The sequence below is a fragment of the Astyanax mexicanus genome, chromosome 11 (genome assembly GCF_023375975.1).
Source record: "Astyanax mexicanus isolate ESR-SI-001 chromosome 11, AstMex3_surface, whole genome shotgun sequence".
Lineage (NCBI taxonomy): Eukaryota > Metazoa > Chordata > Actinopteri > Characiformes > Acestrorhamphidae > Astyanax > Astyanax mexicanus.
This window is the reverse complement of record NC_064418.1, coordinates 38,325,302-38,397,390: the sequence shown is the minus strand read 5'-3', so window position 1 is coordinate 38,397,390 and position 72,089 is coordinate 38,325,302. Positions and strand designations below refer to the sequence as shown.

At 38.7% G+C, this 72,089-nt stretch overlaps 1 protein-coding gene and 1 long non-coding RNA gene across 3 annotated transcripts in view; one reads left to right on the top strand and one right to left on the bottom strand.

Moving 5' to 3' along the window:
* Positions 1-13,176, bottom strand: part of adarb1b (adenosine deaminase RNA specific B1b) — a 208,794-nt gene extending 195,618 nt beyond the window's left edge. Inside the window, exon 1 of one of the 2 annotated variants that reach the window (XM_022680190.2) lies at positions 13,035-13,176. The gene's annotated coding sequence lies outside the window, so the exon portion shown is untranslated. The remainder of the gene's footprint in view (positions 1-13,034) is intronic. The other variant, XM_049485296.1, reaches the window with a different exon arrangement.
* A 9,144-nt stretch (positions 13,177-22,320) lies between these two features.
* On the top strand, positions 22,321-36,251 carry LOC125805061 (uncharacterized). The gene is made up of 2 exons (XR_007441342.1): positions 22,321-22,935; positions 35,226-36,251. It is a non-coding gene; the product is annotated as an uncharacterized LOC125805061 (long non-coding RNA).
* The last annotated feature ends 35,838 nt before the right edge of the window (positions 36,252-72,089 follow it).

Genomic DNA, 72,089 nt, shown 5'->3' with positions numbered 1-72,089 from the left:
GCTGCAAATGAGGGCAACCTACACGCCATGTGATTGCGTTTGATTGTCCAGGACAGGCAAATAACTCAAACAAGCAGAAACAATGTCCACAACCACACAAAACTGCTCAAACAAGCGCGGCCCATCTCTGCTGGCAGCAACACACAGTCAACAAGCACTTTCTGGCTGAGAGACACACTGCATATCATCCATTCTGGTAAACTGTGATACTGAAATACCCTGATAAGCTTTTCAGCATTAGAACTCTTTTTATTGATACATTATGTTGGTTTTAAGCAACTTTTTTATGATGTAATCATGCAACCATGGTGTTACATAGCCTGTTTATGTTTTTTTTTTATTTCTTCTAGATTGTATATGACGTTCAGTCAAATATCTGCATAATTTACCACTCACAGATGATTCAAACACACGTTTATTTGATTTTCTCAACAGTTCCAACAGTTCTAGCTCAGTTGTGTACTGTAGTTTTTGTTAACAAAAGATCGCTTTTGGCAAAGTTTGCAGATCCAGGGGTTCATGGACTTTTTATTTAGATTCTAGGGCTGTTGTTTCACCACTTGCATGCCATCACTCGACAGGTTTGTAGATGGTGGAGAGGATGGATGCCAGGGTTTCAGGGTGCCCTCATGTCCATGTTACCTTCTGGGTCTCTTTTCCTTTCCTTAGGCCTGTTATAGTCTGATCTGCCGGAGTCACTAGTCAAACTCTGATCTTCTCGTGTTCTGTACCCCATAATTCCAAAGACAACTAATGATAAGTTAACAAATGCATTCCTGACCCGACACTGATGGAAGTTTGTCTGTCTGGATTTTCTGCTTCCCGATGAAAGTTAGATTGTTCACAACCATCTTGGCTTGGGTTGGTCATGCTGCTAAATAAGCAAATCCATAACATTTAAAGGAAAACATATATCAAGTTCTTTGAGAGCAAAAGCTTAACACAAGTTGCTTACAAGCACAGTGAAATATATCTACATGATGACCAATTTTTCAACCTCTCAGACCATCAATGACCAGCCTAGACCATCTGAAACCAGCTACCAGCAAAAGCCGGTCCTAAGCAGGGCAGGCTGAGCACCAAATAAAAGAAATGAGTGTGAGTGTGATTTTACTAGGACAGGTTAGCAATGTACTGACCAAAAAAAAAAAAATCTGTTTTGGAAAATAAAGTGTAATGGGATGGAGTGCTACAGACTAGTAGCTCTCCAGCCCAGAGGGTGTTGAACCCAATTGCAGAACAGTGGATCTCAAAGCAGGATCAGGATCAGGCAGAAAAACGGGAACGGGCAGAAACTGAAGTCACGCCGAGCGCGACAGAGAGACTATAAACAAGGAATATAATGGGAGGAATATAAACAAAAGCTCGCCAGAGAAGCATTATCGTTCATTATAGTTCAAACAACCTCACAGGCCAGATGTTTCATGCCTGCGGGACTATTGCTGACTCCTGTTCTAAGCTAAGACGTAAAATGCAGCCAAAATAACAGGTCTGTAATGTCATAATTTTGCCTTTTAAGGTTAATCTAATTTGCACAGTTTATTATTACCCACAGTCATTTATTAAATACCTGCAGGGTGATCAAGGTTTGCTTCTTTGATTTTCCAGACAATGCAAAACTGCACGTGTAGAAAATGGCCCGAGTCACCGTGACCCTTTGACCTTGCTGAGGGAAAGCCATGTAGGCCAGACCAGGCTGAGGCAGGCAGTATCGACGCACAGGCAGAAAGGAAGGGCAGGCTGGAAAACTGATGAACGAGGAAAGAGCAGATGGCTGCACTGACTCCAGCAGAACAATGGCTCCCAGGGAATCCACCATTGGCCAATGGCTGAGCGGGAGAGAAGGAAAAAAAAAAGTCCAGATGCTCTTTTCGGCCTCCAGTGCCTCTGCGATATAAAGCTGGATAGAGCGAGGTGGGTAACATGGCAGTACTCATGAATGTGTAGGAGTGTGTGCTGTAATCAGAATGTGCACGTGTCTACAGATTTAGTTTTAATCAGCATCAAACCGCACAGAGTAAACAAACACGGGGGTCAAAGTCTATCATTTTAGAAGCCAATCAGGCTTCATCACTGCAAATTCAGCCGGACAGAGAGACAAAGTGGCTGCTCGTGAATACCATTTGGGATCTGGGCTTGTTATGAAACCAAACAACAGAGTGGAACTTCTTTATCCTACTTTCACTTACAATCTGCTTCACTTCTGCTCGGGTGAAAAATGAAGCAGAAATTTGGATTATATAATTCACTCATCTCCATCTTAAGCGTTCTGCAATGCAAGCCATTCAGCAATTTAACCACAAAGTCTTTTTTTACTGTCCTCAAGAATTCAACACAAAACAGCATCAGACATTTATACATTACTTCAAAAGACCCACATCATTCACAATGCATATTATCTTATTTTTTTAATAGTATAAATTGATGTAGCATGCCTTTTCTGTGTCAGTGCTAATCTCCTAAATGGAGGTATTTTATTTTAACTTTTTGTTTTAGTTTTTCTAAATTTTTATTTAAAATATTCTCCCCTTTTTCTCCCTAATATATGTGGCCAATTGTCTCAACCATTCACTAATGATGCCTCAAAACGAGAAGGGCAAAGACTAGCACATGCCTCATCTCTTTTCTCTGATGGCAAGCTGCATGACCAGGATTCGAACAAGTGACCTCCCGATCATAGTGGCAGCACTTTAGACCGCTGGACCACTCAGTGCTGCTTTATTTCATCATTTTATTCCAATTATTTTTATTTGCCCGTTAGTCATGAGATATTTTAACAACTGCCAGATTCAATTTATTTCAAAGGCTGAAGTTTGTGTGACAGCAAGCATTTAGTTATTAGTAAAGTTTACTCTTCACTGCCCAGTTTATACAAGGAAAGCATGGTTGCATTTGTAAACTCATTTTTGAAGTAACTAAGTTTAGTATGGACACACGAAGATGTCAGAATAATGTGTGTATCGACCAATAATTGCTCCCCCCGCACTTTTGGCTTTAGGCCATCACTGGGTGCACTACTTTAAAAATTATTTATTTAAATAGATTTATTAATTTAATTTTTTACCTTATTAAAAAAATAGATTTAAAACAAATTTCTCAGAAGAAAGTTGATTTTATTGTTTGCAAACTGTAAATAACCGTAAATAAATATGTATACCGGGATCGGAATATGAATACATTAATAATAGTAATATTGTGCATCAGCCCAGTTTTTAGGGAATACTTTTTCTTACAGGACAAATCAGTGTACAGGACAATATGTTGAAAGTCCATTTATGGTACACAATCACTACAGCGGCTCTACAATATCCTACAAAGTTTTCACGTGGCATGCTGAGTTAAGTTCATTTTAAACCAGGGGTGCCTATAATATTCTAATATACAATGATTTGCTCCTGTGGTTTAAGAGACACATAAACAAACAGCCTGTTAAATTCAAAACAATAAAAAAAGAGATTGGAAAATCGTCTCATACAAACTTCTTCTCACTCTTTTTGGTATATAATCCAAACCAACTTTATAGTTGGACCTCAGGGGAAAAAGTGAAATAAGCTAATAAGAAAGTGTAAGATGTGGGCTCAAGATCTGAAGCAGCCTGAACTTTCCAGCTGGAATGTTATTGAGCTTGTGTACCATTTACACAAACACAGAGACAGACACAGAGACAGAGAGAGAGACAGAGAGAGTGACGCTGCTGAAATATTGTATTATTCACTGGTCTTTCCTATCTATATTCTCCCAGAACGTCTCAATTCAAGCGCCGGCTTTGATGCGTTCTCTCGCGCGCGCACACGACATGGAGCCGGGTGCTTGTCCCATTATGTTATCTCAGACCTATATGCAAGCGCCGGAGTGCTGCATGCACAGGGCCGGGCGAAAAGCGCGGAGCTGACGCTGAGCAAAAGCTTTTTTCCCCTGTGGTGCTCAGATTCAGACGACATGCTCGCTGAGTCTCTGTGAGTGTGGCTGGACCTGTGACAGGTACATTACCCTGGGTGAAATAACTGTAGAGCTCTGTGAGGAAAAAGTGCATTTCATGGGTGCTCAGAAAAGTCCAACCTGTGGTTTCTTACGTACGAGGCTGTGTGAGGAGCAGCCAGGCTGCTGAGAGGCTGCTGGTGACAGCTGGATTCTAGCTTTGCGCAGTGCCTCATCACTGGGGAGTGAGAAACACAGAGCAAAGAGAAAGAGTGCGAGGAAAGAAAAAAGACACGGCCTGCCTGCCTGCAGAACAGTAAATCAAGCTGTACATTACAGGGGAACAGTGGGCTGCTCTTACGACTTTGAGATGGTCCCATCTGCCGCTTTATCGGCGCCCTACCCACGGACCATAAAATCCCTCTCAGGACCAGAAGTCATTTCGTATTTGTAGTCATCAGCACTTGCCGCTGCTAACCTGCGTCACTTTAAAGGCCGAGACGTCACCCTCTTGGGTCCTAAAGGCATGTGCAAGTGGCCTAGACCATTCTGAGCATTTATACTTGAGATTATAATTGAGATTATTTAAGTCAAGTTTACATATACAGATCTGGAAAAAAGTTGAAATACTCTGGAATATAATCAAGAGGAAGATGGATGATCACAAGCCATCAAACCAAGCTGAACTGCTTGAATCTTTGCACCAGGAGTGGCATAAAGTTATCCAAAAGCAGTGGAGGAGAACATGCCAAGACACATGAAAACTGTGATTAAAAAACAGGGGTATTCCACTAAATATTGATTTCTGAACTCGTAAAACTTTTTGAATATGAACTTGTTTTCTGTGAATTATTTGAGGTCTCTCTTTGGGTGGCCAGGACACCGAGCGTGATGTTGGTCAGCACAGGCTTCTGTTAGCTGGTGTATCACAGCTGGGTCGCTGCGCTTTCCTCCGAGTGCACTGGCTACCTAGTGATGAAAAGTTTACAAAAAGAGATGGTGGCTGACTTGACATGTATCAGAGGAGACATGCGCTAGTGCTAGTGTTAGGAGAGTACTACTGAGTTGGCTAATAAAATAGTCTAATCAAGCCTATTTCAAACATACATACATGCATGCTTTCCATCTCATTATTCCACAAACCCACAAAAGCAATCATTATGTCAGTAATTAAATTAAGATGCAATTCATATTATGTAAATATATGCCACGTCTCTTTTTTCATCTTTAAATGTTCACAAATATGTTGAAAAATGTAAAAATACAGGGAAATAAAATGCTGACTTTTTTAATCAGGTGGAAATCAGCACTGGAACTCAAGCATAGTGATTTTCTGATGGTAGATAATTATATAATAATCATACTGAACAGTCAAGTCTGATTCAAGCCCTAGTAATTATTACACAATGTATACCAGTCCACTCTGGACGCAGTAATACAGACCAACAGACACAAAGATCACAAGCACAGCGCGTACACTCTTTAAAACATCATTTGGCAGCGAACCACTCGTCCGCACGTGAGCCCATTACAGAATGATGAAGAGCGAATCGTGCGCTGGCATCGGGACTGTGTCGAAACACTGCTGCAAACAGGACACGACCCCTGAGCGTAAACAATGACAAGAGAAATGAGCATAAACGACAAGAGAAATGAGCGTAACCAGCGACAAGAGGAACAGCCGTTCCAGTGCCGTCTGCAGCTTCAAAGTAGTTTTTAAAAAAGCAAGAGTTTTAATAAAGCATCCTGCAAGGTGCGAGACAAGATACGCGCCTGGATTTACCCCAGCAGGGACCTTCCAACAATGACTTCACTCCTGAAACTCAAACTCTGAGCAAAAGCGTCGTCGGTTCACGGATCTCCAGAGATCAAAGCCCAAGGCGACACACTATGAAGAAGAAGAAGAACATGGCGCTGGTCGCTCCTGTCCCAAAACTCTTGTTGCTTTGTTTGAAAAGCATCTCTTAATGGAGTACAGCTCAGCAGAGTGAGCGAATTCCCCAACCTCATTAGTTGTAATAAACATGATTTGTACATCATCCAATAAAAAAGCGAATGTGGGCGATGATGGGGGTGTTATGGCGGATATTTTGCAGGGAACAGAAAACAAAAAGGATGGAACGAAGAGGGACACTGAGGAATGTACTTGAGAAATGAAAAAAATTAACAAATAGGAAAATAGTGATGACTTTACTGCTTTTTTTGTTTGTTGTTTATTTCCCAGAAGTCTTCAGTTGTTGATTTCCCACTTTAACTTTCAACACGACATGTGAAAGAACATTTAAGAAGAAGGGAAGAGGACTGACTGACTTTGCCGGAAGGATTAACCTGCATCAAGATGGGATGGTGCCCATATTGTGACCCTCCAATCGGTGCAAATCAGCTGTGATGCTATCACCAGCGCTTGACGAATACAGCCCCTGTCATCTGCGTTAGCCCATTTTTTTCTATTTGACTGAGGGTCCGTCCCGCTTGTGGTGGAGGTTACGAAACAGGTTACAAAACGCAAAGTCCACAGCGCTGCATTCTCTGCACCACAGGCACCCTGCTGAGTCTGTCCACTGCAAACTCTTTAAAGCCTTTAGCCAGCTCCAAAAGGAATTATGCAACGGAAATCAACATTAGAGAGAGAAGAAAAAAAAAAAAAAAAAAAAAAAAAAGTCTGGGTATGAATAATGGCCCGCTGAAGGCGACGTGCATGAATTTTGTGAGAAGATGATTGGGCAGCGAGGATGGGACAAGGCCTCTGGGAGGCTTGCAGTCATTTCATCACCAAACGGACAGTGAATCCTCCCCCAAAATCCCTGCCCTGTCCCACTGTCTCCCATCCCACTGTCTCCCTGGGCAACACTGCTGTCCAATTAGTCAGCTCCAGCAAATGCCTGCTCTCCAGTCTCCACCAGAAGCCCACCGAAAGAACAATACTTCCAGTCTAAAAAATCCACTCCCAAAACTTATTCACGCTTAATTCAAGTTTGAGTCACTCTTTCCAAACAAAAAAAAGGAGAGATCACTCCAGGGAGAGACAGAGGGGGTCTAAACACCACATGATCTGTAGAGCATACCAATACACTACTGATGCTGCTGCTGCTGCACAGGCTTGCCTCCACTTTCACTAATTAAATAGCAATTCATTTAGTGCCAGTTAGCAAACAACGTATTCATTACAAAAGGCCTGGTCAGCAGAAAAGGTCAGACCTATACGGCTGCTTTATTTGCAAACCATTAAACAATAGAAGCATCAGCTTTTGCTATTTTCTCTCATATTTTAATTAACTAGGTGAAGACGAGCAGAATCATAGATTTGAGTCTGTCTCTCCAAAAGTGCTTAAACACAACAGATTACATATTTACTCACTAAATATCAGAACTTTCCATGTTTAAATAACCTCCAAAAATGTAAATTCCTCTTTAAATCTCATGTTCAGTTGTTTTTATAGTGTTTAGTGATGGAGGACATGGCAGAAATAATTGTTGACTAATCGACTAATCGAAAAAATAATCAACAGATTAGTCGACTACAAAATTAATCATCAGTTGCAGCTCTAGTCGTGATAGCATATTTCTTTCTTCTAATTTCACCAACATACTACTACTACTACTAGACAAGATGGAAAAAAGACACATTTAAAAATATATATTTTGTGGCTGACTGATTTATAACAGGTGTATTACACTGGTTTTCAAATGGTGCGCACCAAACTACAAGCACCACATCTGCTTTCCTGTGAAGAACCTCCTAAATTAAACAACATTAATAAATAAATGATATTTTAGTAATCAATTCAATTTCAATCCGTTTCAATAAGTGCAGTGCAAGTTCGTACCATTTCTATAATTGTAGTTGACAGAAAAAACGACCTAAACCAACCTACAAGCTTTTCAGGGCCTTATATTACACAATACTATCTCAGACCCAACTGTAGAACTTATTGACTTATAGTCAAGCTGCAACTTGCTTTCAGAGACTATAATCGTGCACTACAAAGCTTTTCCAATCCAATAGAAGCACAGAAATCAAAGAAGAAAAAAAAAAGTGGATGTCTGAGCAACACATAACCACAGCCTCAAATCCTACAGTCTTATTCCTCGCCCTTCAGCCATACCTCTGCCAAACTTTCTGTTTTTCCTCCCACCCTCCACTTACTTCAATCTGCCAAATATCACACAGGATAATATTTGAATAGAAAAATAATAGGTAGGTTATAAAAAAAAACTAAAGCCTGAGGGGAGGAAACACTGCCTGTAACACAGCTTAAATAGTGCATCAAAGCTTCAGCGGCATTCATTATTTCTGTGCACCACACCATATATTAAGTTACAGTATTTACTGCCGCTAGCCCCCTGGGATCTTAACATAATGATATTAGTGCTGGTAGCCTTCACTGCAGTAATTGTCATATATTCTGTACTAAGTTGAAAGGTTCATGTTAACCCTTGAGAATTGCAACTCAAAATAAGACAAACACATCCCAAAGCACAATAACTATGTGAATAATGAGATAATAATTCTGTATATATTTCCTGAGCATATATTAAGTGTGTTAAAACAAAAGCCCTATCCAGACGGGATTCGTTTCTCAGGGGAATGTCTAGTAAAAAATATTTCACACTTCTACTCAATGGTAAAACTCTTGCATCCGGACTGCAATTGAAAAAAAAAAACAGGATCATCAGTGAGTTTTTTGGCTTTTTTTGGCTTTCTCAATCACACGACATCATGTTCAGTAGCTCCTCCATTTCCACTCGCTGTTGTGTTTTTATGGATCTCCATGGAAACACACACCCAAAGTTTAATTACATTGTGTAGGAGTGGAAAAATAGCTATTTTATTAAATGTGAGGTGACTAAACTCAGAGATGTGAGTCCGGACGGGACTAAAATTACCGGAGGACGACAGAGTTCAGTAGGTAAAACAGTAGGTAATTCAGCCTGTAATTTTCTTAGAGGACATCTGAGAAAAACACATACATAGTCGTTCCGGATAGGAATAAAATCACAGAGGACCCCCCCATAAAAGAAAAAATTACCCCAGGACCCCCTGAGAAAATAATCCCATCCGGATATGGAAATAATCTATCATACATGATTTATTAGTTTCGGTTAAGTACACATGAGTTTTGACAGTAGATTCAACAAACTGGAGCAAATTAAGTACCTAATTAAAGCAACATTAAGTAAATTATTTTACCTTAAATGTTTGATGGTACGATGTAATGATTGTAATCATGTAATAACAACAATGGAATGGCACCTTAGTCTTTGCCACTCTGAACCTGGAGCATTAATGAAGTTAACAAAAAAAACTACACAAATCTGCATTACCCAAGTAAAATGTTTGTAAAATAATGTAAAAAAAAAACGGTTCTTTCAATTTAGATGCTGTTCTTTATCACTCAGCTTTTTAACAAATGCATGTTTAGAGTTGTCGATAAGGTGGAGCTTAAAGTGCTATTTGTATTCAAGCCACTGTGGTCATTTAAAATATTTAAACAAATTACACTCTGCAACTGTAAGCAAATAATACTTTCACATAGTGCTGCTTGCTAAAAAAAATGCTTAGCCCAACACTTATCCCGAGTCCTTGGTAGAATGGTCCTACCAGCTGTATGGTCACCAGAAAGGTTCCTGCTCTTAAACAATCAACTCTTTAACACAGTGCTCACTAAAGGGATCAAAACAAGCAAGAGCCTGGAAGGATACATCAGTTGTGTCCTTGAAAATGATTCCTTTTCTTTACTAAAAATAGTCTTCTATGACCTATAGCAACCAATAAAGGCAGGCCACCTAAGCTGCAGCCTAAGCTTTGGAATGCAGTTAAAGTATGTTATTGGACAGCTCCTTTTTAAACCAATCACTGAAGCTCCTCCACATACTGTAGGTCAATACAGGTGCCCTTAAAAACACAACAGCTCTGCAACTCAATTCAGCATCTCTTCTGCCGCGCATCAGCACAAACAAGCAACAGAGATAAATGGAAACTGCACCATTAAAGATCAAATGTAATTTGACGTGTTTGGTGCAACACTCCCGGCGAGGATAAAAACCGCACTCAGCTAGTTCCAACCTTCAACTCTGAACTGCACCTTTAATGATGCTGAAGCTGAAAGTGGCTTTTGTGCGCCCTTGGGTTCAATTTCTCATCCGTTACCCGACGCTGACCGAGCGGCACTACACCCCCACGTTGGCCGGTCATAACTGATTAACTGATGTGTGGTACATATTCGCGGGGCTGCGGCCCAAACAAGCTGTTAACGAGCTCGCTGTGATACTGTTTGACAGACCCAAGGCTACGAGGCCAAGCCAGGCTCTTTAGAACAGCCAGGATTTAGAGATGAGCCATAACCGCAAACGCAGGCTGCTCCGGCACAACATCGCAGCGTTTAGAGCTGGCGCTCGTGCATGTACTGCGTTCCTCTGTGGGATATCAACAAACAGCACAACAGATGTAACGGCGTAATGTGAATCGAGCCATAAACGAACATTGTCCATCCAGACCAGCCCCTCCGGCGGCGCATAGTAGCAGCCTTTGTCTCAGGAGTGAATTGAGCAGATCGTGTGCAGGCTGTCTGCTGAAACCGAGGCGGCAGAGTGTAATAACAAGAGCAGAGTGACAACATAAGGGCCTCGGTGGTCAAACACACAAAACCACAAGTGAAAACGCTTGGCCAGCGAGAACTGCAACATATTAAGTCCAAACTCTGACAGGACTGGAAGCCGAGGATTTTACTGGGCAGAGAAACACTCCGGAAAAGTCCAGACAGTAAATGGACTGTGCGTCATCATTTGGTTGACTCTGCTACTACCAAATCTAGTTATTGGTAATGACAGTTCTGTAATGATGTGCACAGCGGTGTCTTTATTAGGGCCTAATATAAAATTGTGATGCTAGGGGCACGTGTGACTAAGTCTGCATAGACAGCGTGAGGTCGTGCCACGGCGTCTGAGCTGAGTGGCATGTGCGGTAACGTAGCGCAGCAGTCTGCCAGCCGTCTGCCACTGGGAGCTCAACACGAGGTCTGTGCGGGCTCTCGGGTCGTTATCAAAAACTGGTCTTTCACCTGCTCTCAGTATCCGCAGGTTTAATACGCAGTGGCTTCAGGATTTAGCTCCAGTGTTCAGCAGTGAGGCTCCAGAAGGAAGAAAGGCATGGTTAAAAAAATAAGGGATACAAGGGAGTGGGGTTCAAACCTGTCTGTAGCTGTCAAAGCTGTAGGACAACAATTACAAAAACAGAGCTAATAAAAAATTTACAAAAAAATTCTCACTATACATCTGGTACACCAGACAATGTCAACAGGTGCACCTTCAGGACAGCTGCTTCTAGCAAACAAACATGCGTTTACACACTGCCCTTAATGCACATGTGAAAAAAAAAAGAGTGCACGCTGCCTAACATGCAATTAATTCATATACCAGTAAGTACAAACTGCCTTGGGAGTGCATGTGAACACTGCATTTAAAGTGCATATAAATATTGCAGCTGCTCCTAAAGTGCATGTAAACACTGCTTTTAACTTGTGCATGTAAAGTGTGCTTAAAATGTGACAATCAATATGAATAGTTCATTTAAATTTACATGTAAATACTGCACTTTCAGTGCACATGAACACTACATTTAAAGCGCATGTAATTGCAGCGATTTAAGTGCATCTGAACACTGGTTTTAAACATTGAATGCAAAGTGCAATTACAGTGCTTTCAATACTGCATTTACAAGAGCATGTAACTACCACATCTAAAGTGCATGCAAAAAAAAACACTGCACTGTACTTACCCAGCACCAAGTCACTAAATCACTTGGGCTAAATTACATTCCCAAAAAAACTACAGCGTGTTTTAAAAGTGCGTGCCAAAACCGTATTTAAAATGCACATATATATATATATATATATATATATATGCATATATATATATATATATATATATGCATATATATATATATATATATATGCATATATATATATATATATATATATATATATGCATATATATATATATATATATATATATATATATATATATGCATATATATATATATATATATATGCATATATATATATATATATATATATATATATATGCATATATATATATGCATATATATATATATATATATATATATATATATATATATATATATATATGCATATATATATATATATATATATATATATATATAAACACTTACATGTACTTAAAGCTCGCGAGAACACTGTATACAAAGTGCATTATAATAATACTAGGTATTTACTTAGCACTAACCCACGCACCCAGGCTTTATTACACTTAAACACTGCAATTACAGCGTGCTGTGTTTCGATACTGCATTTAGCTCACGCGCACGTGAACACCGCATCGTTCAGCGTGCGTTTCAACACACATTTAAAACAGATTTATTCCAGCACATTCCAGCACTGCATCTGAAGTGCGTCCAGTGCTGCATGGCTGTGATTCGTGAGCGCGGGACCGTGTGTGAGCCTCACGCCACACACACTCCCACGGCGACGTTTCTGCACTCACACACACACATACACATACACAGATAGACATACATAAACACACTGATAGATATATATATACACACACAGACATAGATATATACACACATGTATATGTATACACACACACACACGCGGGGCCTCGCAGGAAGAGCTGCATTATGACAGCGTGCCGTGCGAGCGGCCACAACACGCACTAGCACGCGCACGCACGCGCGCGCACACACACACACACACAACACACAAGCAGCGGGTCGGTTCTCCGTCATTATGAACGGACGGGGAAACCCATCCAAACACACCGGGATCGGCGGCGGAGGCAGCAGCAGCGGACAGGCGCGCTCACGGTGAAACGCGCTGCTCTGACCGTGAACGCGCAGACTGGCACTGCTCTGGTCGTGAACGCGCAAACAGACAGGCAGGCAAGCAGTGCGCGCGGAGGCTGCGGTGCGGATCTCTCTGTATCGGTACTGGGAGTCAGAGAGGCAGCGCTTACATAAACGCAGGCTCACCACCCGGAAAACACGAGCCAGAATAATCCCTGCGCGTGAGTCCGCGCGTGTATGCATGAAAACAGCGCGCGAGGAAACGCCGTAGAAACGCGGCGGTACTCACCGCGGAGAGAGGCGCTCGAGCTCAGGGCTGAGGAGGAAACCCGCAGACCTCCATCAGGACCAACTTCAGCACAGCACTGCCGAGAGGAACCGCGCGGCCCACACACAAACACACATATGCGAACATACACACACACACACACACACACACACACACACACCGGGGTCGCTCCACAGCACGCAGACACGTGGTTGGACAAACACACTGTCATTGGTTCGCGCCAGACTCGGGCACGCCCACGAGCACTGCGACCGGATTGGAGGCCTGAGAAGCAGTAGCGATTCTGATTGGTCAGAAATGAAGAGACGAGAAGGATTGGACACACATTCATTATTATTTTTTTATTATTATTTTGGGAAAATAAAAAAATAATAAAATTAACCCTTCCACATCCTGCGCCAATTACAACCGACATCATGCAGTCTCTTTTTCAAATGTTTTGTTGCACAGAACACTAATCCAGACCTTTTGTCCATCAGAATAGATAAATTAATCATAAACCAGCCAATGTAACAGTAGCTAAGCCCCACCCACTGCACTGGACAGAAAAAATCAGCACCTCAGACATGTCAGCAGCACTAGTTACAGAACAAATTAGGAAAATAAGTAAAACAAGCCCATTTTTACTCATTCTTTGTCATTTTTTCTCACACTTCTTAATCATATTTATGAATATAAAGAATGTGTTAATTACATTTATTATCATATAGATTTAATATAAGGATATTAATATCAGGAATGTTGTGTGAATTACAAAACAGCAAACAGACTTTATTAAGCTTTATTTTTCCATTACTGGAACATAATTCAGGTCTGAAAGGATTAAAATAAACCTGGGTTACATTTTACAATAAATATAACAATACCTGCGTCAGAATCCTCAACTAATTATTTTTTCATGCAATGTCTCAGTTCACTATTATTGTCATTATTATACTGCACTGTGGTACAGGGGGTAAACAGAAACCCTCACAAGCACTGCCAAGACTGAAAGCAGGAGAAGGAGAAGTCATTCTGATTGGTCGGAAACGAAGAGACAATCAGGACTGTTATTTATTTATTTTTTCTATTACTTTAGTCAGAATGTCCCAACTAATTATTAATTCACACTAGTTAAGACATTATTAATTATTAAATAATTTTTTAACCAATGTCAATTAATTATTTTTTTTACCACATTTTTGCGCATTAATGTAGTAATTTAGTAATATTTAGTATGCCCATAACTATGTCAATTTATAATTGGTTGAGACATTATTTATATAACCATTTAACAATGTTTATTACTGTTGTATTACTGTTAATTGTGACACTTATTGTAAAGTGCTAAAATGAAACCTTCTTAAAGCTATTTATTTTGCTGATGCTGCCCGCCAGTGGTTTGAAAAGAGGCGGTGGCTCACTTTACATGCATTGGAGGAGGCATATGCTTGTCTTTACCTTCCTGGTATTGGATGAGTGGGTAGTTTGCCTTGTAATTTAGGGACAAAATAGGATGTAAATGAAAAAAAAAAAGAAGGAAAAAAAACTGTACACTTTGGTACCCAACCTGTTTTTATATACTTTTCTTCCCCTATATATTTAATTTCTTATCTCTACATTCTTGTATTTCTTTAACATTTATATTCTTCATCTTGCTCTTATAGCATCTATCTCCCACTTGACACTCCCAATTACTTCATTTCACATTATTTGTACATCATTCATTTAAACTGGGAGACCAATAATACCTTATTTTATTTGATTGTCCTTGGTCTTATTATAAAATGCTATGTCATTCCCCCAGGCACATTCCAATCACCTCACCCTTCCATTATTACTTTGTTAAGCAATATTGTATTAACAAAATAATTGCTTCTTGAGTTTAGCCTAGACCAAGGCCACAGGGCCTAACATTTCGACTAACATACAGATAATAAATATTTATTTACAAAATATTTGAGCTTGGACTTCAGTTATGCTGATTTTATATGTGTAAAGGCAAGCAAACTGTCATTACTGCACCTGGGACCACAAGTGTTTGACAAAGTATAACTTCAAAGCCATAAATCAAGGGTTTATTGTGGTATTATCATCTTTTAAAATGTGAGTTCATGTTTATTTATGTAGCACTTTTCACAGCGGATGTTGTCACAAAGCAGCTTTACAGATCTCTGGGTCTGAGGCCCAAGTGAGCAAGCCAATGGCAAACAGAGGCAAAGAAAAATTCCCTCAGATCTTCTTCAAAGTAAAACATGCACACACATATCAATGAGCTCCTGATCCAACTTACACAGAGACAGAGAGACAAGATCCTGTTTATCTAGGGGCTTTTTGTTTTTTACACAATGCTGCTTTTATTTTACTATGAATGTTCGGTTGTTCCGGTTTCTTTAAAAAAAAAAAAACTCACAAAAACACACAATATGCCAAATTGCTATTTGAGGGTGTGTGAGTTAACAAATACAGCTCTGTAAAAAATTAAGAGACCACTTCAGTTTCTGAATCAGTTTCTCTGATTTTGCTATTTATAGGTATATGTTTGAGTAAAATGAACATTGTTGTTTTATTCTATAAACTATAGACATGTCTCCCAAATTCCATATAAAAATATTGTCATTTTTTGCAGAAAATGAGAAATGGCTGAAATAACAAAAAAGATATAGAGCTGTCAGACCTTAAATAATGCAAAGAAAACAAGTTCATAACAAAGAAAGTTTAAGGGTTTCAGGAATCAATATTTGGTGGAATAACTCTGGTTTTAATCACAGTTTCATGCATCTTGGCGTGTTCTCCTCCACCAGTCTTACACACTGCTTTTTGGATAACTTTATGCCACTCCTGGTGCAGAAATTCAAGCAGTTCAGCTCAGTTTGATGACTTGTGATCATTCATCTTCCTCTTGTTTATATTCCAGATGTTTTTAATTAGTTTAAATTAAAGAAACTCGTCATTTTTAAGTGGTCTCTTCTTTTTTCCAGAGCTGTACGTCCTTATGGGCAAATTAGTACACTCAAAGGCCATCTTTGCAATGCCATCTGACAGTTATCTCCAGGGAAATTAAACTAGCCTGTTTTGAGAGAGATCAACATACTGGAAACTGAAGGTTAAATGATCTCAACAATTTATTTTTAATCAGTGATGTTTTGCACAATAATGCACAAAAAACACATGATTTTCTGACTTGTTATGGCTACTGTGCTTGCACTGATCTCCACTTTGGAAGGTGCTTTTCCTTTAGCATCTCACCACAACGAGCAAGCTGATTGGCAAGTTTTTATCTGCACACAGAGGCTATTATGTTAAACATTACAAGAACTCTATCCTATCATAGTTCTACCAGTGACTGGGCTGCTCATTTATCTCAACATCTCTGCTGTTATCCTAAGATGAACTGGTGGCCTGTCCAGACGGTTTTCTTGCTTTGCATAGCAAACACTGCTGGATATATTTTGAGCAAATGGAAGCCGTATAATGCCACCCAGGCACTGCTTAGATGAGGCCATCCTTCAAAACGTGTCAGAGTAATCCCGTTTTAGTGAAGTTGTAATGGAAGCCACAGAAAGGCCAAGAATACCTTTGAAGAAGTTTCAGTTCAGTGAATGAGTCTGGAGGAAAGGTGTAAAGGTGTACTCGTCACTGATATTAAGAGCTCTGCATACATTTCATTTGGCCTGTATGAGAAAGTGGCTCACACACATCCATTACTGTTTAAAAATATAAAAATACTTATATTAGGTTTAAGAAAGTTAGATTCTATTCAGATTCTGACCCAAATTCTAAATGTGACACAACCTTTCATTGACCATACATCAAAACATGTCAGAATCAAATTGTGGGGATATATTCCTCAGTGGGAAGGGTATATCTTGATCAAATTTGATAAAGCTGGAATACATGTAAATAGAGATAATAAAAATACACTACCAGACCTAGTGCATGTATCATAAACTGACTGTCCAATAGGAATGCACCTCAGCTCTTGACTTTGGGCTTAATGGCTAAACCCTCTGGTCTACCTCTACATTATGGTCTACAAGTACTTTACCTGAACTACACCCAGTCGTAATCCCTGGATGTCAGTCCTGACTCTCCTTTTTCACTCTCTATGGCGTTCCCACTCTCAGAGTTACTAATTGGCTCCACCTGTCCTCCCTAGAGTATATACCCCTCTGTTTTCACAGTTCATTGTTGAGTAGTAACGCTAGTTTTCATAGCTCTTCTACAACACATTTCATTGTTTTGCCTATTTGTTTCTGACCCTTTTTTGTATCTCAGTTTGTCGTCTTTTGCCTTGCCCATTCTACTGATTACCTATTGCTCACTGTTTTTGTATTTTTTTACTCTTCTTTTGCTCCCATGTTTTGCTGGATATACAGTGTATGACCCTGCTTTGCCTGACTACTCTTTGATATGTTGTTTACATTTGCTGCCATTTTTTACTTACCCTGCCTGTCCCTCACAACTCTTGTAAGCCTAGTTCCTATTGTTATAAACTCAAAATGTTAGGGCCCATGGCCTTGGTCATTTTTATCTGCAAGTGTCTGTCCTTAGTCTGTTCAGCGTGAGCCTGGACGACACATTCATTATAGTTTTCTTAGTATAGTATCATAATTTGCATTTATAAATCACACCTCTGCCTTCACACACACAAACTTTTTTGGATTGTGTAGTGTGTTGTCTATTGTCTGTGGTACTCATTGTCTATGCAACCTGTCTTGTGCTTTTTCTGTTGTGCTTGCACTACTTTAACACTGCCTTTATTTATTACTGCATGCAAATGTGAGTGAGGAGGCATTTCCTTTTGTTTTGCTCAGCTTGGCATAGATATCTCAGGTCTTTTAATCTGTGGCAAACCTCACGGGTTATATTATGTACAACACTCAAGCCCAAATATCATCACAAAGCAGGAAAGACTATGCAAAGATGAAAGTGTTATCAGGTTGTAGTTTTTACAGTGTGGAGTGTTGTGAAAGTGGCAATTCAGGGGAATTGTGGAGGTCAAAGTGTCTAATAAAAGCTAAATACCAAAAAAACTGCTCTTATGCTGGTAAGACAGGCAAATCAAAACCACCTCCATATGATGTAGAGAATGTTTATGAAAGTAAGACTCCATAAGTAAGATGACCTCAAAAATGTCATTATTAATATAAGTTGCTTATAATATTGGTTATCATCACATGTTTAATCAAGATTTCTTATCCAACGCAAACCTGTTGTGTATTTCATTGTAGTAAAAATACATAACCCCCACTTCCCTATGTAAAACAAATCCCTTTAAAATAGGATTTAATATTAGTACTGGACTTTAATACTAGTACTGGGTGGGCAAACCTCTATTACATACTTATCTATGCAGATTGTTTTAGCTATTAATATTTTAGTTTTAAAAAACTGTTGATATACAATGAAATGTACCACTTAAGTTACACTTTAGTCATTAAGTGTCGTATCTAAAGATGTTTGTCATTTTTATTGAGTTGCATTGTATGTATTGTATGCATTTGTATTGTATATTGACGTGATTCACATACATTTCTCTATTTGACTTATACAAAGATGTCTGCCAGCGCCGCTCACAGCCAGACTACGCTACTGTCTGGGGTTTACATTCATTTAGCTTACAGCGTCTACAAACATCTGTACCAGAGAAAAGCCCTGACTGTCTGGACTGGAGGATCTGTGCACATGCCCAGCAGTAAGCTAGCTATGCTATAGTTTCATTTTTGTGTTTTTCTCCCTTTTAAATCTTTTATACCCGTAATGTGATTTTTCATAGATCTTGCATGAAACTGCCTTAAGGGTGCTATCATTTTTAGGAGCTTTTCATTTCATTCCTTTTTTTAAAAGGCTTTCATAAAGCCTGATGGGTTTAGCAGATGACATATAACAGCACACACAGTGATGTCACCTGCTGACATTTACTGTATGGTGGCATTTTTCATAAGAAGGCATACACTAAATCTCGCTAAACCACATGTAATAATGGCTGGTCTTTTGAGTGTGTAATGAATGGAAGATTTATTTTAATTTAATACCATAAATTTAAATGATCTGAAATGCATGTTTTGTTTTGTTTTTCAGCCACACAGCTCAACAAAAACCTTCTCAGTGACTCAACAGTTGTTACATAATTATTTGCAACATGCATTATTTCCAGACAGAGCCATTTTCATTGCATACGAGAAATATGAAAATAGTCCATCCCCAATAAACACATTATCTGCTGGTGTGATACAGCTTCAAGGCAAATGATTTTCCATCACTCATGCCCATAGAGAGAGAGAGAAAGAGAGAGAACGAGAGAGAAAGAGAGGTCTGAGAGGACTGAGGATGCAGGTTTCCCCATTTTACTTCAGGGTGGCTCTCTCTCTATTTCTTCATTTGTTTTAAACCATGTTAATTAATGAATGCCTCATTGTCCTCGGCTCACATGCCGTGCAGAAAGCATTACGTATGCTGCCTGTAACTAGGCTAGTCCATTGAGCTGTGGGCCCTGACCAAATTAGAAAGGGCGGGTGGAGAAATCAATAGTGCATATGTTTTTTAGGAGAGCACTGTTTATTGAACCGTCCATGCTGATATATCAAGGGCGAGGATTATGGGCTTGTAAGTATGTCAGAGAATGGGTAAAGTTTTAAAAGTAAGCTGTCCCTTATCCCTCCTCCTCAAAAAACACAGAAAATATAATACAGTTATTTTGGCTTGTATGTAACATAAATGTAAAATATCAGTCCTAACCTTTTCTGACTTTTTTAGCATTGCTCAACTTATACTTTATAAAGATGTTAAAATGATTGTAATCAATGCTCACAAAGCAGGAAAGACTACACAAAGATGTAAGTGTTATCACGTTGTAGTTTCAGACATCCCAATTTGCAAAAGTTGATTTCAGGGAGGTTTGCAGAGAAAATGCCAATCAGAACCCTCTCTGTTTTCTCTCTCTCCTTCCCACATGAGATTAGAGAAAAAAAGTCTGTCGCCTGTGAGCGCGTTCACTCTTGGAGCACTCGTTCTGAATTCCGGGAGATTATATGTGACTCGAGGGCATCAGGGAGCCACTACCGAAATGCGGGAGACTCCTGCAGCTTCAGGGAGACTTGGTTTGTCTGTAGTTTCTATAGTGTGAAGTGTTGTGAAACTGGCAGTTCAGGGGAATTGTAGAGGTCATGGTGAAAGCTAAAGACCAATAAAACTTGAAAAGAGCTGCTCTTATTTTGGTCATCAAAACTCCATATGATGTAGAGAATGCCATCAGTTGCTCTGCTGCCAGTAGTATTGGCAATGTTGCAAAGGTAAATTGCAGAATCCATTTCTCAAAATACCAGCAAATCCTGGATGAAAATATATTGGATAAAAAAAAATTAAGAACATCAGAATTTATAGTAGCATATCGTTGCTGTCCAATGCAAAAAAAGTATCTAAATCTTTGTTTACTACATAATTTGAACAGACAAATCATCAATTTCTTAATGATTGGACCAAAAGAAATACCTTAGAATGCCTTGTTTTTTTTTTTACATTGACTTCCATTGAAAGTTTAGTTGTTTTCTCCTGTAAAGTTGCTGTATACTTGTTTTTCATTGGACATTGACAATATGTTTTACGTTAGTTGGATAGGTAGTGACATACATTGTCCTGACCAACATGTTAAATCAGTATTTTTTTATGTAAACTAAAACTATCTGTGGCTAACAACCAAATGTTTCAACTTTTAAGGGATAAATGGATTAACCTGTGAAGGAACTAGTGTTTTTTTTTACTTTATGTTCTGAAAAACATGCAGAAACATAAAAACAACTGCAAATTACACCAGGTTGCGCCACTGTGTTGACAGAGAACATGCTGGGATTGATGTTGTGCTGTAAGTATCACAACTTCTGGCCGCTCAATATTTGTTTCGTTGCCTAGGCTGCGTTTATTGAAAGCCTGGCGGGGTGAGATGAAGAGCATGTCAGTCAAGTGAAGATACCAGCTTCTAATGACAAAGACACTCATTTAATAACCCAGATACAACTGCTCCCCCTGTTCTGAAGGGAATATTGCTTTTGTAGGAATCCATTCCATGGAAATATATTCGGTCTGATGTCAGAGCAATAATAGAGTGGAGATTGATGCTGGTATTGGCAGGACTGGTGAACAATGAAGAATAGTTTATTAGTTAATTGCCAAAACAATTAATGATATTGTGCAAATGCAACAACATGGCAGTAAAATAACCTCTTTTAAAACCTCTGTCTAGTCATTTTCATGATTATCTTTTAACTATTATCTATATTTTCTGTTTCTTGAGTTGTAGTTTTTATATTTTTATGAAGCAATTTTTCAGACTATTTCCTCTGTAGTTCTCTTCTGTTGGATTTAAGTTTGGTGGGACTAAATATGGACTATGGGATGTCAGCTCAGCCATGAAGGCAATAAGATGTCCTATTTACACCCAGCATTAATATATGAGCACATTATTTTTGTATTATTGATGCCAGTGTCCCAATACATGGGAAATATATAATAGTTTTAAAAATACACATTGTGTCAGTCAAATAAAGTGAATAGGTTTTACCACTGTAGCCCTATAGTATATATTATAGTATATGTAGCCCTGGCTAAAAAATGTAAAACTCCCTAGTTCTAAAATAGATACACTAATAACTACAGTAATAAATAAATCAATACAAATCCATAGTGATGGTTCAAAAAAGTACTAACAGGCTCAAAATAGTTATTTTGTTGGTGTAAATCAGAGACTGTAAAAAAGATGGACGCTGTGTCGCCGTTCCCATTCATTCAATGAAAATGAAGCCAAAATCTTCCGCCATGTTGCCGATCCTGAAACCCGAGTCTGCGCAGTAGAGACCAGAGGAGGGAGAAAGACTGTGGAGAGCTCCTACTCATTTAAATAACCCCGCCCCTGAGGGCTGCCTCGAGGTCACAGGCTGCAGAGCGGAGCGGAGCTGACGGTCTGTTATTGGTCCCGCCCATAACCAGCCCTTTCACAATAACCACACCTTTTTTGAATAGAGCTGAATAACGTTTTTAAAAAACGAATTATGTGGGGATATTAAAAATTGACAATATAAGCAGAGGTTACACTAGCTGCTGCATTTAAATAATGGAGGCAGAATTACAGTATATTAGAAAAAAACGTGATTGAAAGTTGTCTGTTTTGCCATTGAAACCTATGGGGATGGGTGGGGTTACACAGCTTTCTGAAACCGAACAGCAGGGGGCGCCCGACCTGTGGTGGCTTCACTTTTGAGAGAGGATGTTCTGTGCAGCTATACACAGTCTATGGTGTAAATAATTTTTAAAAGGATACAAAAGCAGTACAGAGTTCATAATTCATTTATTTTCTGTGTTTCTGCAAGAAGGTCACTTAAAAGTGATTAAGGGAGCTACTCAGGGGGAAGTGTACAGGTGAGAGGTGGAGTACCAGATTGGAAGAGCCCGCCCACGGGACGAGGGAGAGAGAGAACGGCGGAGATGCGGGAGTTGCAGCACGGGAGGGGCGAGGAGGAAAAAGTACCGCACTGGGTGAACTAAATTCACTAATAATCAGTATTATTTGCCCAATCGGTAATTTTAAGGAGACTGACGTCCATACTGACAGTGTGCTGGTGGATAAAGCTGGGAAAATCTCTCTGAGCAAGTTATGTTAGCCCTGTTAGCTTAGCCAGCTCGGCTAGGTATGTTTAGCCTGCTCTGCGCTAGCCGTCAACTCTTCGCTGCAGCGCCGCTCCGGAAGACTGTTCTCCGGACTGACTCGTGCTGTCTCCGCCTTCACTGAACACCAGGGCCGCTAACACTGCTACCCAGATAGCGCTTTGAGTCCCCGCGTGGCTCAAAGTTCCTCTGGCTCCGAGGGAAAACGCTCCGTGCTGCAGGACCACGCGCTCTGCTCCTGCTCATATTCACGGACTCTGAGGTACTCTAAAACTCTTATTTTGGCTCGTTAGAGTGAATTATGTTTTAGGCCACAACGCACGCCAGCTCCGAACCAAGCCTGCACCATTTTGTTTTGTTCATTTCTTTGCAAATTTGAGTGTTTGAGTGTATTATGCCCACATATTTAATTTAAGGTGGTATTTTATATTACAAGCAAACTATAAATTGTTCATTTCTGTTTAAGGGTGTAAATATATAACTCACAGTGTAGTTCTAAAAGAGAGAAAAAGGGGTATGTTAGTCTAAAGCTAATTCTAAACTAAAATCTAAAATCCTGTTCCTAAAATTAATCCTACAGCTAAATTCTAAAATACTAATTCTAAAATAAGATCAAATCCTAAAATAAAATTGAGCTACAATAATCATTAAAATAATTGGTAATATTTGGTTATTTAAATAATTAATAGTAATTTAAATAACTTGGGTACTGTATAAAGTCTGACTTTATAATTGGTGTTTAAAGTTACATTTGGGTATTTACACACTGTGTATTTGTACTATTGTATCTGAAGAAAGGTAGTATTCAGCTCTGTTTTGAAAATATATAACGCTATTGTTATTTAAAGCATGCTATTTATTTATTTTTTGTTTAAAGCACTGAAAAAGACACTCAATTCTAAGCCTTATTTTGCCCTACCGTTAGATATACTCAGTAAACTACTGGCTATTTTTTATATACCTGTGTGACAGTCATCTTATTGTGTTTTATATTTTTATTATTTTACAAATTTTCTACAAAAATAGAGACGGGAAAGAATACATAGAACTCAGGCCCTTATTTCTTCAAATTAACTAGGGATAGGGGTTACATATATATTTGTTTGTTTCCTTTGTTCAATTACTGTTTTTGTAAGCTTGTTTTAACAATAGTGCTAAAAATATTTGTAAGTAAATATATAGTTGCACAGATATGAAAAACTTGTTCTAATGTTCTAATATCTATGTTTATATAAGGGTGAAGGTAAATCCGGCATTTTAAAACGGAGAAAAAAAGGGCTAGAGTTTGGTTGGAGTGAACAGGGTTAAACATTTGCTCAGTACAACCTAGCTTCATTTAAATCTCTCAGGGTTATTTTTAATCTTTCTTCTGATTGGATAATCTAACAGGTGAGTATTTTCTCTTGGTTCCTGTAGTGAGAGGGGCGGGACAAAGAGGTTGAAGCGGGAACGAGCGAGCGAGGGGAGGCTGAACGGCAAAGTATGGCTGAAAAAAGTACGGAGTAAAAAAGCGCTGTTAATATTTGCAGTAAACGTCTGCCAGACCTTTTTAATGCAGAGTAGTAACGTTCTTGATAAGTACTTCTGAGCAACTTTCCTAACTTTCAGTGAGATAAGTTATTGAGCTGAGAGGATTTTAGCTTGTGCCTGAGTTTGGTTGGAGAAGCCAGACGAGCGTGGAGAGCAAGTTCACCATCAGCTACAAGTGAGGGACTATCGCTGTACTTCACGAGAGCTGTTTTGGTCGGAGTTACTGGAACTGAGAGCTTGACTTTGACTTGGTGAGAGTGAGATACACAACCACATAGCCCGGTTAGCTGGAGCTGCTAGCGCCACTCCAGAGCACCGTCAGCGAGAGTTTCAGCCAGAGAGGGTGGGTGAGTGATTGAACGTTTAAAGCTCCACTAGGTAGGTTTGAAATGTTTGTGCTCGTGGTCTCCCCCTACAGTTGTAGAGTGTAATAAATGTTTCAGGCGGATTAGTTTCTCTTTCTCGTTTTCTGGTTTTCACAGACATATTCGGTCTCTTTCCAGCTTCTGCCAGAGTGTCTGTATGTTAGTTTATAAAGAATTAACAAGTGGTCCTTGTAGAACTGTTAGAACTAAAGGTCGGAAAGCAGGTTGCAGTTCTCGCGAGCGTTGGTCGCGGCCGCCTCGGAAAAATTAGAGTCTAGTTTGAGCTCAGAGGAGCTCCGGCACAGACACGAAAGAACCGCTGTTCCTCCTATTACACCTCAATGGAGTGCTGCAGTGAGTTTCAAGATGTAATTTTACTTCTTTAAAATGATCAAAAATCAAGGAAATCCTACCTAGTACTGCTTTAAAAAGAGCCAGAAACGACGCAAACATTGCAGTTATCTGAGATACTGAAGCGCTACTTTTATTTTCTTTTATTTTGCCCTACTGAAGTGAAGCTGCCAGTGTTGTTATTGTTTTACGGCCTAAGCGCTTTCAAGCATCATAACAGGCCTGCACTGAAATTGCTTGATATTCAGTGAACTATTTCTATTTTTGGTATAATTGAGTGTAATAGTAGTAGTGATAATTGTAGAGCTGTGTGTTTATTTCATTGAAAGCTACAAAAGTAAAAACACTAAAGGTTTGAGTAAAGAGTCATTTAACAAACCCAGTGCTCCATCTGTGTTCATTATAAAGGCGTAGGACCGTTACACCACTTTATTTAAAGAAATTGATAAATGATAAAAATACTGCATTTTAAGATATTCTGAAATGAGGAGACTTTTCATGATTGTCGTGAGAAGTATACTGGTCTCATATTTGTCCTGATTTTCTTGTAATGTAAGTCATTAGGCAGACAAGAGCCGGAATTCAAAACTAAAACATGAAAATTAGATATAGTGGTAATGCATCTGTCTATCATTCTGTGATGACATGCCTTCTCAGTTGAGGAACAAGGGAGGAGTACCATGGCAACAATGGTCTCTTGCTTACAGCCAAGCATGGTGATGGTAGCATCAAGATATGGGTCTGTGTGAGTGTGTCCGGCACTGGAGAGAAGCTTTACTCTGTTTTGTTGCCAGTGGTTTAAACTTTAATGGCTGTGTTGAGTTTTTCTGAGGGCACAGCAAATTTACACTGTTATACAAGCTGTACACTGACTATTTAATGTTGTGTTAAAGTGTCATATCTTTAGTGTTGTCCCATAAAAAGTTATATTGAAATATTTACAAAAATGTGAGGGGTTCACTCACATTTGAGAGAGACACTGTAAATGTATTTTATATTTGAATATAACCTTGGTGAATACTTATTCTGATGCATTGCCAGTAGAAAGGAGTTTCAAAACACAAAGTACCTCTGAACAAAGATGAAAATGGGATCAGTTCAAAATATTGATTTGTGTTTGGAAAGTTTGTTGCCTTTTTTTTTCTTAAATATAGATTTTTCCTGTCTGAAGCTTGCAGCACTTACTGTAAGCAGCATGTTTTAAAACACTTTATTAATCATGCATGTGCCTCCCCAGCATTTCTCTATACACAGCAGCTTAAATGGACTTCCTCTAACTATACAGTATAAAGAGAGCTATGTTCGTGCTTTACTCTGCTGCTAAATATAAACATTCCTCTCTCAGGTGGGTTGAAGGTGAACAAGGTGACCGTGTGCATTAAAACATGCAAAGGTTTTTAGAGAGTACCACCCTACTGCATCATTGATGGAGGACAGCGAGAGGGACACAGTCATCCCACAGACCCCGGGGAGCCCGAAATAACAGGACTGTTTAACAGTCTGATCCTGGAAGCTTTCCTCTTCTACACGAATTAAAGGCCAGGGTCGCGCCCTTCACAGAATCTAAAATCATTCTGCATATTCAACAGCACTGCTGGGCTATTTCACTGCCCCTAACTGCTCTTTTACATATTCTTACATAGTCTCTATAGTAAAACAGTGCAGAATCACTCACTGCAGCTTCCCCTGATTTGTCTGCTGTCTGGACTTTTCTATATTTAACAGAAAATTACATGTAAATTCAATTGATGGAGTGTGGACAGAGTGAACTGCTGGAAAACGGATCAGTATGCATAGGATAATATGGTAATCCGCCAGACTTGGAATAGGTGATATAGAATCCTCTAGACCAGACCCTGCTCAGGAAAAGGGCCATACAGGGTTCAAACAGCAACACTGAGCATTATAGTTGAGTTGTGTCTGCTTACATCAGCAAGAGTGGTACTGTGTTACTGCTGCAGTCGGGCACTATTGCTGTCAGTACAACATCATGTATTTCCAAAACAGCAACTTTGCTGGAAAAGGCAAATGTAATTTTTAAATAGGAATTAATTATTGGTCATTTACTTCTTTGCCACAGCATTAATACATTTATAAATATATGACTGAAAAGGATACCTATGTTTCTTTTTATATTTGCACAATGTTTGCAAGGAATCTCTTACATATATTACGATTCACACTACAGCTGCCATCCACACGTAGTTTTGTTGTACCTATAACACACACAGCCTCTCTGCCATGTACTTGAAAAAGAATTAAGAAAACAGAAGCTACAGCTGCCATTTTCGTATAGTTTTGCTGTACCTGTAAGACACACAGCATCTCTAAAATGCACTAGAAAAAGAATGAAGAAAACAGAAGCTACGTTTCAAAGTCTAGGCTTGAGGTCAATGATGAATGGGTCCATGGTCTTATAGAGCAAGGTTTTGAGGTGACATCACTAGAAAGGTCTAGCCAAAAGCATTTTTACATTTATCTTTTTCATTTTTAATTCAATTTAAGTATTGAATTAGAATGGTGCTGTTTTTTCTTCTTCCTGTTAATGTATATACAGGCCGAGAGTCATGGTAGCTTGAGCCAGGAAGGATATATTAATTGTGTACAGAAAATTGCTAACAACATGGCTGCATTTGTTGCCTATATATGAATGGTCCTTCACTTTTGCCTAGTCTTCTATGACACAGCAAATAAGAAATCCAGCCTACCCAAAATCCTTCACAGTTTCTACAGAGACACTGTAGAAAGCATTCTCACCAGCGCCATCATGGTCTGGTGTGGCATCTACAACATATCAGACTGCAAAGCTCACCACACTGTAGTCAAATCTGCCTGGAGCATTATTGAGGATTATCCACTCCCAGTAGTCTTCAACATCTATACATCAGCCCTCCCACTAGACGAGACATTTTCACATTGCTGCCATCTGGCAAATGGTACCAGAACATCTGGCCCAGTACCAGCCACCCAAAAGGACAATTTCTATCCTCCAAGTCACCATACATCTTACCTGTCTTCTTCATAAACTTTCTCTAGAACTCATAATTATCTACTTCATCTCCAAACTAAAGATGTTTTCAACTGTTTGTTTATTTTAGCCTTTAAATTACCATTTTTATTTTACATCAGAAGGTGTATTGTTATTCATTAATAAATAATGCAAACAGACTGACTTATTCTCAGGTGGAATGTAAATCATTAAAATGGTAATAAGACTTTAATTAAATCTATTCTCATTGTTGTTTTTTTATTAAAGGCAACAGTTTTATATAAATCATGACATATTTTAAAAGAGGTTTACTGACTGTACATGCTGTATCTGCAGCTAATAATGAGATTAAACATGATCTGTACCAAAGACTCAAGGCTTTAATTGGTTGTCTGACCCAGACACTCAGAACTTGGATGCCAGACGCTCAAGGCTCAACTTTGATTTGTTTGCCAGGGCCTCAACTCAGCCTCAACTTTTCTTTGTCATGTGCGCACATGGCTCATTCATTAGTATTCCCCAATGTGCTCTTTGTTACTCCGCCCCCTAGTTTCCTTCTTTAGGTGTTTCCGCTTTCCCAGTTTGTATATACAGGGGTTGGACAATAAAACTGAAACACCTGGTTTTAGACCACAATATTTTTTTGTCCTGACGAACAGTTCTGATGGAAACAGTAGAGTTGAGGTGCACATTGAATTCTGCCGTGATTTGGGCAGCCGTGGTTTTATGTTGTTTGGATACAATCCGGGTTAGCATCCGAACATCTCTTTCAGACAGCTTCCTCTTGCGTCCACAGTTAATCCTGTTGGATGTGGTTGGTCCTTCTTGGTGGTATGCTGACATTATCCTGGATACCGTGGCTCTTGATGCATCACAAAGACCAATAATTTGTCCTCTTTTGAACTCTGGTATGTCACCCATAATGTTGTGTGCATTGCAATATTTTGAGCAAAACTGTGCTCATAGCCTGTTAATTGAACCTTCACACTCTGCTCTTACTGGTGCAATGTGCAATTAATGAAGATTGGCCACCAGGCTGCTCCAATTTAGCCATGAATCCTCCTGCACTAAAATGACAGGTGTTTCAGTTTCATTGTCTAACCCATGTGTGTAATATATATATATATATATATATATATATATATATATATATATATATATATATATATATATATATATATATATATATATATATCCCTGTATTTTTTTTAGTCCAAGAGTTTGTTTCTCTGTCTTTTTTTTTGTTCTTTTTGTTGAAATGATGAATGTCTTGCATTGTATTTGCAGCCTGCTTTCAGAAATATTACAACATGTATGAATTGACGCTGGAATATGTTATATACATATAACTGCATTTCATTCAGCTCTTGCAAAAATTCAGTTCACATACTAATAATAATGATATTCAATTTGAAAAATCATTGGAATTCCCTTTATCTTATTCATTAAGTAAAACTGGCAATTTGGTTCAAGCTGACGACTTATATTTCTGATGGAAACTCATTTTTAGTGTTCATGGTATGTTTCTGATGTGCACAAGTGCAGTTGATATAGCAGTGGCGTGGACTTAGACTTTAATTTAGATGAGGTACTGCTAATGTGCTCAAATCAGTGTCAGTGCGTACTGCAGCTCCCCAGTCTGAAGGAAGGTCCTTTTATCAGCTCTTTTCTGAATCCTCACAACCTTTTTTTAGCCAGAAATTGAATATGTTTGACCTCATTTCGAATGCTGAGTCAAAGATGCCTTGGGACGGAGGCGCTGGAAGGATGATACTGCAGCAGAACATCTTAGGAGTGAAGATATTAGCATTGCTAGAGATGATTACGTTCACTGTGGAGTCTCTTTATATGAAGGAGAGCTGGAAGGTGTTTACTGTGGTGTTTCTTAGGGTCCCTGCTTCTGCTGGAGACTGAAGAACAGCGTTTGCTAGAAAAATGCACAAATAAAAGTTGAGCAGACCCTCCTTACTATGCAAGGCTGTCAGGCGGCATAATTGGATGAAAGAGAAAGATTAAAGAACGTTGGGCCCGGCAGCATGAGTAATTGATTCATAATGGATTAGCACCGCAGCGGAGGGGCTCGGGAGGGAAAGTAGGTGAGGGAGAGCAGGAGAAATGGAGAGATGAGTGTGATGTGGCTCGAGGACAGGGATACTTCTTCGTCAGGTAAACAAGCTAAGACCAGTGGGACATTTACTTCAAGAGCCTGGAGTCACACTTTCTTATGCTGAATAGATGTCACCAGAATGCCAAAAAGCCTGTCGCCTCCTGGAAACTTAGCCGAGGTTATGTGAGGTAAAGAGTGATCGGAACTAAACGCCGCTTCTTAATCAGGCCAGAGAGATTAATATGTCCTTAAAAAAAGCCTTTCTTAGAATGTTCCAGTTTAAAAGCTTAAAATCCGGAGATTCACTTCAGAAACTTAAGCAAACACAAGGCCACCTTGCGCCATCTTGTGCAACATATACTTGAATAATTTAAACAGAGAGGTCCTTGAGTGTAACAGTATTTGAGTGGACATTTTCTATATACGTACTGTACATAGTCATGGAGGATAGGGGGAGGGGGGTGGTAGTTCACAGGGGGCTCTGGGGAACATTAAGCAATAGATAGACTTTAAAGCAGCCTTATGGAGAATTGACATTTCTTGCTCCAAGACTCCCCCTACTGAATATCACTGATGTTCAATGAAGTGAAAGAAGCATGTGGACTGAGGCAGTAGAGTATTACAGGATTGAGTCAGGTAACACAGTATTATTACGCAGTTCTCCCAAGAATATTTAAGTTTTCATCAAGACCGGTTTAACCAATCAGGAACGCACATTTGTACTATTTCTGTGTGAATAGTGCAACTTCTAGTGTGCTGAGCCAGAAGCATCAACAGTGCTTTCTCTATGACAGGTCTGTGGAGCATCAACATGATTGTACTTTAAGTTGTTGTGATATTATTGCTCACTTTCAGTTAGGGCTGGACCCGAATATTCGGGTATTCGGATATTCGTTCGTTGAGTAGGTATTCGGTTTTTAATTTTGGTATTCGGATATTCGTTTTTTTTCTCCTTTCCAGAGTTCCACCTCAGTCTAACCACTTCTGTTCTCGCGGGTCCCGTCAGAATATCTTGCGCGCGGGACAGAACTGAACTGTTATTGGCTGGAGCGGGAGTTTAATCCAGACGATGCGGGAGCAAATTAATAAATAGTTAAGAAAACTGTAATAATTGTAAAAAAAAAAAAAACTAAAGAAAACTCTCAACGCGCAGGATGGACCGACACACACACGCACACACCGATGGTGTTTGGACTGGGGTAAGGAACGGGACCGCACTATTCAGCGCTGCTGTTTTAATAAATATATAAGTAAATTTGAAGCATTAAATGTAGTTTATTTAATTTATATTAGGAACGTGGGGCGGGAGCGGCAGAAATGTGTATGTGGCGGGCGGGCGCGGGATTAAAAGAAGCAATTTTTTTGCGGAGCGGTAACGAGACAGAAACGCGGGAGCGTGGAAGAGTGGGTTTAAAAATCAGTCTCGCGCAGACCTCTATTATACATGATAAAAAAAACGAAACTGATTTATATAATAAAACGTAAGGGTGGCAACAGTAGGGGCTAAATCGGTTACAAAAGCCTGGCCTACAAAAATGATGTCTGAACGAATTTCCTCTTATCTAATATAATTTAAAATGGTTTAAAAATATAAAATAATTTCTAAGCAAACGAAATATTTAATATTGAGCTTATAGCCCAAGTGCAAAAATACAAAATCAGTAATATGCCCTGCACAAAACCTTTAACCGAAATAGACCAAGTACAGTTTACAATGACTGTCCTCTAATATAATCAACAATGTTTAAGAATATAAAATACTTCCTGAACAAACGTTTTTTTTGTTTGTTTTTTTAAGCAAATAGCCTAAGTGTGAAAACACAAACAGCAATTTACTGGGCTGGCTTGCGCAGCGGAGAAACCGTGCAGCAGCCTCGTAGCCTGCTTACGCAGCGGATAAGCCGCGGTGTAGGGCAGCAGAAATTCCGGGATGAAAACACAAAGAAATCTGGGCTAAAAACACAGAAAAAATATGGGGTGAAAACACAAAAATCCGGGATTAAAAACACCAAAAATCCGGGGTGAATATGTCTCGTCGGTCAGAGCAAATTGAACATTTTTCAGTGGATTAAAGGGGCCGTGATTTCCTTTTTTTTTTTTTTTTTTTTTTTTTTACCTCTTTTTTTAAAAACGAATATTCGAATATTCGCTTCGAATCAGTGCCGAATATCCGGAGCTCAAAAAACGCTATTCGGGCCAGCCTTACTTTCAGTTAAAAATGCAAAAAAGCAATCCAAAAAATGACTATTCTCAATCATGCAAATATATGGCGAGCAAGCTATCCCCTATATACTGCCTACAACCAGAAGGTAGTTTAGGGTGGGAGATTTGTTTTGCCCTAAAATTGGTTCTAAAAGTGTTCCAAATGGTTATTCATGGGTAAATAATGTAACTCAACTACAGTGATTCATTTTGCGCTGTAATGAGTCATAAAAGGTCATTATAAAATGTCATTATGAATCTGCCATATTAAAACACGTCCCTCAGTTTGTTTAATCATCTTTTATTATCTACCAGCTGTTGCAGTTTTTACCAAGAGATAATTAACCAATAAGGATCATGCTATATTCCCATATCTGTCTAAAAGCTAATATCGAGCTACATTATGATGTATACTGTAGAAGGAGAAAAGATACTGTAGATAATGTAAATTTTTTTTTTTTCGTTTACTAGAATGTCGTGATAATTATTCACAGCAAAACTGACACAATGCAATCTGGAATCCAGGCAAAATGCAGGCGCATGCTGCAGATATCAGTTTAATATTTCAGGTCATGTGGTGATTGTATTAAGCATATTTCCTCATCACCTCACCTTAAATTCATTTCTGGCTATAGCACTGCCCTTGGCAGTCTCCTGCTACCACTATTTAAAGCCCCAATTACATTTATCAAACTCAGCAGTAACGATGCAATGCCACGCAAAATGTGAGTCACTGTAATGAAGTCATATACATAAAGTCACTCTGTCAGCAGTGTGCAGGACTCACAGTACTGCTGCGCTGGTTATATACCTTCTGTAGAAGGAAATCAAATTTCACATGATAATGAGCTCATGCATATTAAGGACCAATGCTCAGTGCCTGCTCTAGTGCCAAAATAAATCTGCTTTTGTCAGAGGAAGCACATATTCAGAGCTACAGATTCAACAGCAATAAGACTGTTAAATACAACATCAAATAAAAAATAGACATATAATAAATAAAAAGAATATATCTAGAAATATTTGCTTAAATAAATACATTGTGTGAGAGTAATTATTGCATTTTGTATTTTTTGGGTTACGATTTAGAAAAAGGTATTTTTTTTCCGAAGGTGTCAGACAAAAGTATAATTTGGGTATTGGTATTGAATTCAAAGTATCGTATCGGTATCAAAAAATGTTAAAAGAGTACCCAGCCATATTTCAGACACAGTACCAGTCAAAAGATTAGACAGCTTATCATTGATTTTTTTTTGTTTTTTTCCCCTACAATTTAAATTAAAACTGAAGTGATCCAGACTATAAAACAACTCATAATTAAACAGTTTAGCACACACTTCAGTAAACTTAAAAGAAAAGTTAAACAAAGCAAAGTATCCTGTGAAGCATTTAAGTGGCTTGTGTCTGGGGTCCTGTTAACTTGTAGTTTTTGAGGCTGGTAACTAATGTAAAGTAATGAACTTATCCTGTGTAGGAGGAAACTCTTGCTCTTCTATTCCTTGGGCGGTCCTGATGAGAGCCAGTTTCATCATACCATTTATGATGGTCTTGACTGACCTTCAAGTTGCTTTAGGGCCAATTTATATTTCTGTGTAAAATCTACGCTGTAGCCGATGGGTACCCTACGCATATCTGCACACCCTACACTGTACAGTAACATTGTGTCTGTAAAAACTCACATTTCAATGCATCATCTACAGTCTTTTCTCAAAAATATCTTTGCTACAGTGCAGATCTAGCACTCCAGCTCACCTTGAAAACAAGAAAACAAGACTAACTGCTGGCAGCTCAGGCAGCACTGTCTTTCTCCTGTTTCTCAGCTGCTCATACTGTCCCAGGTGTCCTCTAAAACAGGATGCCTTTTCAAGGACTCTCCACATAGATGGACTACTTCTGTTTGTGGGGATTGTGTGTGTGTGCTGTGTCAGCTATCATATTGAGGCAAAGATTTGTCTTTGTGAGCCTCAGTGGCAGGTTTTGCAATCGTCTTGCAACTTCCTTCACTAATAGACAATCTGCCACATGGGTGTTTTGGAACATGCCACAGACAAGAATGAATACCATAAACCATTTACTGTTGGTGTACGTCCAAGTGAATGCAGACATCTTACCTCTCCAGTGATCTGCGGGATTTTCATGCATATTGCTCAGTGGACCTATTAGAGTGATCTGTGGGCAGGATTTACAGTAGATCCTGATTGACATGTGGTTGTGGTCAGCAGACCTATCATAGACTTTTGTTGGTGGCACTTACAACCTGATTGTTAAGCTTTAAGTATGAGTGTAGAATTTTTCATTGAGTCATCCAATAGTTGGTTTATTAAATGAATGTTTAAAATGAATGTTTAATGTTAAATCAGGTTAGATGGTGATTGCTTTGAACACATTCTCTACACTACTGGCTGGGGATTCCAACGCTAAAAATATTGGAATAGTGAGGCTGATCCCTTTAGTTCTGCTGTAGTTCCAGCTATTTACATCAGGATCTAATACTCGGTTCCGATACGTTAGCTCACAGATGCAGCCTTGTGCTGAGCAACATCACCCTTTGGAGTAATGTGGGAAGAGAGCGCCATCTACCCACCCAGATAGAGCAAGGCCAGATAGAGCAATTGTGCTTTCTCAGGGCACCAGTAGCCGAAGGCAAGCTACATGAACAGGATCTAGCTGTAAATACCTAAAAATAAAAGCTGAAATGTTGATCTTATTTATCTGAATTTTTAATATTAAATCTAAATGTTTTTAGTCTACATTAGAAGTAAATGGATTGACCTCACTGTTTCAATACTTTTGAAGGGGACTGTCTATGTATATATACTGTATGTATGTATTTTGTGGTGGAGTTTAGGGGTGTGGAGCTGTGTGGCAGCAAGCCTCCCTATAATTATTAATATTTTTTTTTTCGTGTGGGATATCTGGTGAAGGCATGTGCCCATTGTGTGCCGGTTTGTCGGGCTGTATATCTCTGTGTGTGCGTGCATTGGATGACTCATTCTTTCTATCCCTAGGCATGAGGTGATAAAGAAGACCTGGCAGCGAACAGTTCCTCATACTTAGCAACCAGAACCACTAGAGGGGTGGCAGGAGGGGAGAGGATGTGTAAGAAGAACAAAAAAACAGGGCCTGTCTGCCCTTCAATTTCATTTGCCTCCTTAGGTACATGCTGTCACACTGCTGGCAGTGAATGGCACTTCGCAAACAGAGCAAACGAACTGGATGTCTTACATTTAAGTAACAATTCGCATGCATCTTATTTTGGCAAGGGCGTTTACGCTCCATCAGCTGTGATGCCAGTGAACAGCGTGAGCAGAAGGAAGCGGTGGAGGGCTGCTGCGAGAACCACTCAGAGGAGACAGATGGATGATCGGGCGTTTGGAGCTAGGCCCTTTGCAGTCGTGTCCACCATAGCAATAAGTGGAGAGAGCCAGTCTGCTGCAGGAAAAATCTGTTTGACCAGCCTGAACTCGACCTAGTGGTGTTTTTAGACTCCTGGTGACCTACAGCAATGTACATGCAACACATCTGATCCAACTCCTGATAATCACTTGATAAGCAGTGTTCATTTCTAGTATGGACCAGTATGTATTTTCTGTTCTAACTCTAACTAATGAGGATGTGTGATCAGATATTTAGGGAAAATCTAAAAACATGATAAACAGTACTTACTTTTATTGAATAGCTTTCCGAGATCCAGTAATTTTGTGCTTTTTGCCCAGCACTCTTTACAACAGGCACTTCAGGGCATATTTTGCCCTGATATATCGCTTTTTATCAAACCAAACCATGTGAAAATAGGGTAAAAATGATTATTATAGGTGGTTGACTCCTCCAATATAGCGGCCGGCTGCTACGCCAGGAGGCTGGCTTTGTGGCGTCTGTGTATCTTAGACATCCTCTAAGAAAATTACAGGCTGAATTACCTACTGTTTTTTGCTGAACTTCTTGGTCCTCCGGTAATTTTAGACCCGTACGGACGCACATATCTGAGTTTTGTCACCTCACATTTAATAAAATAGCTACTTGTCCAACTGCCACCGCACTGCACCGTAATTACACTTTGAGTGTGCGTTTCCTTAGAGATTCACGTAAACCCAGCTGCGAGTGGAAATGGAGGAGCTACTGAATGTGATTAATTTTTAATTGCAGTCCGGACGCAAGAGTTTTATCACTGAATAGAAGTGTGAAATTTTTTTCACAATCGTCCCCCTGAGAAAATCCTGTCCGGATAGGGCTAAAGGGAAAACAGCTTTCCTCAGTGTTTGGACATTGGACTGCAATTACTAGAGGTGTGCCAAAAAATCGATTCACATAAGAATCTTGATTCTCATTTACTACGATTCAGAATCGATTTAAAATGTCCCAAAATCGATTCTGAGGGGCGGGTTTTGGACTGATTTTGGGCTGGGTATTTTTGTTGGACCTGGCAACCCGCTTGTCCCTTCAAACCGAGGTCTTCCAGACCCACACAGAGCGTAGTAGGTGTTTGAGAATCACCGGTAAGATGGCAGAACAAGCACTATATTACCTTAGATTAACGTGTAGTTTTAATGTTTTATGGCAGAATGCTTCATAACAAGCATAAAAAAGATCGCTAGTAGTTAGTTTCAGTAACTGTTAGCTAGCTAACAAGCTAACTTTCCAGTTCCACCTTAAATAACGCTACAGGTGGCTGCGGGCTGCAGCATTTAAGGCGGAACGGAAAAATAACAATAAGCTAATCAGAGCTCATTTCAGCTCCTCATCACAGAGGAATTAAGGAATGGACAATATGAATTAATTTCTCCACCTCCTGCCCCCTTTCTGAAGAAATACAACGACCTTAAATTAACTAGTTAATCAGCAGCTGCTCCTGAACTTTAGCGCTCCACTGCTATCATCACATCAGCCCAGCAGCGTCACCTACACACCACCGCTAGTAGCCTGGTAATAAAGCAGTGTTATTTATTATTTATTTATTGTTCATTAACGTCATTGTGATATCCCAGTGATTCCTCTGTCACTGAGGACCCACATTCCTGCACATTTTAATGTTTTTGTAACACATTACTTGCTCCAGGACCAGTGTATATTATGGAGGGTTTTTTTTTCAATAAGATTCATAAGCCAGAAGCAGAAATTTTTATAATTCAAATCGTTTTGAATCAAAAATCGATTTTGAATCGAATCGTGGCCCCCAAAATCGGAATCGAATCGAATCGTGAGATAGTAATCGATTCCCACCCCTAGCAATTACCAACTTAAACACTTTGTAATTTAGTACATTTATTACATACTGTTCCGTTAAGAAAATCTCAAAACTGTATTTCATCCAAGTGCAGTTTGCACATTTTGTAACGCAGTCTGTTTACATCAGGCATCACAGTTACGTTTGGTAGGTGTGGAGCACAGATAATTTGTGGTGATCAGATCATGTTTGGGCATGAATATTACCTGTATAAAAAACTAGGTGTGAACACACCCAGGATGCACTCTGACATGATTACAATCCAATCATTCAGACTTTATTCAGAGGCTGTCGGGACAGATCTTTACTGCATTCAACACATTAAAATGAGCTTCCTACAGCATATTCACAAACTGTTTGAGTGCCGACAAACAAGTGAAAAGATATTCATTCTCGGATGACTAATGACTTTTGATGACTGATTTGGAAGGCTTTTTCTGATATTTGACGGTGCGTACAACACTTGCAGTTCTGAGCTTTGTGAAGGCCAAAAAATATATATATATAAACAAACTTTAAACTATTTCTTTACCTGGTTAATTAGACTAATCACAATTCTGACTCAGGTTGTAGGAAAGTCAAAAATAGGATATAGGGCCCTATTTTATCGATCTATAGTGCATGGGTCAATTACACATTGCGCAGCTGCATTTAGGGCGTGTCAGTGTGTCTCTGGTATCATGAGGGCTCAAAAGGTACACCTTGCATGACTCAAAACACGCAAAAGTGTTCTCTTATTCTCTTAATTAATCATATGTGTGTTTTGGGCGTAACATGAAATAAACCAGTGTGCCAGTTGTCATTCCCTTTAAGAGGCAGATGTGCTCTGATTTTGGCACGTTTGTATCTTAACAGCGTGGCCCTTTTGTGCGTCTCAGCAGAGCCAGCAGCTCATTTGAGGGAGCAGCAATGTGATTTTCTTTATTCTGTTTATTGCTTTAGTCACTTTGAGCTAAAAAAATAAAAAGCACAAGCAACATAATTCAGTATAGTTAGGTGGTCGATGTGGTGTTATGTGGTTGCTGTGTTGTTGCTAGGTGGTTGCTGTGGTTTTGCTAGGTGGTTGCTATGGTGTTGGTAGATGGTTTCTGTGGTGTTGCTAGGTGGTTGCTATGGTGTTGGAAGACGGTTGCTGTGGTGTTGCTAGGTAGATGCTGTGGGGACAGGGATTTCTCCCCAAAAAGTGGCCCAAAAAAACTACTAAAAAAGCCTGTTTTGCAAAAAACGTACCACGTATCGCTCCAAAAAGCACAAGCAATGTCATTTATATACAGTTCCAACGACCCTGCAAAATTCTGAATTTGGTGGGAATCCCAAAAGCTGTGGAAGGGGTACCGTTCAAAAAAAAAGGTAAATACTTAAAAAAAAAAAAAAAAGTCAGATTTTTTGTCTTTAATGTGCATTGTCAAATTAGATACATTAAAGTAATTGAATTAATTAATAAGAGTAATGTTAATTTTAATTTTATTAATGGGCAATTTACTTTAATTCCTAAAAAATATTAATGAAATAAATCGGAGTCCACTGACAATGTTGGTCTATGGAGATTACATGTCTACTTTAGCAATAATTGTCGCTGTATAGCTAAACCTAGTAATCAGGAGAGTAGGTGTCCACATACTCTTGCCAGTGTAGCAAGTTGTATACATTAGTTTGTTGTAATGACTGAGTATAAGGTTATTAAGATGACTAACTGAATAATAAGCCATGGGTTCTGGGGGCTAAGTGGGCTAATCAAAAGAAATGAGAGAATGCTCATTTGAATTAGTCAGTCATTAGAAGAATGAGGATGCATGATTGCTCCCAGTCCAAAGCTCCTCAGATGGAGCGCTCATACTAAGTATATGTTGTGATACGTTACACAACATCATTCATTTACACGGCAGGGAACGTGTGAAGTCGCACGGTTTCTTGAGAATCACACTTTATGTGAGAAGAACGTGCATATTCTGAGTCAATGTTCAAAACACCTATAATTTTAAACCAGTTCTGTACATGGTCATTATGAGAATACAGGGCCTGTTGGTGTCTTTTAATGTTTAAAAAATTAATAAGATTTTTTTGACTATTCATCACATTTATATATTTTCAGACCAAACATAAATCATTTACTGTTTATTGGCATGCGTCCACCATGTCATGGCTACCTGCACGAAAGTGTGGATAATGACAGGATGGACAATTTTAGAGAAAATAGGCATAATGGCATAATGAAAACATGGTTGACCTAGAATTGCAGACATGTTGAATGTTTCATGGTGAACTTGTTCTGTTTAACAAATGCATTTTAAGTTTCTAAAATTTTCATTTTTCTGATATTTAACCCTGACAGATTAAACTTTACCTCAATCTGTCATGGCTGGGCAGTTCTCAGACATGCACTTATTCAATAAACAGACTTTATTTTAAAAACAAAAGGCGATACAAAGACTGGTCAGAATGAGCAAGGTAAATACCAGTAAACAGCAGCAGTAAGGGTTAAACATACCAAAGTACAGAGACAGTCCATGGGTCACACATAGCAAGGCGATATCTCAATCGCAGGCAAAAATCAGGGTTGTTGGAGAAGCCAAACAAGGTTGGTACATGAAAGAGAGAGTAAACACAGGAAATGGAAACGCTTTGTAAAGTGATGTAAACCAGAGAACACTTGGTGAGGTGTGTGTGGAGTAAAGAAGGTGTACATATACTAAGGGGAACAGGTGAATTCAATATTCTGGTGAATGTCTTCCTGGTAGTGCTGTGCAGTATCATGTGACTGTATGAGGGAGTGATATCAGTGTGAGGTGCAACTCTTTGGCTCGTTTTGTGCACTATAACTGTACACTCACCGCTTTTAGACTCTTTGGCTCGTTTTCTGTGCTACAACTGCACACTCTCGCTGCTTTTTTTAACTCTTTGGCTTGTTTTCTGAGCTACAACTGTACACTCTCACCGCTAATCAACTCTTTGGCTCGTTTTCATGGCTACAAATGCATAGCAACTGGTAGAGCAATGGAAACTTCAGAAGGGATCATTCACTTATTAATAAAACCACACTGCGTAGTTGAAGTAAAGTTTCTGACTGAGCATAACCTGGAATCAGATTCATCTGCTCTGGAATGAGACCACATCACGCCCGCCAAGTTTAAAATGATTCTTCGGCATGCTTGGTGCAATTAGCCATTCTCACCAGCGAGGGCCCTCAGTCTACCAAATTCCAAAACGGACGGACATCAGCTTTTAAACACAGTTTGATTTGTTATTTTGCTATATTGTGTTCATCAGGAAAGTGGTGGGAAATCTCAGTTCAGGTCGGGCTTTGGGTCGGGTTGGGTTCGGGCGGATAATCTAAACTCTACTGCCTGCTATATTGATATGAACCCCACAACACTGTCCAACGCTTCCGTCAGCCACCACAGCCCTACCATTATCTGCTTTCCATCAAATTCATTTGACCATGATGATGCAGTTGATCTGACTGAAGATGAATTGCAAGTGTGTAATTATTTCCTACAGCTGAAGCCGTCCCCTGGGTGTTCTCTTAATTAGATTCCTAGTGGAGGGTCTCTGAGGGAAGCAGGAATCTACAGGCATGCCCGAGTGAACCTGCTGGAGGCCGAGTGAACACATCCTCGAGTTCACACAATCTCTGACCCCCAGAAACGACAAGGACGATCACTCCACGCAGCCCTGAGATCAATCAACCTATTCCAGCTGCAAACATGTTCCGCTCATATGGTGAGGCTCTGCAGTGCTCAGCGCAGGACCGTAATGAGGACCATACCAACCTAGCAGCAGCAATGAGACATGGCATGAAGAGGATCTGGCTGATTTAATCAAAAGCATTCCACTATAGTCTCCTGGTCTCATCCTCATCATATCACCTTACACATGGTTTACAGTACACCAGCAAGGATGAGTCCGTGTGTGTCTGTGCATGTGTCTCATATAGCTGTGTTTAAAAACAAAACACGATACAATCATTTCCCTCAATGTTAGAGAAATTCTCCAGATGTTCAGCATATATCATGTGCTTTCTTCTTCATATACTTTATAACAGTGCAATTAAATTTGAATTACAATTACACAATACTAGGACTGTAAAACATGTTCTTTAGTAATTACTAACAGATTTCTTTGCAATACCGGTATAATATGTAAAGGAACCTTCTTACCAATCCCAGCATTTCAATCTTCTCCAACTTGTTCCTTATATTCAACAGTAAGTACTGTTCCTTAGTCAAACTGACAGAATCAAACATCAAACTAAAAATAGATATGTTAAAAATAGTGATTTTTGTACACAAACATTATCTAAACTCTAATTAATGTACTGCAAATAGGATCAATATTTAATGTAATCAATGTTCACTGTGTTCAGATCATACTGTCATGCTCCTTGGTCTTATTCCTGACTCCATTAATTATGCGAGATAAAAAAAAAATACATATCCCATGACTCTTAATAAAAAACAATGAAAGCCAACCACAAGCCAATCACAATCAGTTCTCATGCTCATCTTCACCTCAATACTGACATTTGATTTATTTCTCATTTATTTCCCATTTAGCTTTCTCTATTTTAACCTGTCTTTTTCCCAAAATACTTTGCAAAGTATTGCCAACTCTCTGTAGAAGTGTATTGAGCATTCTCCTGCTTCTGTGTTCTTCCACTCTCTTCTTGCTCTGTTTACTTGTGTGAACTTTTATATATTAAATCTATATTTACCTTTTATATCCATGAACATCTGGCATGTACTTATGATCATTTATAATTCACAAAATATATCTATATACAGGTCTGGAAAATAATAAAAGACCACTTCAGTATCTGAATCAGCTTCCCTAATTTTGCTATTCATAGGTATATGTTTGAGGAAAATGAACATTGTTGTTTTATTCTATAAACTACGGACTACATTTCTTCCGAAATCCAAATAAAAATATTGTCCTTCAGAGCATTAATTTGCAGAAAACGAGAAATGCAGAGCTTTTAGATCTCAAATAATGCAAAGAAATGCATGTAATCCAACAAAAGTCCAGTTATTTTAGTATAACCAGTGCAGCTCAGTCTTTAAAGGTGCATTATGTAGGACCTGAGAGCGAGTGTGTGAAATGGCTACAGCAGTCCAATTTCAAAACACCACAGAGAGTAGTCTGCTCCGCCCACCCCTCCCCAGCCACAAAACTTATTTGGGTTGCCAAATTCAGCAGGCTGAATCTACACAACGTCTTCTAAAACCAGTATCTAGAGTTATATTGACTGTATGTTACACGAGGGAGAGCTAAAGCTCTGCGATGTGCCGGACTGCGCGAGCTCTGCGGTGTGCCGGACCTGTCGTTCTGTGAAAGTACCTGACTGGATTAGCTAGCCAGTTAGCTTACCTGTTTTGAGCTCTAAGTCTCCAACTTTTAAACTCACTGCCAATATTCACTCTTGTTATATTCCTGCTTTGGTCACTGAGCTTTTTTGAGACATGCTGAGGCTTTTTAAGTTATGAGGTTTAACTGAACCAGCCCTGCTAGCTCCTTTTGCTGTGCTGCGCTGCTGTAGTACTGGCAACCTCGGGGGGCGGAGTTAGTGTTGGGGAACGAGCAGCAGGAGGAGTCAGAGGACAAAACAAACACAAAACCCGGGACGGACTGCAGATTTAAAATAGGAACTAACTGCTGAATCCGTGCTGACAAGAGCTGCCAGTGCTTTCACTCAACATGTTTCCTTAATATCTGATAATACATCCTGATCATTTTATCCTTTACTACTGAAAATTAGTTACATAGTGGTCCTTTAACTTGATATTAATCATGCCACTATCTGTATTTTGCATCACAATGTGTATTACAATTACAGCAACTATTAACAACTTCTGGATTAACCCTGCATCTACAACTTAGTTGTAGGGGTTGGTCCTCAGCTGAACCCACTCTAGTCATGTTTATGCAGTCATAATGTTGTTTACAGCTCAGCATAGTCGTAAACTCTCGTCTTCACCTCACGCCATAAAAGCATGTTCTTCTTTTATTGTGTAAAGCAGGAACAGAGGGTGTGAGCCAGGCGAAGTGCCAGTCAACCCAGAACACCTTTATTTATTTATTTAACATTTTACAGCAGGAAGTTTTAGTTGTTAAACTGAAGTGACCTGAAGACACCTGGAGTGTAAACAGGGATATACGCTCTCTCGCTTTAATACTTTAAATTTAATCAGAGACACCAAATGGAGGCAATTCTGCTGATTAAGCAAAGTTTCCATTTAGGCCTGTTGAACTTGATTTACCAGTGTTTATTACAGCCCCAATCAGAATTTCAAACTGTCAGTAAAAAAGTAATGTGATGTTTACATCTACTTAGACTATTTAATTAAGAACATATTTCGTCTTTTGTTTTGGTCAACTCAGTTTCTTTTGTTCTATTCCTGCATTTTAGTCCTGCAACATATTCCAAACATGCTGGATGGCCAATTGACTAGTAACAATGCAATTTTATTATTGATGAAAATTTAAGTTGGAAAGAGCAAATAGACCGGGTTAGTAGCAAAATAATTACATCTATTGGTATAATAAGGAGGGTTAGTTATGTTATTAACACAAAATGTCTTCTTACTCTTTATTATACTCTAATTTATCCATAATTTTCATACTGTAACATAGTTTGGGGGAGTACTTTTTCTTATATTCTTAATAAAATTCTGGTTCTTCAGAAATGATTTGTTCATATTGCAACATGGTCAAATTTTCACATGCCATCTGGTCCTCTATTTCAGAAACTTGAGATTCTCTCTACGTCACGCAGGCCAAACGAAGGACAGACACTCACAGATACCAAATACACAATTTATTAACAAGAGAGCTAGGCTTACAGGGGTAGTATGGGACAGGCAGGGTCAGTAACATGAAGGCAGCAAAAATAAGAAAAGAAACCAGAGCACGATAGGCAAAACGGGGTCATACACGGGTAATCTAGCAGGAAAAAGGGCAAAGCAAAAGAGTAGACAAAAAAACGAAAATAGTTCGGCAGCAGTAAACAAACAATAAAAAGGGCAAGGCAAGAGAGAGTAGGCAAAAATACAAAAACAAGTCAGAAAACAAGGCAAAAAACAAAGGAGACGCATTTTAGAAGAGCTAGCTAACAAGATTCAAAACTCAGTGATGAACAAAGAAGACTGAGGGGTATATATACTAAACAGATCAGGTGAGGACAATCAGAAGCTGGGGGAGCAGGAAAACCGCAGCATCACATGATTTATCAGAGTCAGGAACGTCCAGTGTGGATGCATGCTGAGTCTTTGTCTTGAGTGTCATGACGGACACACTATTTATAATATTAATATATTTTTTAAATATGTATTTTAATTTGTAACATTTATTCATATGATGGAAATATCCCAGAGCAATTGATAAATTACTTTATTACAAATGCAGAGATTCATTTATGTTCTACTCATCAGTCTTCAGATCTTCATCTTACTAAATTTTTCTCTAGTAGAGGTCATTTTTTTAGTAAGATTTAGGGGGACAAGACTGTGAAATGATTTTAACTGTTTGGCAAAATAGTTATACAGCTGAAATTTGATGTTCTTTTGTTGAAATTATCTTTTATGATATCTATTTTTTATATTATTATGGTAGAGGCTTTATATAAGCACATATTAGTTTTTTGCTATTGCCGGCACTGTGTTATACTATTTGCATTTCGTGTTTTTGATTGTGCAAAAACAAAATTTAAACTAAATCTTCAAGTAGGTGGTTTAAGCAGTGGATTGTAATCATGATTTGCAAAAGCAGTATCCATGTCTCTGAGGATAAAATATGAGCAAAGGATCTCCAGTTGAATGGATGCATCAGACAATTATTGAAATGATTATTGAAGAGATTTGCAGGATATTTTAGGACCACATTTTTTTAGGAGTGTTCATGCTGTTTTTAACAAGACAAAGATCTGGCCAAAAAAGATGAGGGTACTGGTACTGGACTGACCCGCCTGACCTGTTCCCAATAGAGTATTTGTGGAGAATTTTGAGATGAAATATGAGACTATTACACACTTTAGGTGGAAGAAAAACACACCTGAAATACTAAAAAACTACCTTCCACTACCAGATCAGGAGAATCTCTCACTATCTTTAAGAAACTCCTGAAGACAGAGCTCTTCAAAGAGCACTTACTCTCCTAACACCTCTAACACACTAACTACTTCTAACCTCATTTCCTTCTTCCCCTCCTTTACTCCTCTATCCCATTATTTCCCTTTGACCTCCTTTAGGCCCTATCTAAAGACCATTAACTTCTATTACTTTTGTACTTGACTATTGTAAGTCAAAAATGTAAAAATCACACATTTCTTGCATGTCAAAGTAAGTGTAAGAAACACTGCATTTATTGTTTGCATTTCTATACTATCCCAACTTTTTCTAATTCGGAATTGCAGTTGTTCTTCCTAGATCACCTGCATGACAGGAATTGCTTAGTTTGCGAGAAAAAGGGGAAAAGAACAAACTTATGTTTGCATTTCTCTCTGCCTTTTCTTCCTACTGAATACAATCATTGTTCAGATTTTTCTGCTGTGTTGGAGTTTTTTCTCCTAACTTACTGCCCACGTTCAAAGACACACCTGGTTCTTATAAAAGACCTGAGCTCTGAACAACAGCCTCTTCTCTCTGTAAAGATGGAGGACAAATGAAGATGAAATGTTTCTTAATGAAATCAGTCATGTCACTGTATTGAGGCTTTTTCTAACATCTTGGTGTGTCTTGGCCTAGCAGCACTCTCTTACGCATGGATAATTCACCTTCAGCTACAGGACTTATGAATATCCCGTCTAGAAATGCTAATACGTGCTCCTGTTTCAGCGTGTGCTCAGCCGTGTGTCCTTATAAGGTCTCCGGTGTTTAATAGCTTATGCAACACGTCAGACCAGAAGAAGCCCACCAGCAGAAGAGCAATGAGAAACGCTCCCTGCCCTTCTGAAGGCAATTCCTCAGCTCATGTTCCTCTGTTACTGTTAGGATTTCCTCAACACCAAAGGACCGGGATTCCATCAAATCTTTATTAAGGATCATTTAAACACAGTCACAGAGGCATCTGAGAGAGCTGATGATATCAGTATTCTTTAGGAGAACTCTCCAATTTCATGGTTCATTTAAGGTCTGCTCATACATTCTCCAATTTGTTTGTTCAATCCGGCGCATCTGTCTCGGCTGCGTTTTGGTTGAATCTGAGAAATAAACCTCGTGGGGCAAACAGACACTTCAATGCCGTTCTTTGCTGCAGTCTGACCTCTGCAGTCACTCCGAGTCTTTATCAATGGCTCCCACAGGTTACCCACACTTATACACACAGAGAGAGAGAGAAAGAGAGAGATGTCTCTTTGTATGAATAATAATTATCATATCTGTGCAACTTATTAAATTTTGCATTCTGTAATAATTTCCAACAAGCATCATATTAGTGTTCATTTATATTTTTATAATACTGTTTTAATCAGTATTTACAGTTCTGTTGTTACATCTTAGCCCTTATGTGTAGTGTTCGTTCTTTTCTTGGTCCTTTCTGTTCTTGTTCTTGTTTGTGTTTCTAGCCATGTGCACTTTAAGCACATGGCCCTGTTTTAGGATATAAATGCGCCAAAGTCATATATACTGTGCAAATGTTTTAGGCGCTTGTGGGAATTTCAGTAATGGAAAAGCTTCTTATCTGTGAAGTAAGTGTTTATTAGCTCATTAAAACACTATCATTACAATAAATACAACAAGCAAATTTACAAAAAGTAGTGCTTTTACAGCCCTGTTTTCCTTAAAGAAAATATATTAATCTTTCCTCGTCTGAGTTTAATAGAGTTATTTCTAGTTCTCATCATATCAACACCTGGTTTGGGAAATCAGAGCTTACTGATGTTAAATCAGTTGAGCTGCTGATGAAGCTGAACATATACACAAGCTGGCTGAGGGCATCCAGGAGAAATGTGGAACAAAATTTGTTCTTAAGCTTGGCTCACAGGATATAACATAGTTAACATAGTTAAAAGCTGGACTATGGGTCAATTCCAAAACCTCAAAACAACACGACTTAAACCTAGTCCATTAGAGAAAGCCCTACTCAAAGCTGGTGATGCAGTTCAACGTGAGAACAAAAAATATGCTGTTGTTGATACTGGGGTAATTGGTAAGTATGCAAATATTGGTTTATATATTGCAGAAGCTTATTAAAAGAATTCCACAGCGAATGTGTAGCGAGTTAAAAAAGAATAATATGATTTGTTGTATAGTAGTTTAAAAACAACGTCAAAAATACTTTTCTGTGGTAAAAAAAAAACATTTGGGTTATTTAAAAATTCATGCATTAAAAAAGGGAAAAATTATGGTGAAGTCATGGTGAAGAAAAAAGTATTTACATTAAGGAGAGAATTTATAAACATTAAGTCTAGTTGTTTTCTAAATCAGAAATCAGCTGTTAGTCCTAGCCATAGACTGTGTATAGCTGGACAGAGCATCGTCTCTCAAAAGTGAAGCCTGTTCGGTTTCAGAAAGCTGTGTAACACCTCCCATCCACATAGGTTTCAATGGCAAAACAGACAACTTTAAATCACATTTTTTTCTAATATACTGTAATCTACCTCCTTTATTTAAATGCAGCAGCTAGTGTAACCTCTGCTTATATTATCAAATTTTTATATCCCCACAGAATTTTTTAGCTCTATTCAAAAAAGGTGTGGTTTTTGTGAAAGGGCTGGTTATTGGCGGGACCAATAACAGACCGTCAGCTCCGCTCTGCAGTCTGTGACCGCAAGGCAGCCCTCAGGGGTGGGGTTATTTAAATGAGTAGCTCTCTCTCCACAGTCTTTCTCCCTCCTCTGGACTCGGGTTTCAGGATCGCCAACATGGCGGAAGATTTTGGCTTCATTTTCATTGAATGAATGGAAATGGCGACACGGCGTCCATCTTTTTTTACAGTCTCTGGTCCTAGCTGAGTGATTTGTGATTGTGTGGCTATGCCTTGATTCAGACATTAGGGGCGATCACAGAGTTCCTCATTCTAGATAATGCTATCAGTGAGGAAACAGCAGTGTTTACTGTGCTCTTTTGTACTCCATATATTCAGGTAAGAAACCATCAAAATATGGTTTTATATTGTTAGAAATGCAGTTGAAAAGCCATATAAAGTCAAAAGCAATAACTTAATGTTTGTTAATACGGGTTAGCTCAGTAAATAACTGAAGTGTTTTTGGAAATGCTGCTGAGGCTTGCTGAGTGAAGTAGTGGCTATAGCTAGCAGTGTTTTAGGAACACGTAAGGAAAGATACATGTCAAATGTGGATGAAATTCCTGTAGAACATATATATTTTTGTGGTTTATTATGTGTTTATAGTCTCCCATACATGATGTGTGAGTACATTTAGGAATTTGTTAGTAAAGTAGGTTTTAGAGAGCCATTTTTGTCACAATTTTAGACTGCTTCTGTTCAGATAAAATGTGTGTGATTTGATTAGATAATGGTGGCCACTACCAGTCAAAGCAATAGTTGAAAAAATCTACATGTATTGTTTATATTTGTTAGAAATACTGTAAAAGAGACAATGTGAGTTATGGCTTGGAATATATATATATATTTTTTAAGAAAAGTGTTAGCATAGACAGTAGAAAGAAGGATCAAGTGTTTTATTGAATATATTTTTGTAGTTTCAGAAAGAGAATTGTCTTTCCTTTCTTATAGTGTTCTTAAACTGCAATTAATGCCATGACATTGTAAGCTACAAATTATATGGAACGTGTCTAAAGCCTATTTTTCTGTAAGTTGAAGAGAATGTAAACTGTGTCTTGTTTTATTTTATCTTGTTGATTATTCTAGCAGTGTTTACTGTGGTCTTTTCTCCCTATATCCCTATATTTAGAGGCGCAACAAATGTGTGCCACAGTCAAAGCTGAAGGCGGCCCAACAGAATATTAGTGTGTGACTTTTTTTTTGGCCAGGCAGTGTATATGTGGGTCCTATGGGCTGCAGTGGTTCCATTGTTAAGCCAATAAAATTAGCGCTAATTGTCTTCTACCCACAAGCTAAAATAACTTGTAGCTTGTAAATAGGCTGAATAACGCAGCATGTTTTGCTTGTAAGTCACATATTTTCTATTTATACAATGGCCAATAAATGTATTCTTGGCATCCTTACACCACAATTTCACTCAGACAGCTGCATATTAATCAACGCAAATGTGAGAAATGTGATGCTTTTTCATTTTCTCCACCTAAATGGCTCCCATATGTTAGATAATATTACCTGAACTACTCATTACTCTCCACTCATCATAAGAAGGAGCAAACGTGTGTGAGAGAGTGGAATACACCAACACACAGTAAGAGAGAGAGAGAAAACAAGCACTTCACCTGTCACTCATCTGTCTCTCTCATGTGCACGGGGTGGCTCCTGATCCCTGCAGTGGAACCGAGCGCAGCCCGCATCGTCACGTGGAAACGGCTTCACTGCCAGGACTCATCATCTTCTGTCATTAAAAGATATGGCCCAACATGAACAATCATGCCTGCAAATTTTACAACCCCCTCCACACCTATTCACGCACACACATTCGAACACACACACGTTGGTTTTGCTCTTCTTGTGAGGACTTTCCATTCATAATATAACTGTAGCTAATTTATGCTACATCTATACATAACCCTACATTGACCAAAAGTAAATAATTGCACTCTTTTTACTCTTTTACTTTAGAATTAAAATTAAATTACCAATAAGAGGAGGTCTAGTCCACAAAGGTAGTGAAACACGCAAACACCCATATGTGAATACACACATGTTGGTTTTGCTATTCTTGTGAGGACTTTCCATTCACATAGCACCCTTAGCTAATGTATTCTACACCTATACCATAACCCTACAGTGACCCAAAGTAAATAATTGCGCTCTTTTCACTCTTTTACTTTCTAATTAAAGTTAAATTACCAATTTTTGTAAAAATGCCTTAATAAATTTTGAGGACCACCAAAACGTCCTCACAAACTGATAACTTATAACATACCACTATGCTTGTGGGGACATCTAGTCCTCACAAAGGCAGCTAAACAAGCCAACGCACAAATATTCAAATACACACTTGTTTTTGCTATTCTTGTGAGAACTTTCCCTTGGCATAATAACAGTAGCTAATTTATGCTACATCCTACAGTGACCAAAAGTAAATCAAATTAAAATCTTTTATTTTCTAAATTTATTTTCACAATTGTGAGGACCACACACACACATTCGAGTACACACACATTGGTTTTGCTCTTCTTGTGAGGACTTTCTATTCACATAATAATTTATGCAACATCTAAACATAACCCTACAGTGACCAAAAGTAAATAATTGCACTCCTTTCCCTCTTATATTTTATAATTAACGTTCAATAACAAATTTTTTAATTTTTTTAAAAATGCCTTCAAAATTGGGAGGACCACCAAAATGTCATTATAAACTGATAACTTATGACATACCACAATGTTTAAGAGGATATCTAATCCTCACAAAGTTAGCAAAACATGCACACGCGCGCACACACACACAGAGGCTCACAAAACAGGCTCTCAGGTGCAGAACCCATACGCAGGCTTGGCACGCATCATCCCTAGGCCGGGAAATAAGCCCGCATGAAAGGTTAACCTCAGGAATGAGAAGCATCCCCAAATGAATACATAACGTTCTTTTGTCGAACATCCAGCCCACTCTTATGAGGAGGATAATTACAAAGGAAATTCTCCATTGAAATTGCTTTTGAAAAGTTTCCAGCAGTAAAGCAGCCTAAGCCTCGGCGCTATCAGCGTATAGCTGCTGCAGATTATTATGTCTGAGTGACCCGGCTAATAAACAGTGTGGGAAATTAGAAGCACCTCATGGCCTTACTCTGAAGAAACGCCAACATTTAAAAAAAAAAAAAAACACTGTCCCGACAGCTGCGTACGCAATCCACTGAACGGAACAAAGAATGTGGAGCCTCACTTTTAGCATGAAAAGTAAACATGAAGGAGCTGAACGTCTGCGTCACGATGTTGTTCCGGCGTTCCCAAGGAAACAGACACAAACACACTCAACCAGCGGACTTCTCCTTGCTATATAATCACAGAAAGATGACCACTTCACGGCTCAGCTAGAGATACTCCTGATTTATCTATCTACAGTGTCTTCTTTATACACTGCCTGCCCAAAAACAAAAGGTTTAGGTTCAGGAACAGTATGTGCTGAAAGAATGAGGTCAGCTGACTACCTGAATATACTGAATATATACCAGGCATAAAACACCTGGAGCTTACAGGTGCTGGTCAACGAATTAGAATAATTTGAAATAGTGCAATCATGAAATTCTTTGAATGCATTTTCTGTGCAGAAAGCAAATCAGGTGTTCACCGCACCTGTCCTACTCGTTAGACTAATCACAGAACTCGTTACCTGGAAAAAAATTTGCTCAGCTGAGCTTTCCAAAAGGCCCATTTAGGCCATTTAACTGTGACACTGTTGTTTTATTGAATTAGAATAATGGAGAAACCGTTTCATTGAATTAGAATAATTTTTATTATAATTACAATAATCACTTTCTCAGTATTTTGTGGCTGCCCCCTTGGCTTGTATGACTGCCTGAAGTCTCCGCGGCATCGATTTGACCAGCTTGTCGCAAGTTTCCGCACTCACAGCTTCCCAGGCAGTGGCGATGTTCTGCTTCAGTTGGTCCAGCGTAGTAGGCTTTCTGTCGCAAATTTTCTGCTTGACGATGACCCAAAGGTTTTCAATGACATTGAGGTCAGGCGAGTTGGCCGGCCATGCCAAAACTAATTCGTTGACCAGCACCTGTATATTTACTATATTTCAAATCAGTCTTTCTTCTGATGGAAGCTGATTCTGGATGGTTTAAACTATTATTTTGAGGGTAAAAAATGAGAAAAGTTGAAACACTTGTCATCCCACAAAACATGCCATATACTGGTAGGCTAGCTGATACAAGATATGTTAAATTGTATATTAATCATCTCTTAGTGGTAATGCTGGTCAATGAGCTTGGTCAGGCTGGTTGTTTAGTTTGGTCAGGTGGGTTCTTCTATAGTTGCAACCATAGACCTGTGTATAGCTGGACAGAGCATCGTCTCTCAAAAGTGAAGCCACCACAGGTCGGGCACCCCCTGCTGTTTGGTTGCAGAAAGCTGTGTAACCCCACCCATCCACATAGGTTTCAATGGCAAAACAGACACCTTTCAATCACATTTTTTTTACAATATACTGTAATTCTACCTCCTTTATTTAAATGCAACAGCTAGTGTAACCTCTTCTTATATTGTCAAAATTTTATATTACCACAGAATTCGTTTTTTAAAAGTTATTCAGCTCTATTCAAAAAGGTGGGACCAATGACTGTATGGGTGGGACCCATGCTGTGACCTACTGTGTAAGCTCTGTGGAGGCAGCCCCTTAGGGGCGGGTTTATTTAAATGAGTAGGCTGTCTCTCCACAGTCTTTCTCCCTCCTCTGGTCTCTACTGCGCAGACTCGGGTTTCAGGATCACCAACATGGCGGAACATTTTGGCTTTATTTTCGTTGAATGAATGGGAACAGCGACACGGCGTCCATCTTTTTTACAGTCTCTGGTTGCAACCGATTCTATGTACAGATTATAACAGATTCCTTAAGCCCTGCTTTATTTTCCCACCAGAGATGATTAACCACACCCTAAAATACCTAAACATAAATGATTCACCTCTGTGGAAACAAATGAATCAAATATTCTGAAAGATCAAGAAGCATTCTACCAGTTCTACCTCACTTACAACAGAAATATACAATAGATAAATAGTCTACTACAATATGCGTGAGAATGTGCCTCAGGAGGTCACGAGGAAAGTGAGAATCAATGTGTGTATGAACAAGTCAAAACCTTATCTATTACCCGCTTACAACCCAGACCACACACTTCAGACCAATTAAACACTGGAATTCCAACACATAAGCAACCCGTGACTAAAACATATCACAGGAGCCCAGGGTGTTCAACAGAAACCTACACACTGGTGGCTTTATGGCTTTTTTAGGAAACTGGGAACTGGGAACACTGCGAAGATTTACATTATCGAGGCAGCATTTGTTGTCATGCCATCTGTTTCCCTGGAGTAGAGAGCACTGTCCACTTCATCAGTGTCATCCAGCACTGCTCCAAAGAAGGACCAGAGCAAAATGAAGATCTATAACAGCCATAACAACAGGAACAGCTTCCACAAATCTTACAATGGCGGGTTTTAGCTATAGGCTCAGAAAACACTGCACTAGAATCCAGAACTTCATACTCGGCTGAGAACATCCTATATTAAACTAGGATTCTTCTATTTTGCAATATATAAAAAGTTGTTTTGAGTGTCTGATGTAAAATGGTTAAATGTGTTTTAAATGCGTCTTGTGTGCGTTTACACTTGTGTTTTTATGGGGCTTTGTCTTATCCAGTTGGATCACTTGCTTTTAAAATAACACATTCCACACCAAACTATTGTCTTCTCATGAGCTAAGCATCAGTTGCACCAAACTGTTCATAACGTTGCTTTAAAGCTAATATTTTAAAGTAAAGCCTTCTACATAATGCTGCATAAAAGCTATTATTTTGAAGTAAAAATATTTTACATAATGTATCTTTAAAGCTGATATTCTGTGCTTTAAATTCTACATAATGTTGCTATAAGACTGTTATTTTAAGGTAATAAATTCTATCAATTACTGCTTTAAAGCTGCCATTTTAAGATAAAACATTCAACATAATGTTGCTTTAAAGCTGTTATTTTAAGATAAAACATTCTACATAATGTTGCTTTAAAGGTGTTATTTTAAATTAAAAGTCTACAAACTGCTGCATTAAGCTGCTTTTTTAAGGTAAAACATTCTACATAATGTTGCTTTGAAGCCGTTATATGTTCAGGTAAAAAAAAATTATCTTCTGCATTAAGCTGCGATTTTAAGTTAAAACATTTTACCTAATGTTGCTTTAAAGCTGTTATTTTAAGGAAAAAAAATCCCACCTGTTGAATAAAAAAAACTGTTATTTTAAAGTTAAAAAAAATCCACCTGTTGATTACAAAAACTTTTATTTTAAGGGAATAAATTCTACTAATTGTTGCTTTAATGCTGTTATTTTAAGGTAAAACTTTCTACCTACTGTTACTTTAAAGCTAATATTTTAGGGTAAGAATTCTAGTTCACATAATGTTGCTTTAAACTTATTATTTTAAGGGAATAAAATCTACATAATGCTGCATTAAGCGTCTATTTTAAGGTAAAATATTCTAGCTAATGCTGCTTTAAAGCTACGATTTCAAGGTAAGAATTCTATTCTACATATGGCTACTTTACAGCTAATATTTTAAGGTAAAACATCTACATAATGTTTTTTTTAAAGATCATGAAGTTAAGGTTTTGGTAACTGTAGCCAACAGAAGACTAGATTGTGGGGAGTTAAAATAAAGATGGGTTTAAACTCACATATACAGTAAATGTACTGGTCAGTCAGTAGAACTCATACTGGACCTGAGCTGGTTTAGTTTAAGCAGTTACTGACCAGGGTCTTGGTGTTGGCTGAAGGCCTGGACTCCCTGAGTGAGAAGAGAAGGTTGAAGCCAAGCTGAGAGACACAACTCCACAGGGCTCCTCTCTCACTACTGCTCCACCTCCCTCACTCCATAGCGAGAGCTAGTGTGTGTGTGTGTGTGTGTGTGTGTGTGTGTGTGTGTGTTACTCAAACACCAACAATCACACACTGCGCTCTAACCCGCTGTGTGCATATGCTCTACTTTCACCCGCACACCCTCAGCAGGGCCACCGTCAGACGGGACTGATCTGCAGTCATGCTTGTGTTGTGCATGAGGGCAGATGCAGGCATATTTTATCTTCTAATGTGGTCTAAGCATCTGCACACAATCATTAACCTCTTCCAGCATGCCTTCTCCTAACTCCAAGAGCAACGTAAAACGCAGACCAGTCAATAATTGTAAAAGAGATCATATTTTTTAATGTGTATTTGATGCCACTGACAAAAGAACTATTAATCAGATAACTTTATGCCAGTCCTGGTGCAAAAATTCAAGCAGTTCAAAGAAAAAAGCTCATAAAAAAGATTTTAGATCTTTTATTTTACCAAATTGTAAACCTCTGGAATATAATCAAGAGGAAGGTGGATGCTCTCAAGCCATCAAACCAAGCTGAACTGCATGAATTCTTGCACCAGGAGTGGCACAAAGTTATCCAAAGCAGTGTGCAAGACTGGTGGAGGAGAACATGCCGAAAGGATGAAAACTGTGAGGAAAAAACAGGGTTATTCAACCAAATATTGTTTTCTAGACTCTTTTTCATATTTTATGAATATGACCTTTTCTTTGCATTATTTGAAGTCTGAAAGCTCTGCATCTTTTTTGTTATTTCAGCCATTTCTAATTTTCTGCAAGTAAATCCTCTAAATGACAATATTTTATTTGGAATTTGCGAGAAATGTTGTTTATAGTAGTTTATAAAATAAAACAACAATGCTCATTTTACTCAAACATATACCTATAAATAGCAAAATCAGAGAAACTGATTTAGAAACTGAAGTGGTCTCTTAATTTTTTGCAGAGCTGTATGTAACTAGTACGAAGGTTGTTGGCCATCGCATTCAATGAAATTACACTTGTTCATATTAGTGAATATTCATAATTATTCACAACAAATTGGGATATATGCAGAACTATTAATAATTTTAGGGACCTACACAGTAAAATTCAGAGTGTTAAAATTACAGTGTAAACATTTTTTGACTCCCCAGGAGTTAAGTTAACAAACATCAGTGTTAACATTTCCATAGAGTTGGAATTATTTTTCAGAGTTACCAAATATAGTGTATTTTCAACTCCCTGTAGTGTATTCTGTCTCATAGGCTCCGCCTCCTAATTTTGCCTTCAACAAACTTCTTTTCTCTGGTGCATTCCATCGCAGTCCCTTAACCTGTGGAGTCCTTCAGCGTGTTCCTATTTTCTCCACGGCCCATTTTCTTGTTGTTCACAGTAGAAGGTAAGTAAACTTGGATATCAGGTCTGAAATTAACTGGTATATTGGTGTTTATTAGTTTTAGTGGTCAACAAAAATCCTAGTAATTGTTATCTTTAATATTCCTAAGGGGTAGCAATTCGCTTAGTCAGCCTGCTAAGCAAGTTAATTTCGGCGCCATTTGTTGACTAAAGAGACAAATTTTATTCGGATTTAATTTAGAGAGAGTTCGAATTTTAGTGCTATAGTAAAACTAAAGCTAGTTTCATTCTAGTTTAGTGAATATAAGGCGCATTTTAAGCGAGGGCAGCGGCGCTGAGCGGCGGTGAGTTCGGCCGCCTAGAGTAGGGGGGCTAGGCCACGTACAACAGCGGCGCTGGGTCGCGCTGAGCTCGGCGGCGCTCGTTCGCAGAGAGCAGCAGCAAGTTAGCATTAGCGGTTAGCCAGCTAGCGTTAGCGGTTAGCCAGCTAGCGTTAGCTGGGTAACATACTAACATAACCAGGTATAGAGCTAGCCTTAGCGGGTAGCTAACTTTACAAGTGTGTTTTATTTATTTATGTATTTTAATCAGGCACCACTTTTTAAGATATGGCCGAATCAGATAATAACTCTAATATTTTAAATAAATAAAATCGTGAACAATTACAATAATTTTAATTGTTAATCTGGTGTGTGTGTGTTGACATGAATTTTTCTGTAGGATGTTGGTGAAAGTGAAGTACAAAACAGAGCAGAAGTACATGAAGATCGCTGATTTGACATTAAAACATTTTCTGGAGTTAGGTATGACTTATTTATTTTTTTATATATTTATATTTAACCTCTTAACACGCCCTGGCCCGCCGGCGGGCCAGAAATTTATGAAAAATAATATCTGGCTGTGTTTATGAATAGTTATGAACAATTATAGGCTCAATATAGACACCCAATATACCATTTTAAAGCTTAGAATCTCTGCTTTTCAGGTATCTAGCCTATATAGCAGTATCTCCTTTCAGAAAATAAACATTTATGGCGAAATATGCCTAGTTTCATAAAGATATGATTCATATCTTTCATATTTGCGTTTATCGTACGTTCATATTTGGTCGAATGTGTCAGTCAAATGGATAAAGTACCATGGGGATGAATATCGTCCCGATTTGGTGGTTTGTACGGATGTTGTTCAAGAAATGCCTGTTTTCCAGAAAATAGACTGCATCATAGTCAAAGATCATCAAGTACTTTTAGTTGTTACAGCATTGGAGACCTTGTGTTTTAATGAGCATTTTCATGCATTTCAAGTTGCTTTCCTAAAAAAGCAGTTCGCTGTTATTGATATCAAGGAACTTGTGTATCACCGACCGTTTGATTTGCAAATGACTTACAAAATGGATGATCACAGTTGGTTTGTTGTACCATACTGCTATTTTCAGTAGCTTAATTTTTCAGGCTGGTGGTTGTTCATCAATGACACTTTTTCCTGTGACTTTATTTTAAATTAATGTCACAAATGTTATTGCAGGTGGCAATATGTTTTTTTGGGGATTTCACTTTAAGAATCTTTTTGTTTTTGTTGTTTTTTAATAATGCTGTTTTTGCACGTGTTAAATGTGGCCTTTGGAATAGTGTTCTGCAAAATGTCATTTGAGGAATGAAAGGTGAAATAAAGGTTTTTTACAATGAATTGAAATCAGCGCTGATGTTTCTTTTGTTTTACATAGATAATGTTTTCTTAGTCACAATTGTTAAGTGACTGACAACTCTTCAGTACAGAGTTAATTCATATTAATTCAAATAAGAGTAAACTGAAATGAACACAAATGGAGTGTATATATAAATTAACACTTGTCTAGTGTAGCACAATTAAGTGTTAATTAAAATTAACACTTTGGGAGTTATTTTACCTGCAGAGTAAAAAATTGCTAACACTAAAGAGTGTTAGCTAGAGTTAATATTTGACTCTAATAAGTGTTAAATTTACTCTGAAATGTTAACTCTATTGATAGTTAATTTAACACTGTAGCGAGTGGGACCATATGTTATCCGAGGCAGTGTTAAATTTAACTCTTTCAGAGTTAATTTAACACTTTCAATTTTACTGTGTAATCAGATTGTATAAAACAAACTATCCAAGAAATAGGATTGCTTCTGCTTAAATAAACTCTACATCACATTACAAAAGATACAACTAACCAAACATAAAGCAAGTAATAATAATAATATTAATAATAAATCCCTTCTAAATAAAGAACTAAATAAATTAATTTCTCTGAGAACACAATGTAGAACACCATATTTTCCCAGTAATTTATTGTGTTCTTTTTTTTTTTTTTTTTTTTTTTTGTTATTCGTGTTACCTCAGGGGACATCTTAGGAATAACCACATCTCTTTAAGTTTTAAATTCACATTCACAAATTTATATCCAATGCAGAAGAACCCACAGGAATATCTTGCAGTGTAGTGCAGTGATCTTTAGCTTTTATGGGACATGACAAAAGTCATGGGACAAGATACTACTCCTCCTTCTATAACTTTTGGCATGCGGTACCTTTTCTTTGCAATGGCAGGGCAGAGTCTTTTCTCTCTCTCTTTCTCTCTCTCTCTCTCTTGCTCTCTCACCATGTAATATCTGCATGTCTGCATGACTCTGTGGTAGGTTAAAGCACTCAGCTTTCTAAAAAAAAAAGGGGGACATAAATAAAACATAGTTTTAAAACAGAAAAGACCAAGAATTCCTTCCTGTTCCACAGAGCACAGGGAACAAGTAAAAAGTGGCTGCCAAAAAAAACTAAAACGCTACTTGTTCTTTCCAATCTGAGCTGTGAGCCAAGAGCCAAGTTAACACTGAGCTTTGAATTGTCATTCATTGTAGAGCAAGCTTTGAAATACTTCTTTTCCCAACGCCCCGACTTCAGCCAGAACAGAGAGGTAATGGACACGGTGTAACACACACACAAGTGCAAGCAAAATTGTGTTAATGCAAAGCGATATGAAAGCTCAGAGGGGCTCTCCTGTTTCACGGGAGGACCAGAGGCCGGCCTTGCGAGAGCGGGAGGATTTAGAAACACATAAGACCATTATTGATTAAACTCGCTGCTCAGAAGCCCTGAGGCTGGTGGCTAAATCTCCCTATCAGTGCTGGAGAGTCAGAGGGGCTGTGGCTGCCCGGGGAAGACAGGCCTTTGAAATTGGGGCCAGAGTGAGCAGTACTAATCTCCACCCAGCCAACCAAACCCCTCCAGCACTGGAAGCCCGTCCGGCAAGCACACACTTTCACTCTGTATTTCTATACTCTCTCTCTTTTCTCTCTCTCTCTCTCTTTCTCTCTTTCTCTTTACACAGACCACACACACTTTGGTGAGTGAAAACTTTCAAATGGCTGCGACTGTTACCAAGAAAAATGCTGAAAAACATCCTGAAAAGCCGCCATACAGCAATACAGCAGAACAGAAGTGCATGATGACAGTAATCACGTGCAGCTAAGCAGAAATAAGAGGTAAACATCCCATTTCTAGCCACCACCATTATTCCTGATCTTTTACTTACTGTGTACAATGAAAAGGAACAATGAACCCTCCTGCTCTGCAATTTCCTACTGGCACCGCTAGTACCGCGGCCTACAAATCACCGCGCCGGGCCTCAACTCGTGAGTCTGAACAGGCCGAGTCCTCGCTGTAATTGTACCGGGCTGGAAATGTCACTGATTACAGCTCTCCAGTGGTCCGCCATAAAGCGCACACACATCAAAAGCGCAGCCAATCTCACATCAAAGCACAAAAGGCGATACATATTCAGTCGGTCAAATCAAACGGACCACCAAGACAACCTCTCCGACCTTCAGAAGTCCTGCTCCCGCAGCGAGGTGATCATCAAAGATGAACCCCGAAGCACCAGCTCAACAAAGAAAGTCCCATCGGCCCGCGAGACCAGCAACGACGAGCACTCTGTCCTCTAAATCACCACCCTCTCTCAGCCTGCACCCGCAGCCCAGAACCACTTCCTCCACTCCCACCATTCACTTTTATGCCTTCTATGCACCGTTGTGAGTAACTCATATCTGTCATTAGTCAGAAGAGACCTCTGCCTGAAAAGATCATGTCCATTCCGTTACAACACTCTCCATTTCAATATCGTCAGCCCGGCCTCCTCGACGTGACCTCGCCACTTCCCCTTGAGGGAGTCCTCGATGTCATTCTGAGGGCAGCTTCATTACTGTATTAGTAGTGAAGCTTCTTAGATGACCCATAGATGACTTCTTACATGAGGCAGGAGAGGCATGAGAGTCAACAGAAAGGTAGACTTACCAATTTCTTTTTTGAAGCTGAAAAAAAAAAACAGGACATAAGCCAAAGCTGTGAATAAAAGGTCAAACTCTAATATTTTGTTGGACTGTCTTTAGCTTTGATTGCAGCACATATTCGCTGTGGCATTTTTTCGATACGTTTCTGCAATGTCACCAGATTTATTTCAATCCAGTGTTACATTAATTTTTCACCAAGATCTTGCAGCAGCATTGATGATGGTAGAGTCTTCTCCAGCAAATCCTAAAGATTCTCAATGGAGTTAAGGTCTGGACTCTGTGGTGAACAATCCATTTTTTTGGCCAGGCAATGTACTTTAATAAATAGTTGTGAAATGACTTTAAATGATGCATTCATTTAAAACGTGGTTTCTTCTGTGAGGCAAATAAAAAAGCATTGAGGTGAGATGGAAAATTCAGCCATTATACATAACCTAGTAATTCCACCACATTGGTTTGTTTTTTTTGTAGAATGTGAGTGGCATCACTCACCGTGTTGTGGTTTCGTCAGGAAGAAGACTTCAGATGTATATGAATCTCTTCTGTTTTAAAAAATCTCAGAACAATTAGAATGCTGTTCCACTGTGGAGGGGATTTAGGACAACGTCAACATGACCAGGGCAGTCTATTCAATATAGTTTAAAGAAAAATTACAGCATGACTCAAGATTTAAGATGTAAGACTAACTACATCGTTTCAGAAGTCCTGGTCTGTGTCTAGATGTTCTCTGGCAAACATTAGTCTTGCCTTCCATCTCTCCTCTTGATCTACTCAGACACTGTGTATCTCTAAACAGTCCCAGGTTTACAATGTAATGTCATTGTTGTTGATATAAGCAAAGCTGTTGTTACTATTAAGCTACTAAAACTTTTTATGATCTGATCTGCCCATTAAAATCTCCTTATACCTAACAGGACTGTAAGTGTGCAGCATTAACTTTTTACTACCTACTTTTATTCATATCAAGTTAAGACACAATAAAACTGAAATATGAGTGTCCACCTTGAATTGACGACAGTTTCAAAATCAGTTTAAATTTCAGAAGAAAATCCCTTAAAGGACATATAATTCTGTGAACATTCCTGAAGATGATGTCACACACTTGCATTGTGGCGCATCTAATGAAGGTCTGGATAAAGCAGTTTTTAAATGTGCTGCTGAACGCTGTGCCCTCTGTCTCTGAACTATTAGCACTATAGTCTGTACAGCTGACAGAGGGCACAGCAGGCAGAGGCACGTTTAATGAGGCCTGAAGTTTCTGTACCACTTTGCCATTGCCCACTGAACCCCTAAAAATGCCACCACTCAGGGTTGGCAGGTCTAAATCCAAAAATAGGCTTTCTTTGTTATAAAATCCTCCCCCAAGAAGGTGGATTTATTCCAACAAATATTAGCCAAACAAACATTTTAGAAATTTCACATTATCACAGTTTTGCCACGGTATCCAGGATAATGCATACCACCAAGCAAGACGAACCACATCCAACAGGATTAACTGTGGACGCTGTAAGAGGAAGCTGTCTGAAAGGGATGTTTGGGTGCTAACCGGGATTGTAACCACGGCTGCCCATATCAGCAACTATTCTGTTTCTACCAGAACTGTCCATTGGGACAATAAATTATTGTGGTATAAAACCAGGTGTTTCAGTTTCATTGTCCAAACCTTATATATACTGATCATTTCTGTAAATAATGACAATAAAAGGAGCCTAATCACTTTGTAGCCTTAACCAACACAAACCTAGCAACAATGCAAAGCAAACAGTATGTGGGCTTTTCTCTGTTGCCATAGGTTTTGGGATTGTGGGTTTGGAGCTGTTGGTTTAAGCCTCAATTTGGTCACTTTAGATTGCAAGGTGGCTTGGTAGTTAGCTTGTTCACTTTTTAGTACTGGGGTCTTGGGTTTAACTCCTTATTTGAGTGGAGCTTGTGTGTTGTCTTCCTGTCTTGAGTAGGTTTCTTCCCCAGATAGCATGATGTATGGAGGCACCAGGTGAGAATTGGGCTGATGTTGTTTTATATTTGGCATAAAGCAGAGATTTGGCAAAAGTTTGTGGGCCAATTTCTATATTATACTCTGCAACAGGGTTGTTGCCACATGTGGCACTCGGCCCAGAATATGTGAGCCAGGCATTTGGACCAGAATTGGATCTTGATTCAAACCAGAGCTGCACCAAATCAACATGGATTGAGCCAAACTAATGGATTGGTGCCCTGTCCACCTGTATACTATCCTGCTGTGGACCAGCCGTAGCTCTAGCCAGGAAAAATAAATGGAAAAATGTATGAATGAATAGTGAATTAATCATGTTTATTAAAAAAAACTTCCTTTAGGCATTCAGAGTATCAATATTTAGGTTTTTACACCCATTTAAAAGAGGTGGATGGAAAAGCTTAATTTGCTTAATTTCCTAATGTGTAGATAATAAAAGTAACACTTATTTAACATTTATTTATATCAATGCAGAGGATATGAGATCCTCACCAATGCAGATGCTCTGAATGACTGTCTATTCTGTCTATAAATGGCAACAGCCCTGACTGAGCCACATTTAGACAACATGAACATAGCTGCTGCCGCTTTGTTGTGCTTTCTGCCTCATGTTCACACACATGCTGTACACACACATAACATGTACACAAACACACACACACAAACACACACGCTAGATGAAAACCCACTCACATGCTGCCACACATCTTTGGCAGCCCTGTTCTATTCACTCTGACAAACAGTCGTTCTGCAAGATTTATTTTGTTTGTCTCTAGTGTTTTACCTCAAACACACTTCTCTCTCTCTCTCTCTCTCTCTCTCTCTCACCCACACCCACACACACACACACACACACACACACTTGTGTGAAAGCACCAAGGGTTGAGGGGAAGCATCCAGGCATGCACCTGTCTCTGTCCCAGATAGCGGCAACAATGCTCGGTGTGCAGAGGGCCGCAGCACGGCTCGCTCCAGCAGCAGACATAAATTCAGCCCCAGCACAAAAGGGGAGGCACCCCCCCCCCCCTCCAGCTGCACCAATTTGCAACCCCCACAGCTGTGAATGTACCTCCACCAGCGAGCCAGCCTCCTCTGGCAGGTGGACATGCACTCTGCTTCCTGTGGCTCTTTGGCTGATGCCACAGAACAACCAGCAGACCACTATTAAATACCCATTGAATAAATATACTGTAGGTTGTGATGTTGGGTGACCACAATTTAGTGTCTATTTGACCCAAAATAGTAAAGAAGGCTGATATCATTAGTGTTTTTTTTGTGTATTTCTAAGGCTTATTCTAATGTAAGAAATCTTAGTATGCTGCTTACAAGACCACTTAAATAATCAGAATATTAAGTTCATGTAACACATTTAGCGATGTGTTGGTTTTAAATTATAGGACCCTATTTTAGAGATTGCACAGCTTGGTTTAGGGTTGTGTCAGTGTGTCGTTGCTATCATAACGACGGGAAAAGTATGCCTTGCATGGCTCGAAACATGCAAAAGGCATTTCCTTATTCATTTAATCAATCATGGGTTTGGTTTTTGGTGTTTGGTGTGAAATAAACCAATCAGAGTGTCACATGCCATTTCCTTTGTATTTTCACGCACCTGTGACAATACATTTTCTGGATAAACTTCTGATATTTTAACAATGCAGGCAGAAGGCATGAAAATAAACTGTTGGCAGGGTGTAAGATAGCAATAAGCCTAGCAATGCATCTTGTGCTGGGTGTAAGAGAGGACCCACAAACTTTAAATATTAACATCTTTAAAAATTGAACGTCTGTCTAACATTAGAGCTTCATGTCAATTCAGTTTTTGCTTTTGACGAATACAGCTCTTTTTGCACCAGGAGCGGCATAAAGTTATCCAAAAGCAGTGTGTAAGACTGGTGGAGAAGAACATGCCAAATGGATGAAAACTGTGATTAAAAGCCAGGGTTATTCAACCAAATATTGATTTCTGAACTCTTAAAACTTTATGAACATGAACTTGTTTTCTTTGCATTATTTGAGGTTTGAACGCTCTGCATCTTTTTTGTTATTTCAGCCGTTTCTCATTGTTTGCAAATAAATGCTCTAAATGACAATATTTTAATTTGGAATTTGGGAGAAATGTTTCTGTAGTTTATAGAATAAATCACCAATGTTATTTTTAATCAATCATATACCTACAAATAGCAAAATCAGAGAAACTGATTCAGAAACTGAAGTGGTCTCTTATTTTTTTCCAGAGCTGTTTATAACTTTGATTGAACTTAAATTTCCAACTAAAATTCATTGCCTCTCTAATGTCTGGTTTTGACGTTTTGACATCATAATTTTCATTTACAAACTTAACTTATTTTAAATTTAATGTCTTTCAAATGTCAAATTGGCATTTGATACTTGCTGAAATGTGAGTAATAGGGACCAAACTTTAACCTAATAAAGAACCTTAAAATCTAATAATTGTTTGTTTTTTTTAACATTTAAAATTTTTATCACCCTCACACTCTATTAAACATCTCTATTACATACATGCATCATGGTTTTATAAAACCTATTGTGTGGTTCTTCAATGGGATTGCTGAAAGAGAAATTCTAGACACCTTTATTTTTCCTGAGATATGTTCTTTTTGGCTTATGTTGAATCACAGCAGGTCCAGCGTGGTCAGGTTTAACACCTATCTGGCAACAGTCATCAGTATTCATCTCCACCATCCATCACTTATGCAAATAAAATTAACGCTATAGTGGCTCTAAATGACTAACAACATTAGGCACTTCTGAAAGGGGTTCAATTAGGTGTAGTGTTATATCGAAAGATCTATAGAGCCTAATGCGGCTGGGAGATCCACAGGTGCAGGACGCATACACTGCGCACACATGTCTGATGAAAGCATAAGCTGTTTATGAGATTCTAATGGAATGTAATACCAGCTCAAGCTGCTTCCGCATGCATAAGCACATTAAGTGGCAATGCAAGGCGCTATAAGAGGATGACTCCTCCAAACGGTAAATAAGTCATCATTGTAAACCAATGCGTTTGACTTTGGTTGAGTATTCGGAGCACGTGGTCCATTCCGCAATGCTGCCACTACCTCGTGAACTTGTGGCCCAACCTCCATTGTGCGCATTATGCAGCATATATATTATTCATGAAATGTAATGGGCTGAAACCGATTTGGTCAATTCAAGCCGGTTTCCCTAGAAAATAATTAGCATGGGCTGTGGATGGGTTTGCTGCAAGCTGTTATGGGCAAAGGCCGCCACACTGGCACACACACACACACACACACACACACATACACACATGCATTTAGACTCGAAACAAACTCCATCTCTTTGGCTGCTTCCCTCTAGAAGTCACCGCCTCCCTCAGGTCATTCACACTGGTTGACATTGCCATTAAAGCTGGGCCTCCGCTAATTAACTGTCCAGTTTAAACAGCAGAGAAACGTTCTCTCCCTGACTTTCCCTTCACTCCGCTGCCAGCCCGTACCAGTTTACCCACTCTTATCTCCTTGGAAACTGAAAGAACTATGAGCTCCTTCAGAATAGCTGTGGAGATCAGCAGACGCACCCTATCCTGTAGCCGCCTCATGTGCGGAAGCTTCTAGAGTTGCATTAGTGTGGCTACAATAAACTCATCTGTCTCCAATTTCCAGTCCTTATTGGTTTCACACAGCATCATACATGTGCAAGGGTTTAGACATCACCAGACGTTGGTAACAAAAGCTTTGGTAGATCTCACATCTTGTGAACACTGTTTGTACGTGTTGTACAACACTATTCACATCAGAACATTTCAAATTCTGCACAATTTGGGGCTGTTATTGATGAAAAAACATACTGTCGCTGAACCTAGACCTGACCAACTGCACCAACACCACATAATTTGTTTAGTTAAATCCAGGTGGCGATTTTTTTTTTTTTGGCCAATATTGATACGGCATCTCTGGAAAAAGTATGCTAATGTCCAAACACACTTTACTTCAACTGGGGCAAGCACAAGAGTTTTACAATAGATAAAGAGAGATATAGTGGCTTTGAGAAGCGGTATGGAAGAGAAACTGCACACCGGACATAAGCTTCAGCAGGAACAATTCATACTGTAATGTCTCCAGGAAATACTATTTGTCTGTCTCTGTAGCAATTCTTTAACTCTGAGAAACTACAGTTGAAGCTGATTCACTGCCTAAAGCAATACATTTCAATTATACTCATTATGTTGGAACATGTTTTACAGGTTAAGTAAAATGCCTGAAGCAAGAAAAATCAACACGCAATCATTAACTAATTTGTCTTAACTGACAGAGAAATGTGTGATCTTAATCACTGCCTTATTGCTTTATTGTTTCAGATATCTATTTTTACATTTGAACGCAATTGAAAATTATTTTACTATTTTATTTTGTCTGCTACATTCATATAAATAATAACTATCTTTTTTATTTCTGACCTTAAATGAATATCTTTAGTAGAGACTTCAACACTTTGCCTTGACATCCACAGCTCCCCATTATTAATTTTACTTATTTATTACTTACTTATTAATTATTTTAGACAGGGGAAACTGAGCTGAAAGGGCTTAGATATTTAATTCTTATTTTAAATTCTCTGTGCTGAGTTCCTGAATTTTGACATACAATTCCAGTCTATTAGATAAACTATCAAGTGTTCAAATGTGCTTCTGTAAGTAAAGTTTCCAGAATATATTAGGCTAAAAACTAACTGATTGTGCTGATATAACATCGCTGTCACATAAAAGCCTTGTTTCTCCATTTTTATGGACAGCTGTCCTTTACATTTTCTTTCACATATTTCAGATTGAGTTTCACTGAAAGGCACGTGGCACTCACAGAGCACCTGTGTAGCCAAGATAGGTATGAATGCCTGACTGTTGACTGTAGTCAGGGTTTTAATCTGGTCAGTGGCGTACTTCCAGACCACCACGCAGATTGGTTTAGATATATTCCTAAACTCCGAAAAATAGATTGTTGGCAGGGTGTAAGATAGGGCCCGTTTCTGCATGACTCCGACAATATGTTGGGCAGATAACTTCGATGTTTGAGGACCACTTCTGGGAATGTTACTGTTGATCATGGGGGAAAAGGAAAGGAAAAACTAATAATTTTAATCATTATTTTCTTAAAATTATACTTGCAGGGACAGCAATCTATCAGCGAGGGTGCTGCTAAACAAAAGCATTTATGGTAAAAACATGAATAGAAGCCTAGTTATTTAATTAATGCCTGTTATTTGTCTCTTATCCAGTTTTATAGAAAACACAGTGTCATACACTTATACAAACCACATAAGCAAATCTATCAGAAACTCTTATAGAGATTTGGCTACTCAGCAATGTTTAATTTTTGAGTTTAATGTGTTTAATGATACAGGCATGCACTTTGCACTGTGCTAAACTGGATAAAGGAAGCCTGAACTGAACCACTGATGGAACTGTTCCCAGTTCTTCCCAGTTCTCCGCACTCCCAGCTTTTAATAGCGCAAAGCTTATACAGTATTTAATCCAAGCCTGAAGGCAAACCCCTGGTTGCCAGGCAGTGTGTGAGTGTGTATCAGTGTATCAGAGAGTCAGGCTGTGTAGCACTCACATCACATACACGTACATTTGTCAATGGCTAGTGAACTACCCTCTGCCAAAGGTGAGCAATTTTCATGATGGACGAGCTGAAATGAGCTCCTCAAAAGCCTTTCAACTGAACTGCAATTACAAAATATGTCAGAGGATGATGATACTTGTTTTCTCATTCAATTATGAAAGCCATCACTCAGTGCAAAGTTGTTTGCTTCAGGGAAGCTGCAATAATTATGTGGTATTACAGTATTAGGGAAAAAAACGAGCTTGGTAATAGAGAGAGGATGGAAATTGTTGCTGCATAATTTTCTGTTCATTCTGTACATTAAGTGTCACTTCAGCTTACCCCAGTCCTCTCAAATATACGTACGGGTCAATATCAGAATAATGTGCCTTTTGTTTCTGCAGAATAGATGTTGCATTATATCACTGTGTAACAATATTTAGTTCAGATTTAGATAAAGATCTAAATAAATGCATTATTACAAATATAGAGAAAGGATACACTTTTTTTAAGGTACTTTTTGTATTTATCCAGTTTTATTTTTTTTTTCTGCCATGTCCACCCTGCCGCATGGGTAAGTAAAAAAAAAAAGAATCTTGTAAGTGGTTAAATAATAACTTTCTTTAAAAAAATACTTTTCCCTAAAATTTTGCTAACTTTTAAAGAATGTAGAAATTAATATTATAATATTAAAATTATAGCTATTAATATATATATATTTATAAACCTCAAATCTAACACTAAACCTTAAACTGAATCAAGTCTAACATTAAATCGAACACTGAATCAAATCTAATACTAAATTTATCACTGAATCAAATCGAACACGGAATCAAATCGAACATTAAATCTTACACTGAATTAAATCTAACACTAACTGTTCAGAGTTTGGGTTAGAGTTGGGTGTAGGGTTACATTCAATAGAAAATCATTTACTTTCATTCTTTAGTTCAGTTGCATTTAACAGACATGTAGTCGATTGTTAGTTGAGCATCTATGAGGCATCTACAATGAAACAGTGATACTGTCATGTTTTAGGACAAACCAGACGCTCGCAGATGTAAAGAGATGTAAAGAGACAAGGTAAAAAAAAAAAAATAGGCAAAAAGTTAAAAAAAAAGGAAAGAAAAAAGAACCAAACCAAAAAACAACCAAAAATCAGCAATTACAACAAAATCACAGCAAAGGGGCAAGTAAATCCAAAAAACAAAAAAGGGTCAAAAATACACAAAAGTCATACACAGAAATAAGCACTTAGTATGCTTAACTTCAAATGTTTCAGCAATACCTTACAAAAGGCAAGTGAAACAAACAGGTCTTATATACATATACATACAATCAAGCACAGGTGAAAGTAATCAATATTTAGTCACAGGAGAAGGAGTGGGATTTTGGGTACCAGGAATTGTGACAGATACCAAATATTAAAATAAAAATTGAACGAGGTCACTATGCACAAATTCAAATGTTTGCAACCACATTTTTATTAAATGCCAATTTTCTTTAAAATTGTCCAACCTGTCGTGCAGTTTTTCATGACAGGGTTGACACGTGCATGACAGAAAATAAAAAGTAAAAATGAAAATGTATTAAGCTGGGAATATGTAATTTATATGTAATCTAAAGTCATATCAATATAAAAATGTAAATATTCTGTCATTTTTTATAGTATATTATAGTATATTTATAGTATACAGAGTACATTGATCAGTATTAGTATATTGATAACGATCCATACTTCAGTTCCTCTTTCTAGAATTTACAGGTAACATCAGTAGCTATTTGTTTAAAGGTGACTGACACCAGTGAGACATGAGAGGAATGCTAAACTGCTGTAAAATGTTTGGCCAGGTGTTGATAACGGAGAGAGAGAAAGAGAGAGAATCTTTTTGTTTGATGAATAAGAGCCGTATAAAAGGCCAGTGAGGTGGAAGCAGTCTTAATCCTTTTTTCCATTCTGACCTCCATTCCTCAGATTAGCGCTTTATTAGAGCTGTATCTTCCTCAAATCCTCATTTTGTTGCAGAGACTCTGTGTAGAAAAGCGGAAAATAGCTTTTCTCTCTCTCTCTATTACAGGGGTGTCCAAACTATGGCCCGCAGGCCATTTGCGGACCGTTTCCTTTTTTGGAGCGGCCCGCGAGGTATTTCAGAAATAGAATGAAAGTTGGCGCGCTGTTAAGCAGGTTTTTATAATGTGAGATTCAAAGTTTGAAAGCTAGGTGTCAGAAACGGGCCAAAGAGTCTAAAAGCGGAGAGGGTGCGCATTTCTAGCACAGAAAAACAGGGTAAAAGAGTCTAAAAGCAGAGAGAGTGTGCATTTCTAGTGCAGAAAAACGGGCCAAAGAGTCTAAAAGCGGAGAGAGTGCGCATTTCTAGCGCAGAAAAACGGGCCAAAGTCTAAAAGCGGAGAGAGTGCGCATTTCTAGCACAAAAAAACTGGCCAAAGAGTCTAAAAGCGGAGAGAGTGCGCATTTCTAGCTCAGAAAAACGGACCAAAGAGTCTAAAAGTTGCCGTAATTAAGGAGTTTAACATTAAGAGACATCATGAAATGAAACATCAATTTGAAAATTCTTAGTTTACACAACACTGTTAAAGATAAAGATGGTGTGTAAGTAAAATGGTGTGTAAATGAAAGTAATCAGGAAAATGTATGTGGTATATTTCATTATTTGTTTTATTACAGAGTGTGGCCCATGACTTCAAATATATTTCTCCTTCTGGCCCCCAACAAAAAAAGTTTGGACACCCCTGCTCTATCACTTTCTGTCTGGAAACTAAGGGTGTATTCACACCTGCACTAATTATTATTAGTCTCATTAAAGCAGACTCTGGTTCATTTTCACTGTTGGTGTGATTCATTTGGATGCATGCCTAAAAACAATGGCACCAAGACCTTTGAGAGGAGGTGGTCTTGGTGGTCTGATCTGAAACTGTATGGTCCACAAACGTTCTGATATATCAAATTACGATTTAATCTTAAATTGTAAAGAAATATGCACTAGTTCAGAACACAGGATACATGCTTCCTGTATTTACTTCACTGCTCCCATCCCAGAAAGGTCTGGAATAAACAGCAGAGCATTTTTTTTTTTTTTGTGATGCACATGAATCTAATCATCTCCACTGAGCATAACTTTGTTGTTCTACCAGGAAGACTCCAGAAACAATTGTGCAATAATCACAGCTTTAGATAACAGACTATGGAAAGTTAGTTTTTGGAGTAGGCCCCGTCTTCGGGCCAGGTATGCAGCATCTGGGTCATCGCAGATCCTGTTGTATGTAGGATAGGGTTGCCAGAAACGTACCTTTCAGAAACGAAAATAAGGGACGCCCACCAAATAAATAGATGATTACAAATACATTTATAAAAAAAAATAAAGAACAAATCACTTCACATATTGGTTTAATACGGGATGCAATATTTAATTGCCAAATAAAGGACGTTCTGTATTTTACAGGACAGGTGGCAACCCTAATGTAGGAAGCAGGGGCGGAGCCAACATCCCTGGGCGGCCAGCAGGACCAAACTGGAGGCGGTGGGGAGGAAGGAGGGGAAACGAAACATAAAGACAGGTGGAAGCTGGTGATTGGTTGAGATACGAATGACGAGCACAAGCACAGTTTCCTGCTAGAAATAGCGCTGAAGCTTATAGTTCTATAATTACAGACTGTAGTCCTGTATCTGTTTCTCTGCAATGTTTTTTTATCCTCTATATGTCCTGTTCTGCAATGGTCAGGAACCCACATGAAAGACCACCACAGAGCAGGTATT